The sequence below is a fragment of the Hetaerina americana genome, unplaced genomic scaffold, assembly GCF_022747635.1.
Source record: "Hetaerina americana unplaced genomic scaffold, ioHetAmer1.1.p SCAF_9, whole genome shotgun sequence".
NCBI classification, from domain to species: Eukaryota; Metazoa; Arthropoda; class Insecta; order Odonata; family Calopterygidae; genus Hetaerina; species Hetaerina americana.
This window is the reverse complement of record NW_027287538.1, coordinates 80,440,040-80,512,128: the sequence shown is the minus strand read 5'-3', so window position 1 is coordinate 80,512,128 and position 72,089 is coordinate 80,440,040.

The window sequence follows — 72,089 nt, the reverse complement described above, 5'->3', positions numbered from 1 at the left end:
AACGTTTTAAATTTTAATGCACCAATCCAATAAATATACAGGATAGGAGCACGTTTAATGTTGATTATTGATTAGTTTACAGGAACTTCAATTATTATTAATACATATTGTTGAAAGAAACAAAAGAGGTATCTCATTAATGGGAAAATATTTACTCAATCTCATTCATGTAAACGCCACAATTAGAGCACCTATGGATATGGGCAATCAATTGAACTTCCCGAATAAATTTACCCTAATTAAATTGGTACACAATAACTTCACCGTAATTTAAGATTATCTTCTCTCGGAGATGCCTGATCTCAGCATAAAATCGGCTTTAACTTCAGTGAAATTTGATAGTCAAACTGCACTTAAGTCTACAGTAAACCCTGAAAACCGAACTAAAACGTATGGGAGCGGGAAATAGGATTATCGTAAAAGGAAAACGGAGGAAGGGTAAAGGATTTGAAGGCAAAACTAGTTTACGACGCCACTGTGTAAAACATGAGGGCACGTAATAAAATACGCCTACGCTGAACCGATTGCCAGGAAGTTCCATCGACACATTGAGCGTCAATGCTTCGACTTTAGACATCCTCATTATTCAATGAAAATACATATAATAAATCAACAATTATTAGATTTTTTAGATCTCAAATGAGAAATACATACTAAGTGGACTTAATACTGTCCATTGAAAACGATCATCAAACAGTGAGTGCACCTATAAAGCATTCTTTTAAACCGCATTATTTTTCTAAGTAAAACATGGACTTAGGTTCGAAGGTTTGGGATATTATGATAAAACGTCTCTATCTCTCGAAGAAATCATCTGGCATGACCATAAATCGTGCCGACGCGGGTCTTTGAAAACACTCCATAGCTTTCTCCCCTGAAAGGGAGATCATATTTATTTCTAAATAATCATTATGCTGGCACATTACCGGACAATTGCGCCAGTCGTATTCGGCGACCCTTTCCAGCCTTTCTAAAGGTAAATTTAAGTCTTCGGGCTGCCTAAGTTTAAGCGGTAGTTTTAATTATCATTCCGGTCCCGAGAAAGCACCCCCTTAATTTGCGAACGACGAATTCGGACGACCTAAGCTGCTCACTTACTCAGGGTCTTGCATCCAATCGAAATGGACGGCATTTGCACCGCCACACACGCGGACAAAGGAGCGGGAGAGGAGTTAAAAAAACGAGAGGGCACCCCTCCCTGCCCGCTAAAGGACCGCCTGTGGACTCCAGCGAACCAAACGGACGCTGAGAACGAAGTGCGCTGTTTCGCTCGGGTGACCACCGCTGGGAACTAAAGGCCAGGCGGGCTAAAAGAGGGAGGGGCGGGCGGGCGCGGTCACGGGAGCTGGGGGCGAAGAGGTGGCCAGCGGCTGTAACATTTGCAGTTTCGAACATCGAAGGGCGGAACTCACTTGGGCGACCTCCCACCTGACAACTTAATGCTTGACCAGGAGCTAGGGGAACGGACGGACACTACCATTCTTCCGCGTATTCCGATAATCCAAAATTTCGTACGGTCTGCACACACATCCGAGGTTTCTTTTTTTATAAAGCCTTGCTTTGAGAACTCGCTTCACGACTTCAGAGTGGCCACAAAAGCAAACGCCTTGAAGCATTACCCTTCACAAAACTTTCCGTCGGGAGAGAAAGTGAAAAAACCTGTGGACAGCGGCATTAAAGGCGGTCCATCCGATCTTGAGTCGCGAAATATCATACGTAGACATTCCTTTCCACATCGCCATTACAGTGCTATTGATGAATTAATTCATTTTGAGGCATACGCACTGCATTGATGGAAATAAATATATAGATAGGGATTTCTTTGGAAAAAACATGATATTTAGAAGAAATAGATTAAACCGAATATGAAAATGCAAAGGAATACAAAACCGTAACGATGCCTAAGAGCAGGTAAAATGATCATTTAAACCATCATCATCTCATTTTCTCCATTTTTTCTCGTCTGGTAAAATTAATATGGATTATTTTAAAAATTGTGTAATCTGTCAACAATCTAGGTCGTTGGTATGACTATATTTCATTCATCATTACCGCTTTTCTCATTTTTTGAAACCTGACATTAGCTTCGTAGACTCTACCGATGGCCTTAATTGCGAGAGGTTATTGTGATTTGAGATGCCGGAAACATTCATCGAACGATACCATGACGACCATTTCCGCAAATACACACGATTGTGTACGACCGCTTCAAATGAGGAATTAGCGTGTTAGAGCCCTTGGCCAGGGTGAAACCCTAATACGTATCCTAATGTTATGTAATGTTTTATACAGAATCTTTATGAAAAGGTCACACCAAATTTTCAGACAATATTGGAAGTTCTTCCCGAGTCCAGGAATAAATGCGATGAGGAAACGAATCAATTTCATATCTGCCATTTCCATTGCACGACTATTGTGTTCTACAGTTTGTTGACTGTTCACTCCAATTAATGTGACTATGAACGTACGATCCTGAATAAACATTATTCGTTTCACATCCATTCGAAATTGAAGAAACTTTATAGCCGTTATAGTTTTGTTAAAACAGGTGAGGACATTTACGTATTCAACAGCCCACTTCAAAACTGCATCTTAAACTGCACGACACCATTATTAAAATAATACAAAATATTGTGTATCATGGTAATTGAAGAGTCGAGAGATTCAAAATATATTTTCTTTGATTGTCGTCTGTTCGGGAGTTTATAAACGATGAGGATTCGCCGTCCGTCCCTTTTATCGACAGTTCCAATGAAGGGTCCATCTAAAGCAAGTAGGTAGGTGTCGAACGTAAGTACATATCTGCAGCGCTGATCATCAGCGCAAAAAAATCTTGCCACCGAAGAGATTTTGGTGTCATTTAGAACGAGCGCATCCATTCCCGATCAAGTGCATAAGGAAGTAATCTAAAAGACTCAAGTACTCAAATGACCATGTCAAACAGCGTGTTAGGAACATCCAACCCTTGAATTAAGTATAAGTTAGGGATTTCTTAGAGAATTCCTTTGAGATAGCAGAAGAGCGCCGCTCTCTTTTCTTTTATTTTAATATCGCATTAATTTAAAATCAATCTCACAAGTAACAGCATCGTAATTGTCATAGGGTTTCCTTCATCCAGGTAACCGTGCCAAATCTGCCCAAACGTCGCCGTGATTTATACAGCCATTTAAGATTCTGCCAGCAGACAGGCAATCGCTTCGGGGTGCCCTTGGGGGATTTGGAACTCCCTTCCGCCATGCATTTAGGATTTAATTCACTTTGTCACTTCGCGTAAGAAACAAAGGGCGAATAGCGCTTTTGAAACTTTTCAGATTATCACATCTTTATCGCCTCCATTACGACCTAGCTCCATTACCAGCTACTTCAGCCAGCTACGTACTCTTTCCTTTAACCAGAGAGCGTAAATGCCAATCTAACCCTGAGAGATATCGTTGAAATGAACCCTGCATCACTCCTTCTATTGCGCCAATGGAAAAGTAGGACAAGGTACATACAGGTATTCACTGCCAGATATTAATGAACAGGCGAAGCACCCTGTGTTTTACTCAAAGCGAAAGAAAAATGATTCTGTCGTGAGTTACGTTACAGGTAGGTCTCTGGAAAAAGGGAGATTTAGTACTTTTTTCATCACGGTTATTTTCACAAATTCCTTAAAGAAATTTGGTAAATTGAAGTAGGTATGAAGATCGCATCTATAGCAGATTAGCACACCGAGACCAAGAAATTGAATTACGAAAGTGAAGAAATTTCACTGTCACTGCGAACGCTAAGTGATCGTTTTGTGGAGAATAAAGTGTGCACAATGCAATATGTAAGGTTGATTTATATTGGTCCCGACTCTCTTCACTGAAAGGCAATGTGTGCGGCGCGAACGACAGTAAGGAGAACAGTGGCGATGAAATGTACGCAAAGAGAAGCTTGCGAAGAAATGCAGGTGAGGTGAGAAGGGAGTTTTGAAAAAGGAGGGAACGGTGAATGCCGAGTAAGCAGTGAATGCAGAGGATGGTGACACTTTCGAGGGGATTTCAGGTACCGAAATTGCACAAAAAGTGGTAAAAGGATCAAAAGAACAGGCATATTTAATGGCATAAGAGGAAAAGGAGCTAAAATAGCTAAAACGAAGAATCACTCAATGAAATGTGGTTGCGATGTTGCTCATCGTGCCAAGGAGGCGGCCACAGAAATCACGGAGATCGTGAACCCTAGAAAACTATGAAGGCGAGCGCCTAGGAATACTCCACAGCTCAACAGACGGAATGGGTGATCGGAGAGAAAGCTGAAACATCTTCAAATAGAGAGGGAATGTATTAGATAGGATACAACAAACTGGTGGGAATTATTCCGGAAGACTAACATAAAACAGTATTAACAATGAGGGGAAGAAAATAAAGGAATTGAAAGAATATGAGCGCGAAGAAATGATTTGGATGAACTCAGACGGTAAACTTCTAGATATCTTAGCATCATCACGTAGCAATAACACAACCTGGCACCCAACACCGCAATCACGTGTTCTTCGATTGAAATACCTTCTGTATGCATTCATTGTCTAGCATTCCTTGTCGTTTCTTACGCCTTCCCCGCTTGTCCCCGCGTACCACTCCCTATCAGAGTGTTCAGCATTCCATCGCCAATCAAATTGCTTTGTATCCATTTTTTATGCCTTCCTTGAATTTCTCCGAACAAGGCTCTCTCTTCGTTACCATGCATACAACCAGTTCTTAGTCTGCTTTTCTATCCTTTCCTGTTATCGTTTCCATCCTTCTCCAAGCCCACATCTCTTAATCATCCAATCCACTTCAGATCATATCGCATATCACTCTCATAGACCATAGGTCACTTCTCCCTCCATTCTAGAATGGAGGGAGATGTGTTATTTGTAAGCCGCCATTGTGTCAAACATCCCAGGTGCGCGTGGCAGCATTTTGATTGGCGATGGAACGCTTAAGGTTGTGCATGATAGAGGGGAGGACGTTAAATCAATGGACGTTATGCTTAGGAAAAGGACAGGGGTGTTGAATGGTACGAAGGGAGATGGAACGAACGTGCAATTGTGGGGTATTTTATTGAAGTGTGGGGAAAAGGTTTTGTCTTTCTTGGAGAGGTTACAAAATCGAGATGTGCACAGAATCCAAAACCTCCCTTAAAAAGGACGTTTGCTGTGTGCGTGCGTGAATGTGTGCGTAGTATTGGGACTTATATTCTTTGACGTCACTGGAAAGTGGGTGGGAAAAGAATAAAAATGTGGGCGGGAGAGTCAGAAAAAGTTCGAAGAAGAAAATGCGAGGAAGCACCCCCGGGCCCAGAGCAGCCTTCTTCTCTCCCCGTTTTCACTCCATCGACCCCCCACCCACACCCCACGTCTCCACACGCCAGCGACCCCTCCCCTCTCGGTCGAAGACTGCTCCGCGCGGTAGGGCTCACACACACTCGCTCTCCATCGCCAAATACATGCAGAAATGGAGATTTATATCCAGTCACGAGTAAATTATTCGTACTGCTAGGTAAATATTACAGTCTATAAATTAGGGCGGAATTGGAGAATTTTATTTTAGTGCTGTTAGGAGTTTGGTAGCTCTCAGACAATGCGGTTAAATATCTGACACGCAACGGTCGAAAGAAAGTCCCTTGCCTGATACGCAAGGGTGCTTCACGCAGGTGCAGTCACATTGAAGTGAGTCCCCACAGACGCCAGGGACAAATGCAAAATATTATATAAATCCCCAGGCGTATTTATGAGTGGGTGTATTTCACTAAATTCATTATCTGAGAGAAGATGCTCCCAGCATCCAACACTACGACAGATGAAGTTTTCTCGGGTCTTCCACCGGGTCAGGGGTTCCATGTTGGCCGACTTTTCGACGCACGAGCCGGGCATCGAAACGTCGGCCAACATGGAACCCCTGACCCGGTGGAAGACCCGAGAAAACTTCATCAAGAATATACGCCGGGAAAGCACCAGATCTTACTTCACTACGACAGATGTTTTTATTCGCGAATCGTGAAGTATGGGAAGGACCTCTCTCTCTTCCGTTCAACTAGCGAATAAATGCTGCCTGAAATGGGTCTTAATTCTTTCGCTGTGTATGTATTGTTGTGTTACTAATATGAATGTTGTGAAATTGAAGCATTCATTTCATTTTTATTAATTGCAATAAACTATAAAATATATTTGAAGAACTTGTGCAACATTTAGTGAAATACTTATTTCGCCATCAATGCAGTGCGCGCTTTCTTAGGAATGCACGTCGCCCTTTGGAAGGAATGAAGAGCACTCCTAGAAGAGAGGCAATTTCTCGTGCAAAATTTTCGTTTTTGCAGTGGAAGGAGGGGGGGGGGAGGGAAAAGGCGCTTCCCACCACTCTAGAGACGACGAGCTCTGATGTGACTCGCATTTGATCCAGATGAGGCAACGAATTAACAACTCCCCAATACCATTAACAGGGAGCAGTTAAAATCCGAACTATGATCCTCCGTTCGAAAGTTTAGCTTGCGCGTTCTTCCCCATGGTTCACATCTCAATTCTTCAAAAGCATGTGCTCCGGATAAGGTAAGTCACAAAAACAGTTCGCAGCAGTGCACGGTACCTGCCTGTGTCTAGCTAGGAGAGCCTAAAAAATGCAGTTGTGTCCAGTTTGTGCACATGGAAGACAATTAAAACGATATGCTACCAAAAAATCGAATTAATCTTGTTTCCAAGTCAAAAATTGAAACTTAGGGATCATAATAGATTTGAAAGCTCTAGATATGTCTACTTGAAAGGTGTCTATTATATTTTTTATCCAAAGACTTAAAAAATGTTAAGGTTCGTCAGACATCATGTGCCCATCAGCTTTAGCATGTGTTGTGTGTATATATTACACGTCAAATGGATCACTCAAAATTAATTGATGAAAAGGATAAATTTGTGAAAAAATTGGTTTTCAATTCCACAAACTGCCACCCTTTATTCCATCTAACATGCCTATCCTATTTCTACCCACTTCTCATTTGTTTTCCTTTCCGCCCGTGATAATAAAGTTAGTGGAAAGATGCTATGCGTTTGTTTACTTCAGTGACAATGAATTTCTACATAGTTAAGCCTTGAAACATCGAATATATCCAGCAATATAGTTTATCTGCATAAGTGCAAGCTATGCTCTACCTTCTATATTGGACAGTGCACCACACCCCTTAATATTAAAACCAACAATCACCGGGCCTCATGAAAGAATCGTTCCCTGATTGGGATGCTCCTAGTCCCAATGCTTGCCTCCGAACATAGCACTCCCTTTGAGAAATGCTATCAAGTCCCTATTCCGTCATCTCTCCCACCCTCCGCCCAAACTCAAAACGATTCACCGGGCATACATCTAGCACCTCGATGAAAAAGTTATCGGAAAAATAGACCAGAAAATTGGATAAAAAATAAAAAATAAGATTTAAAATAAGGAAAAAGAATCGGGTGGAATAGATTATTGACTTATTCACAGAGAAAACGGCATGAAATGAAAAATTAAATGATAAATTGGTTAAAATGGTAGCAATTTCAAACTTAAACATTAGATACCTTCCAGAAGCTTCTAATTCATTTCACGACCAGTCAGAAAAATTGTACTCCGATAAATTGAATCGTTTTCTTAGAATTCTATTCAAATACTATCGTGTTGCAATGCTGGTGCCTGAACAATTTTTAAAGGAAAACGATCAGAGTGTGTGTATATTTCCAAGTGGAAAATTAAGTAAAATATAAAAGGCTACGGATATTATTCAGAAATGAATCAATTGACTGAAAATGAAACTGCATTAACCCGCCGACTTGAAGTAATAATATAAAAGATTTTTATGCCGAAGAGTTTTAAACAGCAGAAATAGAAAAATGTGCTCAACATAACAATTAATTGATTAATACTTAGTTTATAATGTAGACCTTCTTCGGAACCATATAAATTTTATGGACGTGAAAGAATGACCTATTAATGACATTGAAAAAAACCGAACTCACCAATAATGAAGAGAAAAAAGTATGGTGTGCCAATAAAATTGGCAATGATATCATTTTGTCTCACACTGTATACTCGATGAGGGGATTCACCCTACATAAATGCAGCATTTATAATGAAAATCCACCCAGGGAGCCATTTACTACGATGGATCCATTTTTGTTATCAGTGCTTTTTAAGATTTCAAAACAAACTATAATCGGAGAAATTAATTTCGAAAAAACTGTGAGGAGACTATTTCTGTAATCGTTGAACCGCACTCCGAATTCCACAGCTTCCACAAATTTTGTTTTTATTTCGATGGATAACACCCGGAGCAAAAAAGAGCGAGAAAATAAGAGGAAGGGTGGGTGAGTAAGCATCCGCGGATGGAGGGGGCGGTTCCGGTGAAACCCAAACAGATGAGGGTGAGGCGGGGAGGCGTGGTGCCGGCGGGGGCGAGGGCGTGGCGGCGGAAGTGGCGTCGGCGCGCAATATAAGGGAGAACGAGAGAGGAGAGAAAGAGGGAGAGAGGGAGAGAGAGAGAGAGGGGGGGGGAGGGAGAAGGGGGGTATCTCCCTTCGACTTGCTCCCTCCATCTCCATTTCCGTCTTCCACCTCCATCCCTCCCTCCCTCCGGGCAGTCGGTGGTCCATACGGATGAATGCCGCTCTGCTTCTGGGACCTCAAGAGTTAAGAGGAAGCAAATAAAAAGAAATGAAAATCGTCTCGAAGCAACGAAGGGAAATGGTGGGAAGAGTGTCCATCTGCGCGGGGAGAGGGGAGGGGCGGAGGCGAAGAGTGGCCTCGCGTGACTTTTTTAAGGTCTTAGGGCTACAGAGGTACAAAAAAGGAGGGGCATATCTAATTCTTCTCTTTAGTTCGAGGAGAAGTCTTTCATAGTGAGAGACTTGTGACGTCGCCCCCCGTCCCCTCTCCCCGGCCCCTGGGGGCGAGCGTGGAACAGCGCCCTACTTATTTAGCGCCGATGAATCCTCAAACGACCCAAGCAGTTGCTCCTGGAGACCACACAGAGCTGTCTTAAAGAAACCCGAGCAAGTAACTCGGGAGAGCCATTATTCCACCAGGCTAGTTCATTTGAGTTTTCGTATCGAGTGGGATACTTAAGATTAGGCTCCATTGAATATCGCACCCCTCCAGTACCGTGAATATCCACATTCATAAGGCCACGTTTTGAAGAGGGAGATGAAAAAGGTTTTGCATCAATATGAGTACATGGTTTTCAGTTGTTCACATTAGTATATGTGAAGTAAGTTCATTTAAATATTAAACACATTTTGCATGTTGAAGCCAAGGTAATGAGTGCTTTTGAGGAATTCAATTGTTGAAGTGTAGAAGATATAATGACTGAAGGCTTCAATAAAGAAATAATTGAATTCGTGCCTAAGTGCGTCAAATGCGCATCCTATTTTCGGTCAATTCACAACCTGGTTAAAGCAATGGGTGTTTTGAATAAATTAGGTCAGCATAATTCCAAACAGATCATAAGGCGACAATTCTTCAAAATGCAAATTCTTCAGGTCTCTCATTATATTCCTGCATTTTTGGTCTTTGCATTTAGCTTTTAACATTTAACTTTAGCTTTAACTTTTTGCATTTAGTTTCAATTCTTCAAAACGCGTCACAGAAATACTTTGCTTGAGTTCCACGCTTTTTCGAGGTAGTTTGTCTTCGTATTTGTTCGCATGTCCTTCTAGTGCAAATGGATAAACGTATCTAATGGTGTAATTTCTGAGAATATACAGCAAGAAATATTTCCTATGGCCTTGCCTGGAGTAAGAGCACGATATCATCACATAATTTTTTAACCCTTGTCCGTCCAATTTCGGTACCAATCCTTTTTCATCATTTCTCAAATTGTATGAAAATCAAGCTTTAGAAAACTTTTTAGTTTCCGATTTTTCTTTAATTTATCTTTCCGATTTGAAATGCCAAAAATTAACTCAGGTCCTTCCTCTGGGAACGGATATTGACTCACAAACTTAGGATCTTATTGATGCGTAGTGTTTCCTTTGATTATTGCTCTTTGAGAAATGATTTTTCCAAGCAGACTAAAACATTATCGACCTACATTCGCCAGGAGCAGACCAAAGAGAATGTACGGGTATGATAGATTTTAATTTAAAAAATATTAAAGGTAGTGTTATTAATCTCAAAGATGAGATTGATATAAACAACAATCTATGAAAATACCTGTAGTATTTAGAAAGGAAATGGTAAAACGTGGTCAGGTAGGTATTAAGATATTCTATAAAAATATGTAATACGTGCAAAATACAAATACTTGGCTCTTGGCTTGTGAGACGGAGTATGACAGAATGTACTAGGAGCAACTAATGACCGAAGACAGGTGAAGAGGACTGGAGGCATAAGAAATCCATGAGGAACCTATAACCCCGAAGCGCGAGTGGAAGAGAGGGAATCAGTGATGAGCTGTTTTTGGTTTGGCGGTATCACCGTTGTTTAAAGGTACACTCTAAGGTAATTTTCAGTGCGGCCTGGGAACGGCTGGAGGCAGAAAAGAATGTTGATGCGAATAATCAAAATTGGGGGTGGTCAAGAGTTAGCTAGAAAATGAGTCATATGATTAAAATAATTGCAGACCGCATTCTGGAATCATTGCGACAAATAGGGGATGAGAATATAAGGTGATAATAGGATCACTGGGTTCTTAAGTAAAAGGAAGGCTATGGTAAACGTAATAGTTAGGTAGTCCTTCAATGAGGCAAAAAAATGAGCTTAGAATTGAAGTTTATGAAATATTGGTGTTTGAGAGATGGAATGAGTGAAATAGATGGGAAGAAAACAAAGAGGCGGTTTCTAAGCTTGACGGGTGCGGAGACGTTTTTGGGAGAATTTTTTCATTCATCCCATGATAATATTCTTGTTATAGTACTATTATGTACTTTTATTTATTTATTTATGATGGCGAAGTATATAAAAAAATAAACAGCCAGTAAATCATTTATGTGTTCATGAAATGGCAAAGGATAGTTCAAACAGAGGACCTTATCTCTCATACTTCGTGTATATACTTTGATTGAAATTTCCCTTTGCCGGATAGATATCAATTAAATAAATTTCCGGTTCACAAATCTTAGTCACACTTTTGCTGCCATTGTGCATTTACTAGAAACATAGCTTTGTTCACAAAATGGGTAATATTCACCACAATTCTTTGAGTTAAAAGAATACTTTGGAAATATTTCTCCTAGTAGTATTTAAGGGGTGGCGACCGACATCTGAGGTCATTTGCGCCATTAGGAATGAACAGGAAGGGATGAAGGGTGGAGAGAAACCCGGTGTCGGCATTACCTTACCCTCTACGAAAGGCACCAAGGGGTTCGCAGCTTAACGTCCCATCCGACGGACTGGATACTCACTCAAAGTGACCTCCACAAAGCACCTCAAGTAGGGATCGGGATACCACTGAAATATATTCAACACCGCCGTGATTTGAACCCGGGCCCTCTGTATGGGAAGCCAGTACGATGGCAACCGCACCATCTCGATCTACTTCAAGAGTAAACTGAGTAGTAAACATACGTATTCACAAAATTCCTCTTAATTGTATATCATCAAATGAAAAGATGGCCTTGCTATGGAATGAACTTTAGTTTGAAACAACGCACACACAAGTATCCAAAAATTGATCCCAAAGCCAATTTCACCGCAACAGCCCTGGAACTGCCTCTCTTATTTATACAATTTAGGGAATTGTATGAATTAATGCGTATGATTCAAACCGACAGAATAAGAGCCAAAGAAATATTTTTTCACCCTTAACTGACCAGACCAGTATTGAAGCAATTCGAGTTCGAGGGGATCTTGCTTTGCAGCCGAGTGTTTGGTTTCTTAATGGAAGACGGCAAAGGTGCATGCGCAGACAGACTTCCCAGCACGCACCCGCTAAGCACCACTCTCGAATTCGCGCTGGCGTGATAAATGTATTGCATTTGCACATGAAATGTGCGATATGTCTATGAAATAAATAAACTGTATTAATATTTTCAGTTCACCCGAAGTGAAATTACTGCCGTTCAAGAGCAAAATAACGTCTAAATTAATCCTGTTTTACACCCGGTATGCAGAACAAATACATTTATTCAGCCTTATATATATTTGACATTATGCCAAATGAAATTAAAATTTAATATTTTAACCTTTATAGCAGCAACATAATGGCAGGAAATTAATCATTAAAGAAGAAATGTAGACAATGTAATGTGGACTATCTTAAGGGCGGTTTTACAGAGTCCCTTATAGACAAGCACATGAGTCTGTACTTACTATTCGAAAGGGTGTTTTCAAAATTAGGAGATATTAAACGTCTCGTGCCGCAAACATTTTTCCCAGTCATTGCTAGCTATTTATTTCTGAAGTCCATTGATTTATATACCATGTCCTTCTGGCTGAAATGCATCTTTGAATGCTATGCTTCTGTTCTTGAAGTTTCGTGGTGGCAGGGATTGGTTAGGAATGAAGTAGTGTTAAGCTATAAGCTCACCTTTTCGGAATTTTAATTTGCATATGAAAATTGACTTTGATAACTCCAGATTTTACCAAGAAATTATTTTCAATATGGATTTTAATTATATCAACTTTATATTTCCCGGTTAGATTTAAAATTACATACGTGAGACACGGCTTTCGAAAGTAAGTAAATTTTCCAATTAAAATAAAAGCTAGTCATTAATTTTTTCTTCAGTTAACATGATGAAGACATACGTTTGCTGAAATCCCAAAAAATAGACGGAACTTTCTCCGCTGCGGACGGAGTTTCTGCGCTGATGGTCCACAGAGGATTTTATGAAGGACTTAAATCTCCGGGGAAGGGGATACCGAAATTTCGCGCACTGATACACTGACCAATAATAATCCCTAGTGTTCATTTTAATATCCAATTTCCCCCAAGGTAACTATTTACTGGACATAATAATCCTTTTCCTATGCCGTTCAGTATTGACGCGATAATCAACGCTGCTGACCATGGCACATTATACCTTCACAACTGCGTTCTATTTTACATCGTTCTTTGGGAATCATTACATAATTCAGATAGTACTTACAATTTGATCACACTAACATTTTTTAACCATTCCCCATGTTTAAGCCAGAGAAAAAAATTTTCATTTTTTATCCCGCGGTGATATAATTTATTTTTTTAAATCAGTTCCGGTAATTTCCCTGCGATGCGAGAACTACGGTACAATTCCTGCTCTTCATTTCCATTAGATGATCCCTGTTCATATTTTAAAAGCTTACCATTTTAAAAAATGCCTTATATATTGTTGGAAAATTGAATTTTACGATACGCCAAAGCATAAATGCCAATCATTATAAGATATTTTGGTGTTTTCTAGGGTAAGTACAAGTATCAATAGTAATGCAATGCAAAATACAAAGTGCGTTCCGAGAGTAATGCAATTGAGTTTCCCGCACCGCTAATATTGGTCGGAGTGGAATCGAGCACCTTGAGGTGGGTGGATATGGTGATGCTAAGCTTTGCCACGAAGTCAGTTTCGCTGCTCTCAAAGATGTGGAGGCGGCAGGACGCAAGGCTATTGTTAACCTCTGCGCGCCGGCCGTGCCACGGAAAAATGGAATCGATGATTGAGCAACTTAACGCGAAGACTTGGTTTCTTGCTTAACTGAAAAACTCTTTCGAAAAGACTAACAAAATGATTCTTGGGACTCTGCCCTCCTCACCAGTTTCGAGGTGGTTGAAGGCCTTTAAGGTTAAGGGCCGGCAAGAGGTTCACGACGAAGAACCCTCTGGGCGGCCCTCAACCAGCAAAACCGGCAACAATGTGGCTCGTGTTCGGCAATTGTTGGACTCTGACCATCAATTGAGTGTCAAGATGGTTGCCAATGAACTGAAATTGTCGTCTACTGTTGTGTTTCGTATTGTTACTGAAGATTTAGCGACGAGGAAAGTTCCCACCAAGCTCGTGCACTAGGTATTGTCAGACATTATTATTATTTGGACAACCTCATCACTGGTGATGAAACCTGGGTTTTTTAATACGACCCAGAAAAAAAACGTCAAAGCTCTGTGTGGCACACCGACCCGAGTGGCACAATGACTTCGAAAAAGGGTCATCAGGACGAGAATAAACATTTCCGTTGCCTGGAAACTCCATCACTACAGCGAGCCTTGCCACGACGCGCCATGAGTCCACGAGTTCCTGGCCAAACACCAGTTGCCAACGATGCCCCACCCCCCCGATAGTCGTGACTCCGCCCAAGCAGACTTATTTTTGCTCCCTCGGATTAAGGCAGCCCTGAAAGGAACCCGTTTCTCGTCCATAGAAGAGATCCAATCAGCCGTGACGAAGGCCTTGCGAGAGGTCCCCGAAGACGCCTTCCAGGGCGCGTACCGGTTATGGAAGAGTCGCAGGAAACATTGCGCTGAGGCTCAAGGAATGTACTTGAAGAATTTCAAGTGCTTGCGCAAATCTGTTCAATAAATAACTTAATTAAAAATAATTGCATGGCTTTCGGAACGCATCCTGTATCTTTACTTGCCGCCATTAAGACCGTGGTGTTCAAGGATTAGAAGAACGAAGGAATGACCCGAGCGTTAATGTACGCTTGCTCGTAATTTTGGCGAACCGCACGCGTAAATCGATTCCCACTGGTACTCCTCGTTCCTTCGTAGAACTGAAGCGATTGGCGGATCCGCTAGGAGTGAGAAGAATTGGGCGAGCAGGGGATTACACCCTTACCCCGCCCCACTTGGATAAAGGAACTCTGTGCGGAACCCGAGTTTCCGAACATTTTCCCAAAGAAAATCAACGGTCGACCGAAGAAGAAAATTTTTCCGCGGTAAATTTGCACCATCTCCACCGCGATCCTGCATAAACATTCCGTACACCTACGTGCATTCTTTTCCGTCCATCTCGGCGGCGAGGGTGAAGGGGTCGAATAGTCTTCGGAACCTCGTCTCATTTGGGCGCTTCGGAGGGCTTGACTTGGGCAGGCGCGTCGACCGTCGTGAGAGAAAAGAAATGAAGCCAGGGAAAGTATAAATTCTCCCATAGGAGGCTCCGGGCAGGAAAGAAGGTAGATGGGGTGACGGAGGGATGAAAGGAGGGAGTATAAGGTCCGAAATGGAGGCTGGAAGAGGGAGAATATAGAAAATGGTCTTCCGTGAAAATCCTCGCGAAAATTGAAGTTTTGTCCGAGGGAGTGGAAGCGAAGAGGTCGAGAGAGGAAGACTAGTGGATGGGGAGAAAGGTTCCCCGAAATATACACATGTACGCGAGTAAATACATGCATCCCTACACATATCTGCGTATATATTTACATAAAAGGGAAACGAGGCAAAGCATCCCACGCGCACTCCAAGAGTCCTTCCGTCACCCCTGACCCTTCGCCGCCGTCCAATACACGCCCAGAGGAGCAGAAGATCGCCCCCCGAAAGAAAGAATTGATACGCACTCGCTATTCCTTTCCGTTCCGAAATTCCGAGTAGTCCCGCCGCGTTAAATGATACGTTGTTTCGCTGCCATTTCCAATTCTCTCTCCCCGACACCCCTCCGCACTCTCTCCCGGTCCTAGACGTTCCCTTTCATTGAATATAAATCCCCGATTTCCGGAAAGGAGGCGAGAGAGGCGAAAGAGAGGATTGAGAAATATTTTACGCTCGTGCAGGTAGAACGGGTGGCTGCTATCCGAGGTCGTCGTGGGTGGCGCCACTGTCCTTGTTTATCAAGACCTTCGGTCTCGCTCCCGGCCAGCTGGGACGATGGCTTTGCCTTTCACTCCCTTCCAAATGATTTCGGGGAACCCTGCTTTCTAGAAGGGCGCTAAGCTCCGAGTCAACAACAATGCCCTCGGAGAAGTGAGGAAAATTAGTGACATGAACGGATGAGAGGAACCGTTTCACTGTTACATATAATTCGTACAACAAATGTACAGAATTGAAACTCCATCGGGATTTCATGTAGGGAGTATGGAATGTACTTATTAAGTTAAAAATCCTTGCTTTGAGTGTTTTTAATACAAAAATAAATAAACTGGAATCTCCGAGGGTGTGGAAATCATTTATCCCTTACTGTGCTCACAGCTATGTTGAATGTTAGCATGGTCATCATGGCATTTACCTCCAAAAGTGAAATTATCTCCAAGATTTATAAGTCCCTAAATAACATTTTCGTGGCATGTATATATCGTACTACCCATCTGATAATTGAAATAAATTTAAGATTGTAATAGAAATGTTAGCTATATTCAGTCACTATTCGGAACAACATCAAATATTTTTGTGCAGATATCAGAATAACCGAAATGATATTTACTGATACAGGACCCAAAATTCAAATCTTCTACGCTCACTCGCACTAACTGCGTGCGCTTCCACGTGGCCATATCGCCGCGTAAAGGCCCCTAATATTTAGAATAGCTGAAGGACGCGCTCGGTCGGGAAAAAGGGAGCGGTGGGAGGGATTATAGAGAATGATTCATTCACTCTCACACGCTAGAGATCGGACAAATTGTACCCCTCTTCTCTTGCTCTCACCGGGATACCGAGAATTTCTCTGTGCACAGGCAGTAACATGGAAAGATGACGCCAAAGGTACCGGCAAAGGAGTGGAAAACATTCTCCCCGGGCAATACTGGAGATATCCCTTGAAAACAACTCGAATTTTACAGCAGCAAAACCAAGAAGCGATATGCCAATGCCCGTCAACTTACTGAGGAATGAATTAATTTAAATGGTGAATAAATGGATTGAATGAGAGATGCAGAGAAGAAATGAAGATTCATGCAGGCAAAACTGGCACAGAAATTCAAAATAATATTTCGATTAGTGAGCATTTGCTGATTTTGGTATCTCGTTACGAGCCGATAAAAAGCGCAAGTGGTTCAAGTTTCGGTTATGCAAAACCCAGTGTTTCCTAGGCCCCACAATACCTTTGCTATTTCTCAAACACAGAAATTATAATAACTTAAAATTAATGGATCAAATTAAGTTTTTAGGAATGATTAAAATACATTCATACCCAGTTCCTAATCTAAATTATTAGATATTTCATATAATCTGATGGACTATCAAAAGTAAATTGTAGTTAAACTTTTTTACTCATATATAATTATCATTACATAAATTGAAACATAAACTGCAATCGTTGAATACAAACTACACAAGCTCGCTTTAATAACCGATCATTACATTTAACATGAATACTACCATCTTATCCAATTTTATGAACAAAAGAGATTTCTTACAAGTGAATGTGAATATTGTAGCCGTGGCAACATCATCTGTCGGTTTTTGATCTCTTTAATGGACGGTTATCAACTTAACTACCGGTTATCAAACTGATGTTTGGTCTTAACCAAGGTTAAAGTAAAACCTCAGTTTAACGAGGAACTATAAAGCACGTTAAGGCAGCTTTTTAACGAAAATTGGGTCTTTGGAAACCTATATGATATGGATAGCATTCGTGCAGCATTTGGTCATTTTGTTGGTATTACTCTGATTTTTCTAAAAAGATACCGAAACAGATCTGCGAGGGAGTAATCCGAAAATTATTTTAGCTGTGATAGAGCAACGTCAAAAACCTCTACATTCTGGTTTTATTTTATTTTTTAATGAAATATTCATACTTTGCAATCAGCGATACTCTTGTCAATAATTCAATATCCCGAAATGCTCTTAGAAAACCTATAGGTTTTCAAAATATTGGCATAGATTTTCAAAGTCTCACATCCCTTTTTGTTAGTTTCTTTCCTTCGGGGAGATGGCGTTGCCCCTCCCGAGAAACGCTCAAGCGAGAGTGTCAGCCGGCAGATCCAACCGCTGACGGAAAGGGAGACTCTCTCAGCCGTCTGTCTCACTGGTCACTTCCCGGCCGCGCCTCCCCTGTGGCTGCTGCCTGCACCTCCGCTTTATGCTCCCGTGGCCCTCCCGACGGAAGCATTCCCACCCTTGCAACCTCACATCTCGCCTGCCTGCCTACCTCCACATATGCACTGCTTCGATGTGCATTAGAGTTTCATTTGGCTTACACCATATAGTATGTTAGTTATATAATATTTGGTATCTTGAGTGCTAATTGACACTCAAAAGCTGTGGTTTAGGGTTAAGAGTTTGGTAGAATACGCAAGCCAACAGGAGTGAAGGGAGGCAGCAAGTATGTGGATTTGGGCAAGGACTTCCTGTAATACAAGTTTTATACCACGTAGTCATTTATTTTTGAGTTTGGTGCGGCTTGGGCATGAAGCAGAACTAGTCGTGTACTTTTTACATCAAGCCCCAACCTAACTCTGAAGATTAAAATTAATAATAAAATTTAATATGAACCCCGGAAAAAGAAGAGCAAATGAAAAGAAGGAAGGCAGTCGGCTATTGGCATCGAGCCGAAACTTGCCAAAATATTTGACGGATCAGTTGTATGGAGTAGCGTTCACTTGGATTGGTAGAGAGAGAGAGAGAGGAGTCATGATCAAAATCAAAATCTTTGGCACTCATCCATTCTTTATATTTCAATTTACTACCGAGTATCCGGGCGAAGAGCGAAATGCCGGAAAAGACCCCAATGTCTCAATTTTGCCTGAATAAAGCAAATTATCCATCTCCGCCTCTCCTCCACCCATCTGCTCCTCCTCCTCGATGTGTTCTACGAGTGACGAGGGGAGAAGAGAAAGACACGACGAGAGGGGATGGAAGAAGGGAACGCCGACCACTTTTCCACCCCGCCTGCCGGGCGGACGATGAGAGGGAGCGGACAGGGGGAGGGGGCGCAGTTGGCCCTCTCGTGCCGCGCGGGGCGGGGGGGAGAGGGGCGGGGGGGAGAGGAGCGGACGGCAGGGAGAGGCGCACTGGCTCGGAAGGAGAGGAGGCAAGGAGGAAGACGCAGACCGTCCCTCCCGGGAGGGAGAGAGAGGAGGGAAAATAACGAAACCGGCGAGCGGGGAGAATAAAACGCGCGCTCCCCAACACCCGCAACTTAGAGGTTCTATTTCCCGGGGCGGCCCTCGTAGGAAAAAAGAGGGCGGGAAGGAAAGGCCCTTCCGCCCCTGGTATAAGCACAGGCGCCGCCTTCCATCCAATCGCGGGGAAATTGAGTGAGGGGCAGGAATGCGGGCGAGGGCCGGTGGGTTGGCTGGAATGGACTCAGTGGTGGCGCTCCCCTCATCCTGTCCCCTGCCCCCGCATCATCATCTCCCGCTACCCCCTTGGCACCGATTCCCCACCCTGGACCGCCGCTAGTCTCCAGCCCAAAGCGGAGAGGACAGTGGGAGAGGCTTTTGCGGGGGGGAAGGGGGGCGAATGCATTTAGCACCCTTCCGAGGAGTTCCCCCCGGGAGCTCCGGCTCCATACACTCACAACTAGCAATCTCGCCCAACCGAGAGGGATAAGAAAGGGAACAAAATCCGACGCCCTTAAAAAATATCCCGCCTTTGTCGCGCGGGGTTGAGGTTTCCTCCGAGTGCTTAAAGATTTCTTTCTTTATTTTCCTTCGAGGATCACTCATAGATTTTCCCCGTGTTGCCGAAGAGCGACGTGCCCGGGGGTGGAGATGGAATGAGCTGGACGAGAGCGGGGGCGGGAAGGGTGGCGCTGTGGGGACCCGGAGGGGAAGCTGCGAGCAAAGGGGGTCGCAGGACTCGCCTGGATTTCGGCGAAGTTCCCGGAACGGCGATTTCGGGAGAGCAAGTCAAACGAAAGCAAAGAATACAATGTGGGAGAACTATAATTCCATGAAATACTGAAAGAAGTGTCAGTCTGTGATATGGTACTTATTCTTGTGTCTTATGGCTTGGAGCGATGCCTGATTTTATGCTCATCATATTTTCCTTGTAAACTGAAGGTAACGATAATATCAACAAACTATCGTTCTCATTGGCCATCATCAATCACATTCCTCAAAGATGTTACCTGTGAAATTTTGACTTTTGTAAATAACATCATATTTTTTCTAAAAGCATCGTAGGTCCCAATAAACCATTGATTGCACTTTTGCTATTCATCAACGCGTAGGTACCAGTGCTCAGTTCTTCAAATAGTCTTAAGTGCAATAATTCCTCCTTAACTTGCGCCGTATATCGTAGCAGTTCCTTTTATTTCCATGTCTCAACGGGAGCTTGAGATATTTCGGCCCTCTGATCCGGTCAGAAGCACTATGACATGCAACGGTCATTTACACGCTCGATGAGGCTTTGAACAGTCATGCAATGACTTCGAGCGTCGGTGACTTCGAACGGATCGCTTTATTTCACTTCCTACCAGCTTGAAAAGTGCTACAGCCGATCTTTATCTTTCACTGGAGATTTATAGCCAATGCACGTACTCTACGGTGAAACGAGTTTCTGTTCCGTTGTCGACTTGGCAAGTAGTTAAGTCTTTGAAATTCATCGAATGAAAAAACGCAAACCGATGAAAATCATAATCCAGAGGAAATGATTAATATATTCATTCGGTAAAACGGCCCAATTCCAAGGCCAAAAAAGTCAAAATACAACAAGAATAATAGTTTTTCTTTCCAGTACCAAACGATTAGATGCATACATAATCTCTGCCAAAAGAAAACTGAATTAAGTGTAAAAAAGAGAGGTGACATCCAAAACATAAGGACACCCGTGCCTTGCAAAAATAAAACCCTGCGCATGAGAATAATGTAGAATAATTGCAGCGATGTGGGTATGAGTACTGGTTCCCTTCGTACATGCTCCTTTCATTCTTTATGAAGTTTTCGTTTGGTTACAGAAAAAAACAATAAATCTATTTTCTTCTTCAAATTGACATCAGTACATATGAATTGGTTTACTTCTGGTATCAGTGTATCATTAATTTCCAGGAATAGCCAAACAAATAGTGACGGCTGAGGAGGGCTCTGTTTGTATTCGATATCTTTTTATCTCGATGTGTATCTGGGTTAACACAAAATGAAATTCAGTTCATTTAAACGGCAATGCGATACAATGCATTTTACATGCTCATATTTTAACTCATTTTCGGACTTTTTTACTGTTATCATTTTAATTCGAATTATACGCAACGATAAATATCCACCCGACGCATTGTAGGGTGAATTTTCAAAATAAACACCATAAATCTTAAAGTCATTAAGCATTTCCTTTCGCTTATAATACTAAGAAGGGAGGCGTTTTACGGTTACTTACCCTTTACTACAGGATGTATTGTAAATAGGGTCAAAAATACTCCGCGTACAATGTAATATAATTAAATGCCGCCCATAATAACCCCTGAAAATAAAAAATGTCACGGAGATTTTGTAACTGGGAGCAACGGCGCACTTCCTCTTGGTTAAATGAAAAGTGCGACCTCGTCCTTCCATTGAATTCTAATGGCAAAATGAAATCAAATGGGATTCCGCCCCACCGCACCACGGAGGAGAAGAAGGCGAGGAACGAGCGCTACTTAATGAGGGTGGGCGGCCGGGGTATGAGAAAAAAAAGAGGCCGAATACCCTTAGTGCCATTGTTATTGCCCTCTGAAGGGTCGGACCATCCTTCACGTTGCAATCGCGGAAGTCATCCTCACCGCCGCCCACCGTCGCAAGCTGTTCCGTGCTGGACGGATGACATGCATACTATATCGGGCAGAGCAAGCCCAGCGATAAGCAATCCCTTTGCCCTGGACGACGGGTAAGGCGCGGAGGGGCGGCGGGATTCGCGGATGACGCCACCACGGGACGCTGTTTTTGAAATCGCAGGCGAAGGGGGGGGAGAGGTAAAGGGGGTGGGGTTGTCGGGGGGGGTGGACGGGGAGGGCGGAGAGATGAGGGCCCCGTTGCTGAGGTAATGGTCTCCGTGGACACACTCCACCCCCATGGCCTGCGTGGCTTCAGAGATTGTCTCGCCCGGCGATTTCCCCGCCCTCTCTCCCTCGCATCAAAGGGACTGAAATCCACGGCAATGCACGTCGCGCCCCTTGATACCAGAGTAAAAGGCGGACCCGAAAGCACAGAGAGATGACGAGGCGGCTCCCGGGGGGTGGGGGAGGGGGGGCAAGGCAGAAAAAAAAGAATCTGCCTTTGACGCCAGCGTCGAGGAATGTGACAGATTTCTGTTCTCCATCGCCGTCACAAGCGTGAGAGCTTAATTATGGAGGTTAAACTGGATCGAAAAGGAGTCTATGTCACAATCTGCGCGCATATTTATCTTGGCATCTCAATGAAAAGCCGTCCCGAGAAATTTTCATTTTTGTCTAAATGGCCGCTAGCTTGTCTAACTACGTCCGTAGGTGCTGCGATTCCCATCCATATGAATGAAAAATGGAATGGCTTCGTATACAATCGCGGATTCATGGCGTTTTGAGGCACGACTACAACTGTAATTCCAAAGGGGCCTAGCTAGCAGACGCAGATGCAGAATAATCAGATTGCCGTGTATGAAAAAATCATATTATCATCTACTATTGCAAATAAATGTCGCATTCAAAAACGAAATGCTTCGGACTGTAGCCAAGGAACATATTTCATGTCAGAAGAACATTTATAATCTAGTGTTAAGATCTAAAATTGTTCCGTGAAAACACACGAAAATTTGGGCGTTTGGCAGACAGTTTTTATACGCATTTCTTGAAGGATATTAATTTTTAATATCAACCATGGACTAGCTTTTGATAAATAATTAAATCTAATTACCACAAGCCATATATTGTTCCGAACATGGATTTCTCACTCAGGATACTCCAAATTAACCTTACTAAAACTCTATGAGGTAAGCAAAAATGTCCATATAGTCCATTACCGAGAACCAGAACAAGGAAATAAGCAGTTAAAAAATGCAGCGGCCAGTAGTTTGCATAGAAGATTTTTGGAATTGATAGTTGATACTAGATTAGATAATACGTTTTTACAAACACCCTTTGAACTAATGTATACTCCACAAAAAAGTTTATTTATGTAACCGAGACCGCATGCATACATTTTGACAAATTTTCAAAAGTTATTAAATAAACGCTGACACCAGAGCAGTCCTGTTCCCAAATTCAAGGGAACAGAAAGCACAATGCGGCAATTTCAAGTTCATATTATTAAGCAGTTACAAGCAAAATATATTTTCTTAGACTTCGTTCAATTATTTTCTAAATTATTCGCACCACTTTACATGATAACTCACAGTAAAAGAATGCGCACAGTTATACTTGATTAAATAAATATTATTTGGATGCAAAATATTCTGCTCCAAGATAAAAGGAGTCATTGACGGAATGTACCCTGTGCTGCAAGGACTAATCGCTTCATAAGCTCTCTGGTTACATCAAGAGATTTGTCACTTCCGACTAGCGCACTAGTCAGACGTCATGCAGGACAAAGTGAGACAGGCAAGATAATCACAACTACAAACTCCAATGACTGATTAATCCAGTCGAAGTAGCGAAAATGGACAAACGGGCAGAAAACCCTAAATATCTTATAGGTATGAATGAATAAAGTGTTTAGATAAATTTTTGCCATTAATGTTCAATAAAAAAATTAAATAAATACATATATCATAACACAAAGTTTGATTTTACACGCAGCTTAAGTGGTTCTCAGGATCATCAACAAAAGGATGATGAGCAGGGTAAATGCTTACTTAAGGGGATAATCAGTTTGTGCTTATGAAGGGGAGAGGTACGCGTGATGCCATTGCAGTATGAGATTATTAATCGAGAGGAATACATAATACAACCAGGAGGTATTAGCCTGTTTCGTAGATTTCGAAAAATCGTTTAATATAGTGAACTTGGAAAAACTAATGAGTATATTACAGAAAATAGGAATAGCTTGGAGGGAAAGGAGGCTAATCCGCAACCTGTACATGTCTCAGACCGCTCAGGTGCGGGTGGGAAACGGGGAGTCCGGATGGGCAGTGTTAGGAAGGGGTGTAAGGCAGGGTTGCCCATTATTACCGTTGCTGTTCAACCTGTATGTAGAAGAAATGATCAAAGAGGCATGGGAAGAACTGGAGATAGGAATGAAAGTGGGCGAGAAATTCGTAAAATCAGTATTCTGATGACTAAGCTTTAGTTTGTCAGTCAACCAAGGGGTTGCAAGCATCGTATCTCGGAAGTGTTTTGGACTCAAATGGTCATAGCAGTAGAGACCCGAGGAAGAATTGCGTTAGACAAAGAGGCTTTCACAAGGAGGGAATTCATTACAGGGACATCTAGAAAGGATATTAATAAAAGAATGGTTAAAACTTTGATATGGAGCATGGCCAAGTACGGCGTGGGCACATGGTCACTGAAGCAGGACGATAGAAGTAGATTGGAGGCTTTTGAAATGTGGGAGCGGGGAAGAATAGAGAAGGTGAAATGGACCGAAAGCAAAACAAATAAGAGAGTACTAGGTAAGGCGGACGAGGAGAGGGGTTTGTTGGGAGCAATCCTATGGAGATGGAAACAATGCATGAAGGGCGTATTGATCGGCATTGGGATGCTGAAGACTGTAAAAGAGGGGAGAATGTTAGGCAAGTGAGGAAGGGGCAGGAATAATGGTATCCTTTGAAAACCTACCATAACTGGTAGATTACCTAAAAAAATGTGCATGAATGTACCTCTATATGTGCAATCTCTATTAAGTAAGCAGAAGCGTGAAAAACAAAAATACAAGTATTTATATATGCATTCGTTTAGCCAAAAGGTTATGCCCATCCGAGACAATACATTTTATTGAAAAACTCAAAAATTCGGCGACTAGAGTACGATATCTGCTTTCACGAAGAAAGTTGTATTATCTAGCGATAAAGATATTATCAAAAATACTTAAACACTTGCCTTGAAATAAATCTTTGTTTGTATAGTCTCTGATTGTTACTGACTTCGGTGGAGACGAATATAACAAAATATTATACGACTAGAGAGGAAAGGTCGCTCAGACTAGAAGAAAGAAAGATTCGAGCAAGAGAGGGACCAGTTTGGGTTTAAGAAGGGGGGAGGTAAGCGTGATGCCATTGCAGTAATGAGATTATTAATCGAGAGGAATATAGAATACAACCAGGAGGTATAAGCTTGTTTAGTACATTGCGAAAAAGCGTTTGATAGAGTGATTTGGGAAAAACTAATGAGTATATTGCAGAAAATAGGAATAGATTGGTGGGAAAGGAGGCTAATCCGCAACCTGTACATGTCTCAGACTGCTCAGGTGCGGGTAGGAAACGGGGAGTCAGGATGGGCAGTGTTAGGAAGGGGCGTAAGGCAGGGTTGCCCATTATCACCGTTGCTGTTCAAGCATGGGGAGAATTGGAGGTAGAAATGAAAGTGGGCGGGAAATAACTAAAATCAGTTATGTTCGCTGATGACCAAGCTTTAGTTAGTCAGTTAGTCAAGGGGTTGCAAGCATTGTTGCGTGAATTCGAAATTCAGTGCAACAGTTATGGGATTAGAATCAATATTAATAAAACAAAGGTGATGCATTTTTTTTAAAGAAAAAGGCTAAGATAAACAATGAAATAGGAAGGCAAAAACTAGAACAGGTAGAGCAGTTTTCGTATCTCGGAAGTGCTTTGGACCAACACGGTCAAAGTAGTAGGGGCGTAAGGAGAATAATTCCGCTAGGCAAAGAGGCTTTCACAAGGAGGAGGGAGTTGATGACGGGGACGTTGAGTAAGGATATTAAGACTCGCAAAAACTTTGATATGGAGCGTAGCTATGTACGGCGCGGAAACGTGGTCATTGAAGCAGGAGGATAGACGTAGACTAGAGGCTTTTGAAATGTGGGTGTGGAGAGGAATGGAGAAGGTGAAATTGACAGAGAAGAAAACAAATGAGGAAGTACTTGGTATGGTGGGCGAAGGGAGGGGTTTGCTTCCCGGGAGCGGATGCGGACTCAGACCACAATTTAGTTGTTATGAAATGTAGCGTACGTTTTAAAAAGATAAGGCAGGGGCGGCGAGTTAGAAAATGGAATGTAGAAGCATTAAATGTGTTGAAAAGAAAGGAATACAAACAGGCGGTAGAGAAAATCATGGAGGACGGTAAAGAGCTAAGTACTATTGAAGAAAAATGGGAATGTATCAAAAAAGGGTTGTCTAAAGCGGCAAAAGACACTATTGGAACAGTTAACGCTAAAAGGACTCGTAAACCATGGATCACGGATGAGATGATTACAAAAATGGATGAGCGGCGAAAATGGAAGAATATAAATACAGAATTAGGCAAAATGAAGTACAAAGAATTGAACAATACATTGAGGCGGGCAACAAATAAAGCAAAGGAAGCATGGTGGAAGACGCAGTGCGAGGATATGGAAAGTCTGCAGAGGAAGGGGGAAATCGGTGCGCTTTACAGCATAGTTAAATCTTTATCGGGAAGTAAGAAAGGGAGATCAACGATAGCAGTTAGAGATAAGGCCGGTAAGGTAATAGTTGACGCAGGAAAGATCCAAGAGAGATGGAAGGAATATGTAGAAGAACTGTATAGTAAAGAGCTTAGACCAACAAAGTTAGACATTGAAAAGGAACATGACGTAGAGGAAGATAGCTTAGGTCCAGGCATACTAGACAATGAGATAGAAAGGGCATTAATGGAGATGAAACTAAATAAGGCCGTGGGGGTAGATAACATTCCCGTGGAACTTTTGAAATGCTTGGGAAAATGTGGGAGGAAGAGGCTATATGGGCTGATGCGTAGTATTTATGAGGAGGGAATCTGGCCGGAAGACTTTGTGAGATCAGTTTTAGTTCCTATTCCGAAAAAGGTAAAGGCCACGTCATGTGAGGACTATAGGACAATTAGTTTGATATCCCACGCAGCTAAGGTTGTACTCAGGATCATAAACAAAAGGATAGAGAGTAGGGCAAATGATTACTTAGGGGATGATCAGTTTGGGTTTAGGAAGGGGAGAGGTACGCGTGATGTCATTGCAGTAATGAGATTATTAATCGAGAGGAATATAGAACACAACCAGGAGGTATTTGCCTGTTTCGTAGATTTCGAAAAAGCGTTTGATAGAGTAAATTGGGAAAAACTAATGAGTATATTGCAGAAAATAGGAATAGATTGGAGGGAAAGGAGGCTAATCCGCAACCTGTACATGTCTCAGACTGCTCAGGTGAGGGTGGGAAACGGGGAGTCAGGATGGGCAGTGTTAGGAAGGGGTGTAAGGCAGGGTTGCCCATTATCACCGTTGCTGTTCAACCTGTACGCAGAAGAAATGATCAAAGAGGCATGGGAAGAACTCGAGGTAGGAATGAAAGTGGGCGGGGAATTCGTAAAATCAGTTAGGTTTGCTGATGACCAAGCTTTAGTTTGTCAGTCAGCCAAGGGGCTGCAAGCATTGCTTAGTGAATTGGAAATTCAGTGCGACAGGTATGGGATGAGACTCAATATTAAGAAAACAAAGGTTATGCGACTTTCTAGAAAGAAAAAGGCCAAGCTTAACATTAAAATAGGAGGGCAAAAGCTAGAGCAGGTAGAACAGTTTACGTATCTCGGTAGTGTTTTGGACCAACACGGTCAAATATATATATATACATACATACATATATATATATATATATATATATATTTATGTATATATGTGTGGGTGTGTATATATATATATAAAACCATGAACACAGTAATCAACCCGATGGTCGGTTTGGTAGTTGCTGGTAGAGTTCACCCAGTAGTAAGCCCTATGCGGCGGGTGAAATTCACATATCAGGGTAGGGGGGGCAGTTCCTTTCGTGTGCCGATAATTTTTTTCCCAGGAAGATCTGGTACCCGAAAAATCACATAGCTTGGGTGGAGCTGCAGGTGCCCGGAGTGCCTTGCCCTGGAATCGAACCCGGGACCCTCTGGTCAGTAGTCCAACGCTCTACCCCCGGGACTACCGCGACTATATATATACATACATATATATATATATATATATATATATATATATATATATATATATATATATATATATATTTGTATATATGTATTTTTATGTATATATATACATAAATACTTAATGTAAATGAAGTTAACACTACTGGATAAAGACAAAAATATAAAAAAAGAAATAAACTTATTAGTTTTCGAATGCTCGTTGGCCCCAGCCACCTTTCTTAAGGACGAGAAGGAAAGAACCTCCTTAAGCAGTAGCATATTGCAGTACTTCTCATCCTTGAGAAAGGTGTCTTGGACCAACGAAAATTCGATAACTAGTGAGTTTCTTTTCTTTTTTGTGTGTTCCTGTGTTTTTGTCTTGGCCACTGATGCTAACTTCATATACATTATTACTCACATCAGTGAGATTTCACTTAAGAGTTACACACATCTATGGTTATATTAGGTTCCTCTGCCATGTTAACTCAAGCTAATATGATTATAATCCCAACTATTACAACTTTCTCTTACAATGAGAATACTCTGTCCAATAAATGCGGGAACTGAGTCCAGAAAACTTCATTTCTTAAATTTTAGTCTACATCGATTTTGTCCGCTTCAAAGTACTCTCCAATCGTTACTATGAACTTATTCCATCTTCTTTTCTACTGTTTAATACGCCCTTCGAAGTCCTCAGGATTTAGACTTTGTAGCTTTTACGTCGTTCCTTGCTTTATTGTGTCCACATCTTCCCAGTGATGTCCCCTCATCACTAATTTGCATTTTGGGAATAGGAACAAAATCGCAGGGGGCGAGATCTGGCGAAAAAGGAGGATGATCAAGGATGAAGGTGATTGAATTTTTAGCCAGGAGCTGGTCATGCTGAATGTACAGGTGCATTGTCATAGGGCCCAGAAATAAGAGGGCCATTCTCAACAAGGGGTTAAAACGTATAAGGACATAAAGGTGTATAATATACTTGGACAATCAAGTTTCATACCAAGGCGTCGTCGAAGAAATTAAAATGGAATTTATTTATTCCGTCTAATTTACTTTGAGAATGTGAGCTGCAATTTGATATTTAAAGATTCTAAAGTCTCCACTCATGCGGAATTGACACATAACCAAGTGCAAAATTATTTTATAGCCATTCCACACTCTGAGCATACGGTTACTTACACTGATTCAGTGAAACAAAAGTGAATATGATGTAGTATGGTCGTGATAAAATGAATAGTTGCGCACTTCTCCGCGAAAATTAGCTGGATAAGTTATTTTTATCTGGTAATAACAAAAGATTACTTTGATGCACATTCTTTTTATATTCTTTTAAGGAAAAATAATAGTGCCGTGAGTGAATTACGCCCAGTAGCCTAATAAATGATTGAACATGGAAAATACATCGTCAAAGTGTTCCGAACGAAAAATGAGGATGACGAGAATATTTTCAAGAATATTCCCAAGGCTTTCACAGACGGAAAAGAACTAAATTTCCCGAGGGCTAGTAATTATATCTAGAATCCGCAGACGCCGAGATGCTTCAATCTTCCTAACCCTTGTATGAAGGATTAAAATCTAAGTGGACGAGGGCATGTAAAAAAAGAAGTAAAATGTTTATTAAATCACACCACGTCAGACCTTGATTGACATACGAGATTTTGCAAATAATTCCTCAATACTACATTTTTTATATTCTAATGAATATAAAACTTCCACTTTTCTGGTTTAATCAAAATGGCAGGCTGAAGCCCAAGAGAGCTGGAGGAAAAATAGCTGAAAAATCAATTGAAACGCACACAGAAGTTGAATGTGAAGTAAATGATAAAATTAATGACAAAACTCTCTCAAGACTCAGACAAGAGATTGAAACATATTACAAGAATCTCAAAAACTTGAAGCTAAGTTATTATCAAGGTAGCAGGGCAATAGATATAACTAGGAGCACTTCAATTATTATGGCAGAATAATGTACCAGCGTCGTGAGAACGGTGAACTTTTTAGAGTAAAACTTACGGGGTTAATGATTAAAACAAATATTTATGAGAGTGAATTGATGAGGGTAACTCGAAGTAAAAACAAGAGCAAAGGATCTCATGTGAAAAATACATCGAGAAAAGTTCGGAGCTGTATTAAGAAACATGACCTCATCAACGGAAGGGCAGGAGAATAATGAAATGAAATGTTTATGGAGGCGAGTTATTTGTATCGATTAGACCTTTTTTTTTTGAAAACGCGTCGAGCACTTGGGACCCGATACAGAAAGGCTTGCTTTCACGTACACCAAGTTACAATCAAAAGTGCCCCTTTATAATAATAACTGTTATAAATGGACAGAAAGTGTCAAAATATTATTGGAAAACTGATGTAGGAAGTGAATGAAAGCGTAAATACCATATACAAAACTTTCAAATAATCATGTAAGTACAAATCATACAGCTTTAATGATATCAAGAAGGAATTAATGACAGCCTTGACGTGGATGGGATCAGAGCAAAAGGTTAAGGGACCCTTACTGCCGAAAAGAGCGATATGAATGACTGTTTCCTCCCTCGCCAGCTGTCACCAGAGCATTAGAAGAAAATCATTCATCGTCTATCGAAAAATTCTAAAGCAACAGCTGGCCACTGCAAAAAATCATCAATCAATATCCCTGCTGAATGGCAGCTACAAACACCAAACCACGCACCCCCTTGGTGGCGTGTAAGGTAATGGTTGAAACAAAAAACATATATTAGGTAGGCATGCATGAGTATTGGAAATTAAAACATATTTGAGGCTAGGATATTGAACATTGAGTACTTACGAAATATCTTAGGGGATGGGGAAAGGTTGAGGGCTAATGAGATACGTCGCAATGAAGAGATTCGAAGGACGTATTCAAAGAGTAGTTAAGGAAAGAGGTTAGCCTGTTAGAATGAGGAAAAAAGATTTTACAAGGTACATTTTAGTGTAAATAATAAGAAATAAATCGAGACGAAAAGAAAATGGAGCTGCAGAATTGTATAATGTGAACTAAAATTAAATAAACCCTCGATTTGAGATTTAAAAAAAAATTATAAATACTAGAACCATATGTTTTTAACGTTCATCCAAAACCTGCGTTTGTGTGTGAATCCAAAATCTAGTCATGGGCGCAAACAGTGTTTACAAGGGTTGTATTACAATTTTCGGTACCAATTTTTTCCTGACGAGTGCGCAAAGTGCTGACCTCCGACCGTAAGTTGGTAAGTGTGGACATGATCGCAGATGGTATTGGCATTGATAAGATGACTGTGCATACCATTATCACAGAAAATTTGGCGATGCGAAAGATCTGCGCTAAACTCATCCCGAAGGTCTTGACGGACGACCAAAAGAGCAGAGTCGAGTGTCTGTCTCCTTGCGAAGAAGACCTCCTGCAACGATATCGAAACGATTCGTCAACCCTTTACAGCTCCGACTTGGCACCACCTTGGACTATTTCCTATTCCCAAAAGTGAAATCCTCCCTCAAATGACACTTTCATCGGTCCCTAAGAAGTCCGTCGGTCCTGCCGTCAAAGAAGCTTGCAGGCGTACCCCTAAGGACCTTCCGGAATCCACCCATCAGGGAGACTTCGAGTCGTTCGGAAAAGCCGCTCTTGCAACTTTGATGAACTTTGAGAGGCATTGTAGCAATATTCAAAATAAACCTATTTTGCCGAAACTTTTCCCGATTATTTTTATACAAACCATGCATAGATTGGTGCGCTTAGGGGTACATAGAGGTAAAGAAAAGAATGAAGAAAACAGAGGTAAGGTAAGGGAGGAAGATTAACCACCGAACAAGAGTACTGGGATGGTAGAGGTAGTTGCTTGGGGGTATTCGAGGCGGAGGGAAAAATGGTTGGAGGAGATCTTGAGAGATAAGGAGATGAGAAAGGCCTTGATAGAGGAGAGAACATTGGATAAGTGCGGAAACAATGGGGAGGAGGAGAGTTGGATGGCATGAGAGAAGAAGGAATACATGAAGAGGTAAAGAAGAAAACACGGCGAATGAACTGGAGGAAGCTTATGCTATGCGCCGTACGTGATAGTTGTAATTGAATGTTCAAAAAATCAACATGAAATAAATAGATTACTCGTATTGTAACAGAATGATACCATTTCTCCCTCAGATTCCCTTTATTAAATAGCTTGAAATATATAGATCAGAAGAATATAATATGCTTTGAGCAAAAATATTTAGATTCCGAGACTTTAGTTTGGCTTGAAATGATTAAATAAGCGCGACTCTATGGGGAATCCATTTCGCGATTTTCACAACAAGAAACATATTCTCCATCATTATTTTTGATCTTCGTTGAAAGGAGAGGCATGAAAACCCCAAGAGGTCTTTGTATCATAGAGAAGAGGAGTAGAACAAAGAGGACCACAATGGAGGGGGTGTTAGCAGCATGTCCCGTTCCATGGGTGGCCTCCCCCATTGTGGTGGCCACGGCGGAATTGCCAGCGATTTGAAGGGGTTGGGCGACAGGAAGAGGATGGGTTGACTCTGGGAGAGACGAGGGGGGAGAGGGAGGAGGGGGGGGATCGAATGACCGGCCCACCCCCGTTTAACTCCCCCAAGTCTACCCCAATGACTCGCTCAATCGCCGCCGCCGCCGTCGCTAGGGCTTCTTCGGCGGCAGTTAATCAGCGCGCTGCGTCCCGATGGCCGGCCGGCTTTGCCCTTTGAAACTTCGTCGCTAGAGCATCAACGGCGTCGACACTATCACGATGGGCGGCCGCGTGGGAAGTCGTTGGCCCGGGGGGGTGGGGGGGGATGAATTTGTCCGTTTCCAGAGGTGCGGTTTGATCGACGTCAGACGCAGAAGGGGTCTTCCCCGCCCATGCAACACTCCATCCATCTCCCTCCCCAGCATCGCCCGAGGGCGAACCGAATTAATTCGGTGAATCGCCGCGAGGAAACTCCGTCGTCGTCCATTGTAACCACCTATGATTGCGCCTCCCGCATCCCCGCTCGCTCCGTCCACTCGGCTGCCAGCGGTGAGGCCGCTCGCTCTTCGACCTCTCGGTGTGCCCGGGCAAACACGTTCAGGACGGCGTCAATGGAATCGGTTCAGCTCTCTATGAAGTCACGAACGAATACTTCCACTGTCTAGTAGCAGAGGCTGTGGCTAGGAGGAGACCTTACGGATGCTTACGAGCACTTACTAAGGGGGGAAGACGAGAATTGCGAAACATTCACTACTTTTACCCAAGAATGCGCAATAACTACCACCAAGAGATGCAACTGAAATTTCTCAATACAAATCTATAATTATCTGGGATAGTTCACATTTGCTGGACAATTATTAGGAACACAAAGAAATTTAGTTAATATTTTATACTAAATTAAGCGGGTACATGTATCACCTGCATTGCTAATAAGATTCACAATGAAAAAATGAATGCGAAATAGGACTCATATATACTGGCGCACGGAGACCTTTTTTGATTGGTTGGTACGCCCACCTCTTTCAAAACGTTGGCTCACATTGAGCCTCGGCGGGAGGAGGGGTCGCAAGTGGCTCACAGCGAAGACGTACGAGGTCGTTCCTCCCGTTTGAAGGTTTTCAAAAGTGAATTATGCGTAAAGAGATGCCCTGCAGTGCTTGCCTCGAGCTGTGCTTCTCATCATCAAGCGCAGCACCACGGAGCGACCACCACGCTGGCGGCGTCCTTTCAAGGCCACGCCGAGGTCAAAGGGGAACACCACTTGAAACTTCCAAGGTCCAAGTTCAGCCTTGCCGTTTCGGGAGCTGAAAAAGGATTTTCTTGAATTCCCCACACAAGATCACTCGTAGCCGCCGCCTGTAACGCTGTTCCTAAAAATAAGCCGTGGCTGTATGGCAGCATGCTTTAGTTTTCCATAATCATTTAATTGCCCTCGAACACGAATAATCCATTGGATAGCCTAATAAAGAAGTATGAATTCATTAGAAAACTTCCGATGGCAAAATTAGAGATTTATAGATAAATTTATAGATTAATCATAAAGTTGCAATGGCGGGGTTACGTCCTCTCCTGCCAACCCAGAGGTCGTGGGTTCTATTCCCGCCTGCCTGGGTTTTCCTCCACCTAAGGCATGTATATTTGTAATTGTCTTTAATTTAACGTACGGTGGAAGAAGAGTCTATTAAGTTTCAATCTCGTACCGATTGAGTCGTTACATAAATATATAATTTGAATGTACCGGACCATCCTTGATAATTTATATCCTTCATGATTTCAACTTGTTTTACCACTGCGGCGTATGAAAACCTTTTCTTAACTATTTTATTTTAGCAATTAAAAATTTCATTTTGGCTTGTTTCACAATAAATATCCACAAATTTCACCTGCGTAAACTTAATATTTCCAACTCATCACTATCATCAAACCAAGAATTTATCAAGCCTTAATGAACCAATTTGAAATTTTTTTCGACCAATGACTCCTTGGTAATTCATTCAAACCTCATCACACACCACGCATATTCCGCCGCACTGACGAAGGGGTACGCGAGCGCGTGACCTCAATGGAAATTTTGAAGAGATACTTGGAGCATTAGCTGGCGACATGGCCACCCGGCGGAAATTCCGAGATGAAGACTGTCGGAGCACTAGCTTCCAATTGTGCTGAAATCATCGTGAGGAGATTCGCATGTCAAGGTAGCCTGCGGGCCAGGAAGGATAATCTTAGCCCTTTCGGGGACAGCGGTGGCAATGCCTACGTCCGAGATCGACCGTTGCCATTTAGTTTGGACCACAGACACGGTGCGGGCCCGTACATAAGCGTCGATCGTCGGGGGCAAAGGTGACAAGCACCTCCTCGACGGTCTGATCCTTACCCTACCGGCAGTGATCAGTGGCTAGGGAGTACGAACTTCTAAGGGAAGGTTCATTGTGGGATATTATAACAGGGCAGCAACTTCAACTTATATCAAGTACACAATAAAACTCAATTTCATCCAATGATTTACACTTTATCATCTACAAAATGAAATCATGAAAGAGCAAAACAATCAAAACAAAGCAAGGACCAAAAATTACCACAATTACTTGTAACACGATACGTAAGATGAAAAAGCTAATTGCGAATCGATTTAGGGTTAATTACAGCTAGACTATATGTTAGTTCAAAATCCACTCACGCTGGTGCTCACTCCGACTATAGCTCATATATTCCTCAGATGGTGACTCAAATGAATGCTCCGCAAGAAAAGTTCTGAAGTCACCACATTCAGGTGAAACCGATGTCGGTGCCAATTGCAGAGAGAACCAAAGCTAACAGCGCCCTCAGGTTTTCACGGGAAAGCAGAGCATCTGTGTACATTCACACGATGCAGCGCAAGCCACCGCAAGGGAGACCTACACCCCCGTGGCGACTTGCGGGGAATTATGTAGAAGAAAGGAGTGTGGAAGGGCAACTAGGGTGCTAGCCTTTTAAGTATACATATGCACCTACACATAAATATATTTTTCTACGCATGCGTAGACACACGCACGCTTGCACTCACAAATAATCATCTACGCCATGCAAAAATGGTAACTTCGAGTTTCTTTTTGAATTGTGAAAATAGGATCGATTACGACCGATCGAACTTGGAGCGAAAACGGCTAGCTATGTCTTAATGGTGTATTTTGCACGTTCCTTAGCATGTTTGACGGTAGTGTCTCGCGTTTATATGAGAGCAGCCCCATTCAACCACGCGCCATATAAGGTATAGTCGCTATTGAGACTGGGGCGGCGTTAACGAGGGCCCATTCCCAGTTCCGGCGTCGGCCACGATATGCACGCGTTTGTCGCCGGGGGCGCACAATTAATTAACTCGGCCGCGCGTTGGCCCAGTCGCCGACAAGAAGGAAGTGAAGAAGGCCTCCGACGGCTGTCTTCTGGCCGACAAATGTAATGAGACTCGCCTTTGTACTGAGGGGGCGTTGGAAGGAACGGCATCGCGATATCATCTTTCCAGCGAGAAGGGCGTCTTTTCGAACTTCCTTCCTCGCTCACCGCCATTCGCTCACTTCCTTTCAAACACACCACCTCCCCCTCCCACCTCTCTTCCTCGCAAGTAGGTCACCCGAAGGATCTTCTTATTCTTTCCTCTCTCGCCTTATCCTTCGCTTCCACTCCTTTCCTGCGGGACAGTCTCATAGTAGACATCTCTTCGTGGATATTCGGATAAGTTCTAATTGGACACAAGCGCGAATCGTGAATAAACACCCGGAAAAAGCTGCGATGACAATTATAATTTAATTTGCAAAAGTAAAGAATCTTAATGAAACATTATTTTTCTTTGCGCCTCAATATTTGAAATGAATTTCTCTCTAGATTTATATTTTAGATAATATTTGACCTTCAGAAACAAGACGTTGCTGGGTCAGGGCAGTCACGGAACCAACAAGTCCCTCATGCATGCACCTCCATGATACAATGTAGACCACAGTCTTTGTGTGTTGCTGGGTATACATTCATACCAGACATTCACAATTCGCGAAGAGTTTATTTAAGGAATGTCCGTGTGCACTGTACTGAAAGCTGTTTCCCTTACCTAATTGTAATGTATGGACTCCTCTTTGCCTTACTCTAATATTTGACCGAGGACTTGATGAGGGGGCTCTTCAGTAGATCTCAACTCCTCTTGCCTTTTTGGAAAACCTAATTTAACACAAAAAAATGTGCATCACAATATTTTATAATTTCTTTGTATCCAACAATAATTTATTCCTGTTCATCGAGTCATTTACCATATAAATGAAAAGAGAGAGTGTGTGCTTTCTCATATAACCGTTTAATTAACGTGAGACGGAACGGTTAGGAGTATGAAAAGGGTTCTCCATCATGAGTATTTCAATCATAAAATTGGCTTACTGCAGCCCTCCATTCTTCTCCCTTGGTTGTTATTTCTCTCACCCCCGAGATGAATGCTCTGTTTAAAGGGTATCGGTTGCCAAAGCTATCCATCTTATGTTTAGATGCACCCAGGAGAGGTACAGCGAAAACGCGAACTTACAACTCACACCGGACGAATGTCACAAACGAATTGGTGGATGGATGGACCGATCGAGGAAAAATCACGTCGCTCAGTGGGAACTGCTCACGTGTTTATTGAAATATCAAACATTTATTGGGTAAAACTTTTAAATCACTCTTCAAGGCCTCAAAATTTCTCTGTTGCCTCATTATTATTATTTAAAGATAGAAATGTTTGTGATAAAAATGGAAATATCTAGAAAATGGATGAGAGGCCGAATGTACCCGGTCAATTAGATGGAACTTCAAACCGAAATACTACTACTTCTAATGATTTCTCAAATGCATATCGCATACAGAAATACCTCGCCTGATACCCAGAGGAATTCTGAGAGCATTAAATAACCATTTTATGTTAAAAAATCGATGATAAGGAGATAGTCTCAATAAATATTAAAAGTAAAGCTTACATTAATGTTCTCAATAGAGAACATCAGAGATAGTGGACAATTTCACCAGTTTGTGAGGAGTTTTTGGCGAAAATGAGTGAATAAAATGGGGATTCTGAAAATAAATGGCGTTTGCTAGGATACCGCTAAAAATAAACAAAATGCGGCAATATCCATGGTACACTTATCAATAAACATGCCAAAAGAAACGCTTCAGCTTATTTAGTCAATTAATTGGTAATCTAACGAAACATTGGCCCGTTTCCAGTTGAAATGGCGTCCAAATGTCTCACTTATGCTGGAATAGCTCATCACACAAGTATTGGCACATTGCTTGGATTGAAGCGTCACATAAAGCAAGAAATATACAACATTGGCCTGCCATATTGGATTGATAATAAAAAATTACGTCAAAGTCTCAATAATTTTGTTGCTGTTGGGTGAATCCGTGTTTTTGATCGCCGTAGACGGATAGCGGGAAAATTATTGGGGAACTAGCTATGGAGTTGCGTGCTCAAATCTAAGGTGAAGTCAACATCTAGATATGCAACCGCTGTTGCTAAATATAATTTATAACATTTAAATGGGACATACATCTGTGCGTCCACCATAAAAAGATTACTTCTGTGAATATTTTACAGAAATATATGGAGTTAGTTTTGTGATTTCAAAAGCAAATCGGCCGTCAGGCAAACAAGCAGCAACCCTTTTACGGAGTTATGTGACCGCTTATGAGCTCTTCCTGGTAAATGCCTGTTCAAATACTAAAAGTGCTTTCAAACATTTAGAGGGGAGAAATCACTGCTTAAGTATATATTAGCATACCTAGGAAACTTTCCCACGCACACTCTTTCAGGGCATTCTGTATCCTAACCTGACGCCGTTTCAAAACCTCCACCGGTTTCCTTTACGTTCGGATTGGTGACTGGGAGCACACTCCTCGATAGCAACCTTTGGAAGCAAGGCATGGTTAGGAGCAGTGTTACGAATAGTTTCTAATTTATGACGTATACACCTGAGTTATATTGCGTGCGATTGGATTTTTGGCATGATTGCTCAAATTTTAATGTAATGACACGGCAACAAATTACAGGAAAAGCATGCAGGACTTAAATATTGAGAAAATGGCACTGATTAATAAACAGTTATCGACATTTCACTCTGTTCAAATGATAGTTGATAGTGGTTCGGACGACAAGTCTTCATGACCACAGGAAATCTCTCATGTCCTCCATTTTCTTTCAAAGAGATCATAGTCGTTCAGAATTCCTATCCAGCCATGCACATATCTAGAATTCATTGAAATTGCCACGGAGAAAGTTGAAAGCTGAGGTTAGCAAACTTTAACTAGCAAAATTGATGCTAGAACTATCGAGGAGAGGCCATCTCTATGGATGATTCATTAAGAGGAATAATAAGAGCGTCCCTAGGGGGGCAAAGAGGGTTTGACGTACTCAGATGCACTCAGAAGTCTTAAAAGAATGGTTGACCGTGAATTTGTAATGCATGGGCTGGATAGGTGAACGTTATTTTCATCCCGACGAGTAGGGTTCAAACACCCACCTGTGCAGATGGGTCGAATCAAGGGAGAAAGAACAAGCCGCCAACGGGTCGGCCCGCGGTAGAAAACGTTATCGGGCGAAACGTCGACAAACGAAATGGACTCAGTCATTCATGGCACGCATTGCTAGGCACCGCTGTGAGCATATTATCTGGATATTCAGGATCAGGGAGAGTGGGGGGGAGGAGAGGGGGCTTTGCCGACGGAGGGGAAAGAAGGAGTGGGAAGGGGAGGGAGAATCCTTGGCAGAATTAAGCCGTTCTGCTTCGACGCCCCCTGAAGTCCCTAATACTCCTCCCCTCCTCGGATTCCCATTCCTAAACCCGCCCTCAGTCCGCCTCGACACCCACTCCCAACCCTCCGATCCTCCCGCCGTCCTAAAACGACCTACCCAATCCTCCCACCACACACCTCCCCCTCCCGTCCGCGCAGAAAATTCCTCATTTCCCGCCATTTCCTTCCCCCCTCCCCCACACAACTCATCCCTCCCCGCTTTCTAGCTCCCCCACCCCTTCGACTCAAAAAACTCTTCCACCTCACCCCCCTCTCAACTCATTCCTATCCTTTTTAAAGGCGAATCCAATTTTCGAATTTAATTCGACGAGTCTCATTACAGAACTCGCTCACTCCGTCTCCCTCTGAATGAGGAGGGGGTGGGGGGGGGCGAGCGGGGATGGAAGAGGGGATGGGGCAGGAAATCTGAAGCCTATCCCTTCCACGTCACGATTCGAAAGCCGCAACTTCCACGGAACTTGGGAATGATGGAGGGGTGGGGCTAAAGGTTTGGTTTGGGGACAGAGGCAAAAATTGGTTCGTGTCGTTCCACCCACCCATTTCGCATGCATTAAGTATATATATATGTGTATATATATATATATATATATATATATATATATATATATATATATATATATACATATATAATATGTATATACAATGAAGATGGGTGGGATTGAGGTTTTAGGTGAAGGGAGGTGGAAACTATTGAGCAGAAGAGTTTGGAGAGGGGTGGTGTCTGGAGAAAGTGGTGTGGGGTTGTTCCGACGTTTGGGGATTTGTTTGGTTTAATCTCCTCAGAGGGATTAAAATCGACGATACTAGCAAACGAACGGGAAATAATGAGTTGTTTACTATTCTTCCATCCGCGAGGGCGCTATTAAGACCTCATATACCCCTTTTCTCGCTAGCGGCGGTCCCTGGATCCGCGGAGAGTAATTTATTCGGATTAGCCAGAGAGTTGCATTGACGTTGCCCGGGAGGGAGAAGAATTGATGAAAGAGATAGACCAAAATATAAGGGCGTTATAGATTAAGGAAAGATTCCCTTGCCTACTTGCCGATTTGTTCCTTAATTGGGAATAAGGAAATGGCGAATGTTTGCGGAACAGGTTCAAGACGACGGTAAATTATAGACAACCGCCCCTCGGCTAATCTGCTGTTTCGGGCCTAGTTGCCTTTTAATATGGATATGATCATCTTCACGACTCCTCTACTCCATCCTACCAGAACAAATTACGCACATCAAAACATTTATGCATTTGATGTTTTCCGTAAATGTGATCAATTTTGTGAATCTCTGTTTTTCCCTGAGCTCCAAATTCTCAGTTTTTACTTTTGACACAGATTTTAGGTGCATATTATATATTTTCTTGTCACGAAATACAGGAGGAATTTTAAATAACCGTTGAAATCTGTATTGATGTATCATTGGTATAAAATGGAAGAAATAATTCAAGAACTCATTTAATAATTGTACACATAACTTGAGACGTATCTACTTAACAATGTAATACCTTAAGAAACATATGATCAACTTTGCAAATGCCATTTCTTCAGTTCGATATTCACAATGAGGTTAGTGAGAATGCATGCAGAAAGGAATATTATTTTCTAGGCCCAAAAATAAACTTTTTGGGGGAAAATTCTACGAATATGGGCTCAAGCTCAAATCTCAGCAGCAGAACGATTTGCTGACAACATATGCTGGGAAATCCAATTTTCTCCACCAGCTATGGTTTTCGAAGTTTCAATTTTATCCTAAATAATACGGAGAATTATTTTTCGATCTAAAGCCTTGATCTAAAGAAAATAATTTGAATGTTCAATGCCGTGATATCATATTATGTTTAGGGCAGAATGAAAGATAAGTACCAAAGTTTTAAGTTCTTTCGTAAAGGAAGTACCCTTGCATTTTTTTACGAACATAGCTGAGAATATGTCACAACCACGCAATATGCTTTATTTTATTGACCCGTAGTTTTTACATCCAAATTAAATTCATGTAACCAAAACCTGACCTAATGACTAGCTTTTGGTCAAAAAAAGGTAGTCTTCAAGAGCAAAGCCTATTTCTACCGATAATTTTGCCAAGCAAAAAATGTTATGAGGGTAAAAATGAAATTTCACTCTTCCCCTATAGGGATTTGATATTAAACGACCATGGTTTCGATGCTGCGCATCATCATGACGTAATCAGCAGCATCTTCAAAAATATGCTATCGGCACCCGACGGTGATGCGCAGGCAGCATCATGGTCGTGAAATATTAAATCTTTACAATGGGAGTGTAAAGTGTCTTTTTACCCTCATCAAAAAGGAATTCCACGAAGTTAAACCTAAAACTGTTATGTTCAAAAAATGTTATTTCGAGCCACAATAATCTAATGAGTCAATAAATAAATACAGACACATGAATAATTGGTTTCGGTGACAATTTCGCCAAATCAGATTCGCTACAAAACAAAAAGGAACGAAGAACCAAAATGAATGGCTTACGAAGAAAAGGGAACCACTCCTGCAACAACCTTCAGGCGCTGAAGTCACGGACAGCTTACCTGCGAATGGAAAACAAACAAATTAATCCAAGATGAACAAAATCATTCCAGCGAGCAATTATACACAATACTCCACAAGCAACTGCGGCAAATAGCGCGGGTGTTATTTTACTCTTTATGGTAGGCTAATTGCAAAGTTTCTTTGGTTCAAACTTAATGAAGATTAAAAGAAAACAGACAATAAATTTTATATTTTTCACGATAAAAATGGCCTATGCAGAGGGCGAACACAAAGTATAGAGAAAAAATAAACCACGAGAATAATGAACGGGTCTCCTGTTTTTTAGCTGAAATGAGTAATTTCCAATGAATGCATGCATTATTTAGGACCATTACTGCTCATATCATTCAGAGGGTGAATAGAACCTAAACCTGGTTATACCTGGTCATTTCTCTTGCTTTTTACGGAGTTTTTGTTTTTTCACTTCATGGAGAATGACAAACACCCACTACTTACCACCGTCTCCCTTTGGTCCATGGGATGGTCCATGAAAAGTTAATGCCACTCACAAACAGTGGCGTGCTCACTTTTTGTGAACGTGAGCGCAACCCCTGAATGCACTGCCTCATGCTTGGTGTCACACGTTTCAACGCGGGATGCGAGACAAATGAACTGGCAGTTTCCCATGGAAGAGGGTAAAATAGAGTGGTGATAATATTTCTCTCCCTCGGCCTCTCCATTCGCTCACTCATTGGGGTTTCGTCCCTGCACCCAGCATCCTCGCGGTCTCTCGCGAGTGAACCACGCATTTTTTTGACAGAAATTCACAGAGAATATTCCGAAAATAAGAGAGCGAGAAAAATTCAATTTATTTGTGAAACGGTCGAGCATAAACAGAAATAAATACCAATGTCCTCTGAATCACATTTCGAACGGTTACCAAAATCCGTGCAAGTAAATAAAAACATCACCCATTTCAAAAGCGCGGCGAGGGATGAGTTATTCGGATAAAAATATGAAATGCCACCTCAATGAATACATCAAATGTCGAGCGCATATTGGTAGTGGAAAGTTAAAAGGCTTGCACGGCAATGACAAAAATATGCCATCGGGTTTCATTTCGGAAATGTTGGAAACTGCAACTCGGTCATATTTTATAATTCGCAGTCTTCTCAAATGTGTGGAGCAAGTGGTCAAAATGGAAGAAGAATATAAAAAATATTAAATTTTCCAAACTTAAGAAACCATTAAGAACACTATATAATAAAAATGGGCTTTTTTTAACCCAATATAACGGTCAGAAGGCAAATAAATGCCAATGATTAATCTTTGTTTAGTACTTGATTGATTGTAGCTAAATTTCACGAACTAACAGGGTGGTGAAAAGTTTCTAAAAATGTTTCGACATAAAACCGTAGAGTACTTATAATTAAAAAGGGTTATTAAGAAACACTAAATATGACAATGAATCTGTCATTAAATGCCAAGAAAATAAGGAGTAGGCATACATTTCCACACAAATAGGTTAAAATATATTTCCATCGTAAACACAATGTTTGCCACACGTATTATCTTCAATAGAAATGGTTCAACTTAGCACACTATGAGGTAAACATTTCCTAAATCTAAATTTAAAACACATGAATAATATTCAACAATAAATCAATGGAACACAATCACTAATGAATTCTATTCCATATGGCTAAGCGCGCAAATACTGAGCGCGGTGCTGAGCATCGCATTGTAAGTTTCTTAGAGAGTCCATTAGATAGCTCCCATATGTATACAATTTGTTTATTCGGGCATTGTTTGTCAGTTATGATTTGACGGCGCATTGGAAGTCTCCCCTTTATATTGATGGCTCTATAGACACCAAATAAACCAGACTGCATTTACATAAGCCTCCGATGTTACAGCACGATTAATCCAAAGAGAGAAAGGTCGCGAGACTGCTTTGTCTGATTTCCTGTTTCGGGTTCATGGTACGAAACAAGAATTGAGGAAGGGGTGCGGCGGGCTAATGCTCATGATAACAGAAACGAGGGAATCAAGGTTTAATGTTCCAGCCAATGAACGGCGCAATACACGTCAGGTGTAAAACGCCAAATTAACACATGAATTATTAAAAATACAACAGGTTCCTCTGAATATCTTGTGGCAGTCACAGCATTTCATCGGACACATAACCAGAACTTCGTATCTCCATTAAACCTCAAAATGAGACAAGTTTTCCAGATGGTCTCTTTTGCACATCAGAATATTTTTCTTTCAGTAATTGATCCAGTCTATTTTAAAATACAGAAACATGACTCATAATTCCATGGAACTCTAATCTCTTTCATCTTGAATTTGCAATTACTACAACTAAGAATGGTAATCGAATGGACGACGTATCTACACCTCGGGTCATGTCATGTCTATAATGTTATGTGACATGTTAATTAAAAGGTAGCTTATCTGAACGTTGGAACATAAGTTCGCAATGTAGATACAAGTACGGGAAAGCCTTACTAAGCAACAGGATTGTGTGGCTACGACAGACGCCAATTTAGGACGTGAAAATTGACGAAGAACAAAAAATGCCTTCACAAACCAGAAAGATCTCAATCAAAGAGTTTTAAGAATTTGCGTAGAAAATATGTCAAAATATTTCTATTCAAAATAGTGTAATTTCAAATTTACGAGAGCAAATAAGCTTTACCTTCTCCTCGATTGTATGTAGTTGCTCAAACAATTGAGCAAAAAACACCTGCAGACGTCATTATTGTTGAAATTTTTTTGAATGCGGTTAATTAGTAATTCAGCGAAGATGACAGACTCTTTAGCTTTAATAGAAAAATCTGACCAAATAAATTAGAAAAATGTGAGCATAAAAATTCTACAACAAATATTAATTTGCCTATAGCAAGACTTTAACTGAGCACTTGTAATTATGCTCAGGATTATTTTCACGCGTCAATTTACATAGGAAAGTTATGGCTTTCACTTCAATCATCGGTATTACTCCATTATTATAAACTCGTACGAAATTTATAAAACAATCTTCAAATAAAGACGGGTTTCTTTTGAAAACATTTTTGAAAACATAAAATGTCATTTTCATCATGAGGCAGAGAACCTCTTAGACCACCCTTGTCAATTACATTCTTCCTTTCGTTTTCAGGGTACTGTTGCGCGTAGATACTCGCTTGGCCAATGCTATTAGGAGGAATTCTCTATTTGGGTTTCTAATAATTTTACGATTGAAATATCCGTTTTTTTTTTAAAACGTCCCCGAGGATCCAAGTAACGCAGCTATGAATTTAAACAATTACCTGCACACAGAAATGAACGGAAACAAGATTAATGCGGGAAAATCTCGCATCTTTACAATGGTTCATTGATCTTGCCTTGCTGAATTCTGCAAAAAAACGAGTATTTTACTCGAAAATGCCTTGCAAGTGAGGCTACTCTCAATTTCAAAGCTCTCGTGTCTTCCACGATTGCATACTTGACTTCAATAAAATATGCGAAGATAAACGAAGAAGATAATGAAACAAATTTGGGCCTCTTTGAATTACATATTATTCACCTAGACCTGTGTTTTTAGCGCGTGTCTGTAGGTCGAAATATTAATGTTTGAGTCCATCGCATTCCGGTACAATCTGAGTAACTTACAAAAAACTCCCGCCGTTCAATACTCGTACCTTTCATCAACTCATGAGCTAATTTTCACTTTGATCAACTTTTTTAAGTACTTAGTTCAACGTGAAGCGCTCTTCGTTTCATTCATACGTGTACATTTCGAGTCTCGTATCCAGTTACTGATCTCGTCTAGGTTACCATACCCTCATTTGACATCAAATTGCGTATTTCTCACTTATCTTCACTTGCTATTGTGCCCAGTCTAGTCGTAAAAAATTTCTCACCTGCGACAAAGAAAAAACAACTAATCAGGTTAGCAAAGAATATATTTTTTTCTTTCTGATATTACGCCAATCTGAACGACAAAGCCAAATTTATTTGAGTTAAATATCAAATTTTATAGCCATATGGCTAGGAATAAAGTATTTATTTTTAATTTTTAATTCCTAGGAACGTGAGTGCCATCGATTTACAGATGGCGGCAGACCTGCCAAGGGAGTCACTGGCAGAAGGATAAACCGTGAGTCGCTTCCTCTCATTTGTCCAGAGGAACCCAGAAGATATGAAAAACCTGCTGCATTTTCCCCCGAAAATACATTTGAAGCCTCGGGAGTTTTCTCTTTTCGTCACCATCAAAACCATGGAAATTGCTTCCATCATAAAAGTCACAACTCCATGGGTGATTTTGTAAGGACATTAAATTTTAATGAAAACAAATTAGCCATAGTACGTGACGGAGCTAACAAAATAGTTAGGGAAATAAATACATCCCATGGTAAACCACATGCCATCATTACATTTAGAAAGCAAAGGTATTTCAGGAAACCCCAGTGGCATGATCATCCGAGACTGTGCTTTATTTCCTCCCGCAATGTCATGTATGCCATCATATCTGCTATCATTAAACTTTTCGATAATTACGCTGTTTTCAGGGAGTGAAAAATCACAAGTGGAGCGGAGTTGGGGCCCTATTCTTCACAGAGCGGCATTGCTGCCGTCCAATGGCTTGCCCTTTCACATGTAATTAGATAATGCGCGTATTGCGTTAAATATTTGATAAAATTTATGATTTGGCAAAAACTTAATGTTGAACCTAGCTGATTGGTAGTTTGTTTATACGGGGTAAGTCAGAATAGACTCTGATTTAACAGGTGAATAGTAAAAACCAACCAAGAAAATAAAAAAGGATTATGTCTGAAAACTGCATCCAATGCCATTTTTTTCTTTATGCTTTAAAAATTATTTCATCCAGCGATGCACATGTTGGTTCGTTCAAAATGTTTTCAAAACCTCTTCTCAGTACATGGCATGGCAATGGCATCCGTGATTGCCTCCTTATGAGTTTTGAAGGTCTTTCGTCGAACTTTGTAAACCTCAGCTTTGAGATATCTCTAAAGGAAAAAATCACATGGGCTCAAATCCGAGGAGCGAGGCGGGCCATGGAAAATCCCATCGTAAGAACATCAGGCGGCCGGGAAATTTTTCTTGCAGGATTTGGCGTAAGCAATGGGTGGTATTAGCCGTGGCACTACGCTGTTGAAATCAAAAGGCTGTTTGTCATATTCCTCACCATATTCTACCATTTTGGGGAGTAAAAAGTTCTCTAGCATCTCACAATAGTGCACAGAGTTCACAGTAACCTTTTTTAACGTCGAGACTCAAAATAGTATGGCCAAATAATGCCTATGGAGGACACAGCGCACCAAACTGTCACTTTGGGGCTATGAAGAGGTCTTGGGTGAAGTTTGCGAGGGTTGTCAGTCGTCCAGCAATGAAAATGTTGCTTATTTACTGAGCGGGAGAGGAGACAATGGGCTTCATCGCTGGACCACAGCGCCCTCTGCGTCGCCATGAAACTACCAATGTTCTTAAAGAACGTTTCTACGACAAAGCCTCGATGCTTATCAGACAGTTTCATGGTGATTTCTACGAATGGCGTTGTTTTACCCAACTAACGCCACTACTTATACTCCGTTAATTTACCTACGCGCTCTTTCAAGATATTTTAAAACTAAGGAGTCCGTTCTGACTCGCTTTGTATGTGTGGGGGAAGGGTCTATTAGCACTGGACGATTTAAATAAAGGCTTTCAGGTTAGGCCTGTCCTCGAAAGTGAAGTGGTCTCACTTCACTTTCCTTGGGTGGTACTTGCCAGCAAGCACGGGTTGAACTTGAGGGACGCGTATCGCCAAATTCAACCAAACCGTGAGATTTCTCTGATACTGAATGTTTCTGGAAATATGTAGGCACTGCAGTGCACCCACTTTTGGTCCTTTCTTCATTCTTGCTGTGTCAATTCCCCCCCCCCTTAGCGGCACATGGTAATCTCTACCTTACTAATCAAGCAAACCTTCGTGCCGATTTGGCTTACTAGGCGTAAAAAATTTGAGCGGATTAGATATCATTTACATTTCATGTTGAACGGACTGGAAAGAACTAATTTTCCTTCAGTATAAATGTACAAAGGTCATCTTCAGCAGTTATTTTCTATTTACAGCATTGAATTCAACTTAAATTTGTATGAATCCACTGAGGTTCACATCTCCCATGCCTCTTTACACCTCCCGAATCCGTTGGAATTAGACCAGATATCTTTCTGCTTCATTGCCAAATATAAAATAATCAATATTCTTCAATAATATTATGATAATTGAATAATAGGCTTTGATAATAATTAATAATAATAGGCTTTGGTACAACAATTTCAGAGTGTAAAAATCATTCAAATCAGTCAAGGCGAATGATTTGTACACTCTGAAATTGTTGCATTGAAATGCACATTAGCGGATGACTCCGTTAAAAGTTACTGTTGCGGCATCTCCCGCAGTTTCTTTGGAGGCTTTGGTAATTTATGAAGACCTCTCATTTTGAATACCCATGGATCCTCAACGATCGGTGGTCTCTGAATAAATGCTTCGAAAGCCCAGCCCAGGCCCTTTCTTTCCCGGCTTAACATTTGGAATCATTGGGTATTTTCGTATTTATCCTTCGCGGACAGAAGAAAACTTTCGAGTGACACGTACATTTCCCCTGAGTTCAAATAAAATCCCTAGTTTTGAGGAACTTTCACCATAGTTCTCGAAATATCACACCGTGAATTTCTTCCCTACCTAGAATTTTCCTTTTCGTGTTTGCAGACGCTTTCATTTGAACCGAATGAGATGCGTTGATTAGCACCCTCCTCCCACTGTGCCCCACGCAAATAAATACATATGCTAATGGGTCATTGCTCATTATTAGAACTGCCGTAATAAAAAGGCACCAGGCATCCCGTGTCATTGGCTACCTCCTCCCACTCCACAGTCACATTTCCACAGGTCACCCTGACCGCCTTTGGATTCTGCCGAATCACCAACTTTCGCAGTAAACCATGGTGTCCACAGCCAAATGAAAGGGAAGTCGAAAATATATTATAAATGAAAAATAATCATCGCGCCCCCACCATTATTATGTGCATAATGCTAATATACAGATTTCCATATCTACACAAACGGGGCAAAACTGTTCGGAGAACAGGGTAAGGGGGGAGCAGGAGAATGGCTCGCGTGACACTCGGCATCGCGTGACCATTGGTCACCCCGCCCAAGGTCACCGTGACACGGAGAGGGCATTGCCATCTATTGAAGAAAATTTTCCACGTCTAATCCCACCTCTCGTCCCGTAGCCATGGACGCAACACCCCGACTCTCTCATGACAAGGATTTTAACCATAAAGAACTTCTCTCCATATCGTTATTTCTTTGGAATTAGAGTATCAGTGACATTAATTCAAGTTTAATTTTGCCTTAATTATTCTACGAAGGCTACGCGATAGGATTAATGGGATTTGGATGGAGGTTTTCGAGACTTTCATTCAAATGTAGAAACTGTTTCCATAGCGATATTTTTATTGCGCGAATATTAACAGCGGTGAGAAGGGAATATTTTATAATGTAAACAGAAGTGACAGCAATAGGCGTGAAAATTTATTTTTGATGTCCCTGGATCGATTTTTCTCCACTTATTTTTTTAATGGATTACGAATGCTTCCCTTTGATCCAGCGTGGGTACGACCGTATGACCCAATAGAAAACAGAAGTGAATAAAGCTGAACCGGAAGTATTTAAAAATATATCGTGAGAAAATGATGAATACGGCGTTCATTATGAACTTTGCCAATAAAGGAAAGCGCTCTTTCATCAAGCCGTTTCGTCATGATGCTCCGAATTTTGGTAATAATACTTAGAAAATTAATGAAGATATATTTTACGTACACATGACATAACCACCAAAACAGAAATTAATTCTTTTTCTCTACCAATTTGAAGCATTCCACAGAAATTCGTGAAAATACAGGAAAACAAAATTAAATAGAATTCATATTGAAGTGTGACGATAAAATCGGTGCGCTGAAACATCCGACCAACAACTGGGAAACTGGAATAAACTGCTTTGTTTTTAAGAGCTGTTCCGTTCGGTGAGTCTCTGGCAAGTTAAGATGGCTTACTGCTTGGAACTATGTGAATGGACTATGAAATACTTGAGCACTCCTATGAGTAAGGAAATTTTCTCATTTATATTATGAGAATTCCTATACATGCCCTTCATAACACCTCGCAAATCACGCCGCAACTTTTCTCTCGCCATATTTAAATTTTCGTCTTTTTGTTTCTGATAACTCAATTGTTTTATTCATCCTTCTTCATGTCCACATTCTTGAACTCCGCAGTCAGTGTTATTCTGCCAATAAGAAAGCACAACTGCATATTGAAAACATTTCAACATTTTTTAATACTTGAACCACACCAAACTCAGGCGCTACAAAATAACCAAGTAATTGCAACGATTTATCATAAATTAACAAAATGAAAATGATTAATTTGGGAAAAATCGAGACGAAATGCTTTGATATAGCACCGTAAAAAAGGAGAGTCACTGGATATGCGATCTCTCAGCACGTCATGAAACATTTGTGGTATGAGGAAATGAGGAGTCCACTTCCAACTGGTCCCGAGACATCATAGTATGCCATCCTCGTAAGCATCTATATCAGGAAATTCTACATGGAAATTCAATAAATACAGAGAAAGAATGAGTTGGCCACAATTAACCGTGCATTAATAAGCCGAAATTTCAGGGGGCACGAGGACAGGCGTCGCTGGAAATACATCTTATAATTATCCGCTCATGACTTTTTAGGGAAAATGAAAAGGAAATTGTATTATTATTATTTAATTGAGCAGATCATGTGTAGGTGTGGCACGTAGGCGTATGTTTACTTGCCTATCTTTCGCTGACCCTTTCGAATGTGCACCTCCCATCTAACGAAGGCATTTCAAATAAGTCGCCTGTCGTGCCACGTCGCTTTTCCATTCAGAATACCTCTCTTGTCTTCGCCCATTTTCTTGCCCAGTAGCATTTTGGACTCTACGAAGCAAGCGAAGGCATCCTAATTATGCGGTTTTTCTTTTCGTTTTTGCTAACATCACTGCTATGCCGTGCGTGCTAGCGTTCTTCATATTTTTCCAAGTCTCTAACTACCTTCACTAAGGGATCTGCTTGGCCTGTTGAGCATTCTTTCATTTTCGATTCCTAATTACTGAATTTGGCAGTATAAAAATCACGCGAGTGGTTCTAGAGACCTCACATATAAGTCTTCAATGCTATACAGAACGGCAAATGATTTTTTCCCGACAAAACTTTCTACGATAACACCATTTTCATAAATGCTCCCGTTTGAACCAAGAAAGTATTATTGCGTATTTGTTTATACCCGTGTGCTCTAATACGTAGCCATAAAAAATCCAGATTTTATCCAGTGACCTGGTCGACTACCCTGACGTTCAAGTTCGCATCAACGTCTGCATTAATACCACCAAAATGTGTGAGGTGGAGAGTTCAAGCACCAGATGGGGTAAGGAATAAGGGAGGATAAGGGAGAGGATGGGCAAGGCATATGCAAATGGATAAATAATTACAGAAAACCTGAAATAACTTGTAAATCTGTAAACATGCTGCCGGGGTACTTGGTTCAAAGCAAATGCTTGTGCCACCTAACAACTTACTTCTATTCCCAACCCAACCCAACAAAATTGTTGTCTCTTAAGCCATCGGATTCATTACTCTGGAAAGCCATTGCGACAGAGGATAAGGACGTCGACCCCTCAACACCCTAATGAGTGGCTTTCAAACGCCATCGGACTGAGTATTTTAAATCTACCATCATCTATGAAACCGACCCACAAGTTGATAACTGTGTTTATGGTTTATGTAGAAAAATAGGTACAGGCAACAAGTACAAAACACTAGTCTATTATTATTGATGCATGGAAACATTTTCTTCTTTTTTGTTTATCTCCCGAAGTCTCTTTCATCTTTTCGCAAAGGGAGGTGACATATTTTATAAAAGGTATGGGTCATGTTTATGTTAATAGAATCATGTCTAGTGTTAAGGTGTCATGCATTCAGCTCTCATCTTTTAAGGAGTAGCGAAAGGATGCAAGAATCAGCCTATTAAACCCATTTCATTAGACTGAATAAAGATAACCGTATCGTAAAATTCACCTAGGGTGATATTTAATCTTGGTAAACCTATAGCACACAAACTGCATCGTTTAGAAAAAACTAAGAACGTTTCACCGGAATAAATAATAATAATAATAATAATAATAATAATAATAATAATAATAATAATAATAATAATAATAATAATAATAATAATAATAATAATAATAATAATAATAATAATAATAATAATAATAATAATAATAATAATAATAATAATAATAATAATAATAATACTTTATTCATTTTAAAAATGGTACAACCATATTAAATGTCGTCAATCGTAATATTACTTAATATATAAACATAAGTTCTTAAATGTGATGAAGATTGTCACAAAAGAATTCATCCAATGAGTAAAGTGGGTGAGCAAGTAACCAGGTATATACCCTATTCTTGAAACTCTGGATACCATCTGATTTCAACTGAGTAGGCAGATAGTTATACAGTCGTATGTTCATATTGTGAAATGTGTTGTAAGTTGATGACAATCTACAATAAGTAGTATTTAGATTCGATTTACCTCTTGTGGAATAGTTATGGAGGTTGGATCTTAATTGGTAAGTTTCTAGATTAACTTTCACATGAATCAGAGCCTTAAAGATATACAAACAAAATACAGCCATGATTCTATACCTAATAAAAAAAGGTTTGCAGGAATCACGTGGTGGTATATTAGCAAGAGAGCGAATAGCTCTCTTTTGCAGTAGCAAAATTTGTTTAACATGAGGGGAATGACCCCATAACTCAACACCATAATTCAAATGACATTGAAAGAAGGCATGGTAAAGTGTTAAACGATACTCATTTGAAATGATAAAGTTGAGCTTTCTTAACATATAAACAGCTTTACTAAGTTTATTACAGGTCTGACTGATTGAGTCTCCCAATTAAGTTTTGTATCAATATAAATTCCTAGTATTTTAGCAGTTTCAATATCAGTTATTTTAAATGTTCTACACTCCGAGAATATTCAACAAATGTCATGGAAAGAGAGCAAAAAGTAAAACGCTGTCAAAGACATTATAAAATTAACCATCCTTTTCCACGCATGGAGTTTTAGAAATGTATATGGATTTTTCTGAAGATTTCACTTATCAAAGAAGAGAGAAAACTACTTCGTTCGCCCCCAGTTAAACGTGAGGTTTAGGCTTCAGGTGTAAAAGAGTGACCCATGGATTTCCTATCGATATACAGGGTTCGTCCGGAAAATAAGTGTACTGATTTTTTCCCGCCGCTCAAGGCGCGCCCAGCACCGCTCTGACGGGCTGCGATTGGAGGGGGGTATGTTGGCAAGTGACGCTGAAAAAAGCAGTCAGCTCTGAGCTGTGGTGCAGTGAGGAGCTCTGTTAACGCGAACCTCAACGCTCGACCCACGTCACGGAACGCGATGCCGAAGTGTTTGGAGCAGCGTTATTCCATCAAATTTGCGATAAAGCTTGGGAAATCGTCTACCGAAACTGTCGGTATGATTAACAAGGCTTACGGGGAGTCAGCTATGTCCAGAAACATGATCTTTCGGTGGCACAAGATGTTCGTGGAGGGAAGAGAAGAGGTCGACGACGAACCACGGCCTGGGCGCCCATCAACGACACTCACCGACGAAAATGTGCGAAAAGTTCGCGATGCACTGAACTCTGATCGTCGTATTTGTGTTCGGATGATAGCATTTTACGTCCAAGTGCTCGACAGGCTTCGAAAACGAGTCGCCCGCGTCCGGCCAGCGATCAAAAACATCTGGCGGCTGCATCACGACAATGCGCCGTCTCGCACCGCGCTTGTCGTGTCGGACTTCTTGGCCAAGCACGGCGTGGCAACGCTGCCGCACCCGCCCTACAGCCCGGACTTGGCACCACCGGACTTCTTTCTGTTCCCGAAGATAAAGAGGAGTTTGAAAGGAACGCGATACGGGACTTTGGACGCCGTCAAAGAGGCCGTGACGACGTGTCTTCGAGAGGTTCCCGATGATGCCTTCGCGGGAGCGTTCCAGGAATGGGAACGCCACTGGAACAAGTGTATCGACTCACAAGGGTCCTATTTTGAGGAATATTAGCTAAAGATATGTAAAAGTGTAAGAAATTTTTTTCCTGAGCTCAGTACACTTATTTTCCGGACGAACCCTGTAGTTAGGCCTCTCCCGCCAAAGAAAAATAGTGAAAAAGCAAACCAATTATTTGTCATAAAAACCTTCAATTCACCTTATATATATATATATATATACATATATATATATATATATATATATATATATATATATATATATATATATATATATATATATATATATAAATATATATATGTGTGTGTGTGTGTATACTACCTTGATCAAAAATTTCCCGGAATTTATTCAGAAAATTAAAAATACAAGTTTATTCATCTAAATCTATATTGTCCCCTTCAAAGTAATCCCCATCGACTGCAACACACTTATGCCAGCGCTTGATCCAATCCTCGAAACATTTTTTATATTCGGTTTTCGGTATGTCCATCAGTGCTTCCTGCGATTTTTCCATTACTTCCTCTCGGCTGCTAAAACGCGTTCCCCGTAATGGTTTTTTAACTCGATTGAACAGAAAGAAGTCACAGGGAGCCAAATCAGGTGAATTCGGTGGCTGTTGGATGGTATTTGTTGCATTTTTCGTCAAAAAATTACGAATAATGATAGCACTGTGCGACGGTGCGTTATCATGGTGCAAAATCCACGAGTTTTCTGCCCACATTTCTGGTCTCTTTCGGCGAATTGCATCACGCAAACGTCTCATAACGCCCAAATAACACTCTTTGTTTACTGTCTGGCCTTCTGGCAAAAATTCTTGATGCACTACACCGTTGTAATCCATGAAAACCGTCAGCATTGCCTTCTTTTTTGACTGAAAACGACGTGGTTTTTTTGGTCTCGGCTCATTTGGTGAACGCCATTCACTTGCCTGATGTCTGGATTGCGTGTCGTACTCATAAACCCACGTCTCGTCTCCAGTAATGATCCTTTTGATGAATGTGGGATCGGATTCAGCCTCGCAAATCATGTCTTTTGCGACGTCAACACGGTCTCTTTTTTGCATGAAATTGAGGTCTTTTGGCACCAACTTTGCTGCTACACGACGGAAACCCAAATCATTAACCACAATGTCTTGGGCGGATCCATAGGCAATGTTCAAGTCCTCCGCTATTTCTCTGATGGTTAATTTGCGGTTATTGACCATCATTTCTTTTACTTTATCAATTTTTTCACCGACTTTCGATGTCGATGGTCTGCCACTGCGTTCATCATCTTCGATTGACTCACGACCACTTCTGAACCGCTCGTGCCACTGGTAAACGACCGTTTTTTTTAGAGAATCGTTGCCGAAAGAATTTTCCAACATTTCCAACGTCCGTGCGCCACTAAATCCGTTTTTTACGCAAAATTTAATACAAGTTCGTTGTTGCAAATTTAAATCCATTTCTGAAATTGTAAAAAAATCGCCAACACACACAGAGATAGATGTACTCTTGGCTACGTAACCTTTGCAAATGTCAAGTTATGACACTAAGATTTAAAGGGAATATCAACAACAGATGTACCAATTTAACAAAAAAAACAGAACTCAAATCGGAACGATGGGAGCGCCACACGGTGGTTATTCCGGGAACGTTTTGATCAATGTAGCATAACACTTTCCTGGAAATGTGCTCGGAAGACGGAAAAAAAACGTTACGGAACTTTTCCAAAAGAGACCAAGGATAAAATATAACGGGAATTCACGAAAATAAAAGTGATCAGAAAATGTGTAATCAAAACTATCAAAAATTCCGACAATGGGATGGAATTCATGAACAACGGGAAAGATGCTAGTTGAATGAGGAGCTTCGACGAGCGAAATGAGAATCAAAAAGAGCCTCTGGCATCAAGTTTCGACGCTGTCAAATGGTGATGACATCAAACCCAAATTATTTTGGGGACGGTCATGAATGCTGACGTGGCGTCGGATAACGATTATTGGTTGCGAATTCCTTCTGTGCATATCTATCCCAGATTTCTCAGGATTTTACGGCACGAACCACAACGTGAGCTATTTCGGACCCCGCTACGCGCTCGCGACCCCGCAGATTTGCAAGACGCATACGATGGACTACGCTGTAGAGGAAAATCGCGTCATGGCTAGTGATAAGGACAACGCTCAGCAAGATAAGGCCAATGACGGCTTTGACATTCCCAAATATGTAGGCAGGAAAAAGTGGCGATTGCAAAAAGAATGAACTAAAAGCAATCAGATATTCCAAACACGAATTTCTCCACGCACCTAAGTGTGTTCTAGAATATACACACACACACACATATATATTGTGTGTGTGTGTGTGCGTGTGTGTGCGTGTGCGCGTGCGCGTGTATACTACCTTGATCAAAAAGTTCCCGGAATAACCACCGTTTGGCGCTCCCATCGTTCCGATTTGAGTTCTGTTTTTTTTGTTAAATTGGTACATCTGTTGTTGATATTCCCTTTAAATCTTAGTGTCATAACTTGACATTTGCAAAAGTTACGTAGCCAAGAGTACATCTATCTCTGTGTGTGTTGGCGATTTTTTTACAATTTCAGAAATGGATTTAAATTTGCAACAACGAACTTGTATTAAATTTTGCGTAAAAAACGGATTTAGTGGCGCACGGACGTTGGAAATGTTGGAAAAGTGTTTCGGCAACGATTCTCTAAAAAAAACGGTCGTTTACCAGTGGCACGAGCGGTTCAGAAGTGGTCGTGAGTCAATCGAAGATGATGAACGCAGTGGCAGACCATCGACATCGAAAGTCGGTGAAAAAATTGATAAAGTAAAAGAAATGTTGGTCAATAACCGCAAATTAACCATCAGAGAAATAGCGGAGGACTTGAACATTGCCTATGGATCCGCCCAAGACATTGTGGTTAATGATTTGGGTTTCCGTCGTGTAGCAGCAAAGTTGGTGCCAAAAGACCTCAATTTCATGCAAAAAAGAGACCGTGTTGACGTCGCAAAAGACATGATTTGCGAGGCTGAATCCGATCCCACATTCATCAAAAGGATCATTACTGGAGACGAGACGTGGGTTTATGAGTACGACACGCAATCCAGACATCAGGCAAGTGAATGGCGTTCACCAAATGAGCCGAGACCAAAAAAACCACGTCGTTTTCAGTCAAAAAAGAAGGCAATGCTGACGGTTTTCATGGATTACAACGGTGTAGTGCATCAAGAATTTTTGCCAGAAGGCCAGACAGTAAACAAAGAGTGTTATTTGGGCGTTATGAGACGTTTGCGTAAAGCAATTCGCCGAAAGAGACCAGAAATGTGGGCAGAAAACTCGTGGATTTTGCACCATGATAACGCACCGTCGCACAGTGCTATCATTATTCGTAATTTTTTGACGAAAAATGCAACAAATACCATCCAACAGCCACCGAATTCACCTGATTTGGCTCCCTGTGACTTCTTTCTGTTCAATCGAGTTAAAAAACCATTACGGGGAACGCGTTTTAGCAGCCGAGAGGAAGTAATGGAAAAATCGCAGGAAGCACTGATGGACATACCGAAAACCGAATATAAAAAATGTTTCGAGGATTGGATCAAGCGCTGGCATAAGTGTGTTGCAGTCGATGGGGATTACTTTGAAGGGGACAATATAGATTTAGATGAATAAACTTGTATTTTTATTTTTCTGAATAAATTCCGGGAAATTTTTGATCAAGGTAGTGTATGTATATATATATATATATATATATATATATATATATATATATATATATATATATATTATATATATAAAAACACAGATGTAGATTTTTAGAATATAGAGACACAAAGAAAGGACACTCACAACTTGTTATTTCACGTTTCGACAGCACGGCTGTCGTCTTCAGAATGGCGGTCTCGGGGAAGAGCGCAGAGGATGTGCGGGGGAGAGGTAGGGAAGGAGAGGTAAAGGGACCAATAGGAAATGAACAAGGGGGTGGGGGGGATATGTAGGCAGCCAATTGATGCATTCAGTAGGCTTGGTTCAGCCCGGGCCGTTTGAATGATTGGGCCACCCAGATATGCGCCATCTCGCGGGTTCTCACCTCTATTATACTCGCAGATTTGGGAAGGATTTAAATCACCCAAACAGAGAAGCAGTCGTCAAAAGATTGGTTGTGGGAAGCGGTGTGAGTAGGGATGGGATTATTCAGAAAAAGGTAATCTACCTGTTAAGGTAGGTTTTTGGATGGACACAACTACCAAACAAACATTATATTACTCCTAACAAAACACAAAATCCATCATGCTATTCTATATCAGGTCCCTCTTCATCTCTGAGTACTTTCTTCCTCCCTTCTTCCCGTCCAATATCCCTATCCTGTTCCTTCCTTTTCCTCTCTTGCCCAACATTCTCCCCTCTATCACAGTTTTCTACGTCCCACTGCCGGTCAACACCCCCTTCATCCACTTTTCCTGCCTCCATAGGATTGCTCTAAACAAACCCCTCTCTTACACGCATGAGTGAACACCAGAGGGTAACCAAGGCCAAACAGTTTAGAGCATCGGCCATCGCTGAGCACGCCTGGAGTGAACCTGGACACTCCATTCTGTTTGACGACGCTAAAATAATAGCAAAAGAAGGAAAATACTTCCAGAGAATAATCAGACAGGCCATTGAAATCGTTAAAAGGCCAGAAAATTTTAACAGAGAGGATGGATATCCACTCCACAGTGCGTGGAAAAGAATTATTCCGCGCAAATATGAGGACGTTCCCTGATTGGCCAAGAAATTTCCCGGTATTGGCGCCGGATTTTTCCTATATAAGACGGGACAACAAGCTTCTTTTCATCCTTGACCTGAGGACGCCAGCAGGATAGCTGGCGAAACTGTTGTACATTTAAACGACATACGCGGACGCAGCCCGAAGAATGTGGAAATCACCAACTCATCGCCGCGGAAACCTGCGAACAAACCCCTCTCTTAACCCACCATACCAAGTACTTCCTCATTTGTTATCTTATCTGTCCATTTCACCTTCTCCATTCTTCTCCACACCCACATTTCAAAAGCCTCCAATCTACGTCTATCCTCCTGCTTCAATGACCACGTTTCCGCACCGTACATAGCTACGCTCCATAGCAAAGTTTTTACGAGTCTTTTCTTAACATCCTTATTCAAAGTCCCTGTCATCAACTCCCTCCTCCTTGTGAGAGTCTCTTTGCCTAGCGGAATTCTTCTCCTTACGTCCCTACTACTTTGACCCTGTTGGTCCAAAACACTACCGAGAAACGTAAACTGTTCTACCTGCTCTAGTTTTTCCCCCCTATTTTAATGTTTAGCTTAGCCTTTTCCTTTCTAGTAAATCGCATTACCTTTGTTTTATTAATATTGATTCTCATCCCATACCTGTCGCACTGAATTTCCAATTCACTCAGCAATGCTTGCAGCCCCTTGGCTGACTGACTAACTAAAGCTTGGTCATCAGCAAACCTAACTGATTTTACGAATTCCCCACCCACTTTAATTCCTACCTCGAGTTCTTCCCATGCCTCTTCGATCATTTCCTCTGCATACAGTTTGAACAGCAACGGTGATAATGGGCAACCCTGCCTTACACCCCTTCCTAACACTGCCCTTCCTGACTCCCCGTTTCCCACCCGCACCTGAGCAGTCTGAGACATGTACAGGTTGCGGATTAGCCTCCTTTCCCTCCAATCTATTCCTATTTTCTGCAATATATTCATTATTTTTTCCCAATTCATCCTATCAAACGCTTTTTCGAAATCTACGAAACAGGCAAATACCTCGTGGTTGTGTTATATATTCCTCTCGATTAATAATCTCATTACTGCAATGGCATCACGCGTACCTCTCTCCTTCCTAGACTAAACTGATTATTCCCTAAGCAATCATTTGCCCTACTCTCTATCCTTTTGTTTTTGATGCTGAGAACAACTTTAGCTACGTGGGATATCAAACTTATTGTCCCTTAGTCCTCACATGCTGTAGCCTTTACCTTTTTCGGAATAGGAGCTAAAGCGGATCTCACAAAGTCTTCCGGCCAGATTCCCTCCTCATAAATGCTACGGATCAGCCCATATAGCCTCTTCCTCCCATATTTTCCTAAGCATTTTAAAAGTTCCACGGGAAAGTTATCCACTTATTTAGTGGACTTATTTAGTTTCATCTTCCTTAATGCCCTTTCTATTTTATTGTCTAGTACGCCTGGACCTAAGCTGTCTTCCTCTACGTCATTTTCTTTTTCAAATGTCTAACTTTGTTGGTATGAGTTCTTTACTATACAGTTCTTCTATATACTCCTTCTACCTCTCTTGGATCTTTCCTGCGTCAACTATTACCTTACCCGCCTTATCTCTAACTGTTAGCATAGCTCTTCCTTTCTTACTTCCCGATAACGATTTAACTTTGCTGTACAGCGCACCGATTTCACCCTTCCTCTGCAGACTTTCCATATCCTCGCACTGCGTCTTCCACCATGCTTCCTTTGCTTTATTTGCTGCCCGCCTCAATTTATAGTTCAATTCTTTGTACTTCATTTGGCCTAATTCTGTATTGACATTCTTCCATTTTCGCCTATCATCCATCTTTGTAATCATCTCATCCGTGATCCATGGTTTCCTAGTCCTTTTAGCGTTAACGGTTTCGATAGTGTCTTTTGTGGCTTTAGAAAACCCTTTCTGGATCATTTCCTTTTTTTCTTCGATAGTTTTAAGCTCTTTAGCATCCTACATGGTTTTCTCTACCGCCTGTTTTTATTCCTTCCTTTTCAAACCATTTAATGCTTCTACATTCCATTTTGTAACTCGCCGCCCCTGCCTTATCTTTTTGAAACGTACGCTACATTTCATAACAACTAAATTGTGGTCCGAGTCCGCATCCACTCCCGGGAAGCGGTGGGTATTTATCACACTGTTCTTAAACCTGTGTCTAACCAGGATATAATCTAGCTGATATCATCCCGAGTCACCTGGCATTTTCCATGTGTACCTGCGCCTTTTGTGGTGGCTAAACCAGGTGTTGGTGATGACTAACCCCTCTCTCCTGCAGAACTCAACTGCTTTCTCCCCGCGGTCATTCCTCGTGCCTAAACCGTAGTCCCCCACTTCTTCACCATCTCTTCCTTCGCCTACCGTCGCATTCCAATCTTCCATCACTATCAAATGTTTCCCTGCAGGAACACACGCCATTATGTCCTCTAACTGGTCGTATATCCTATCGACCTCTTCTTCCTTATGGTTGCTCGGTGGCATGTATACCTGTAAAATAACCAAGTTCGTCGGTTCTGCTTTTATCTGTACTAGTAGTAGTCTATCCGTTACCTGCTCTATGTTGACTACGCTTCTCCCTACCTCTTCATTTAATACTATGGCAACCCCTCGTTGGCTCTCGTCCCCGCTGCTGTATATTATTTCATACTTATCGCTCCAGTAATCCCCGCTATCCTTCCATCTAACCTCGCATAGACCTAAAATATCTATATTTCCCCTTTCCATCTCTCGCTTAACATTCTCCAATTTCCCTGTCCTCATCATTGTCCTAACATTCCACGTTCCTATTCTAACTAATTTGGTCTTCTTCCCCTGCGACTTCTGTCCTGATGCTGCTGGTTTTCCCCTGCAAGGGTTTCGTGGGATGACGACCGCGAAAGCCTTGCCTCGCCCGCCAACGGGCACGACACACGGCCGAGTGGGCCGAGCCCCGTGGCTGCCAGGACTCAAAATCTCTCTAGTGACCATCGTATTTATCTTGGGAATGATAATTGAGGTGGTTTCTCGATGCCTTCCGCAATAGTGTTTTTAACGTGACACCATCACTTACTGGCCGCCCCACTGGGGGCAGACGCAATTGCAGTCGCCTCACTGAGGAACGTACGCCGCGTGGACTACCTTTCGTCTGGCTCCTAACCTTCTACCTATCTGGCATGGGTGACCCTACCTGGAGTAATTATTATTACTCCCGCCAGCACAGCTCTTGGGGTCATCCGAACGCCGAAGCCCTTCCAGCACGTCATTGTTGTAGTCTGGGGAGGGATATATATATGACTCTTATTAATTCTTATATTGAGGGGTGTGGTTCACTGTCCAATATATACACTGGCCGCCGACCCTGGTGGCGGCGGGGTAACGTCCTTGTCTGCCATTCTAAAGGTCGCGGGTTCGATTCCCGCCGGGGTGAGTTTTTCTCCACCTAGGGCTTGGATGTTTGTAAATGTGATCATTGTTATAGTCGTTAATAGTTCGATGTAAAGGCCAGAATTCGCTGTTTTCGGACTTATACTGAATAAATAAATAAATAAAATATAAGAGGCAGGGCCAAGTTGGCACTTCAGCTGGTAAACTACATTGCTATTAATGCAAGAAAAATAGGGAATTGGTAGGAGACAGTTGAAAAGCTAGTGGGAGAGGGAGTGGATTTTTGTTTTGAAAATAGGGCATGTTTTGCCTCTAGGTTTTTTGCAGGGTATGGCGGATGTTTTGGGACTGGAGGGGGATTTAAGGAGTGAATTGGTTGATTTAAGAAGATCTGATAATTTGGCGGGGCGTTTGAAAGTAACAGAGGGACATTTGGGAAATAGGTTGGCGGTGGCATTATGATTTTTGAGGATAGGATAGAGATCCTTTAGAATAATCACAGAGATTCAACCCCGGGAAGTATTTGGTGCAAATTGAAAGAGGTTGAATTTATGCGTCGGAGAAAGGTTTGGGAGTGTAAGCATGTCTTCGGATCCTCTTGTTAAAGAGAGTTTCAGGTTAACCTCGTTTGAGGAGGGAATAGTGTAGATTTGAGAGGAAATAATCAAGTGAGTCGGGGTCATTGCGAATTCTTAGTCCTCTTATGGACAGGGAATGAGGGATGAAGCGTTTGGTTTGATATGGGTTACAACTGCAATAATATAAGGTTGCTGCTTGTGGGTGGGTTTATATGCAAAGATGTGTGAAATTTTTGGTCTATTTTCTTAATAGTAATAATAATTAATTTGGTCTTACATCTAAATCAATCATCCCCTTGATGTGAGGATGTAGGTGGTTATGGATTATTTGGGGATGGCCGAGGGCGCATTTTGAAGTCGCGGGATGTGTTCCAGTAGGGATACACCGATTAAAAATACGAGTTCTAACAGGAAGGGATTTAATTTAAATTTTGATAAATTAACAATGGGAAGTAATTTGTGTATCAAAAGAGTAAAAATTCCATCAACTCCATCTGAGAAGGACTTAATTTTTTTAAGTTCCTCACTACATGCACTGGTGTCAAGGGAGATATTTTAAATGGGCTTGCAGCAGAAAGTGAAATTAGTCCATATTATACTAATTGTAGAAGATTTAATTTTTTGCGTTAAGATCAATTTCCGTCGGCGGGGTTGGGAATAAACGGTTCAGATCGCCTGGAGAAATGTCAGCTGGCGGGGAGTGTGCAGTTGCTGTTTTGCCGGCACCAAGACACTTCAAAATAGAGGATGTGGAGCTATTGGCTGTTTAAGAAATAATCACAAGGGAGAAAATCCTATAGCCAATAAAAATAATTAAGAAGAACTCCAATACGACGACATTTTTGCCATTTTTGACACCAGCAAGTGTGACATAAGTGACTTTTTGGACCGGCTGAACAAGAAACACGATTCCATAAAATTCACCTTTGAAGTCGAACAACATAACTCACTGCCTTTCTTGGACATACTAGTAATTAGAAACCAAGAGGTCTTAGAGTTTGACATTTTTAGAAAACAGACCCACATCGATAGCTACATCAAAGCAGATTCACACCACCTCTTTCAACAAAAACTGGCAGCTTTTAATTTTCTCATACACAGATTACTCACGACACCACTCAACAAACAACGCTATTTCAAAGAGTTGGAAAACATAAAAAAAAGCCATTAACAACGGCTACACACCCCAAATTATAGACAAATTAGTTAGAAACAAAAAAAGAAAACTTGCTAATAAACATACAACACTCCTACCACAACGGGAATACTACAATAATAAATTTATCGCATTACCTTTCTACCCTCATTAACCCGAGGCCTTGATAAGGCCTTTCAACAAATTGGCACCTAAGTCACTTACTCTAACCGTAACACTCTTCTTACGTGTTTAGGGAACCCGAAAGACATAACACCACAGTTAGACAAATCAGGTATTTACGAAATTACTTGCTCACACTGCCAACTCTCCTACATTGGACAGACGAAACGTAATCCCAAAATCAGATTTAAGGAACACATGGCACACTTTAAGAACGGACGTTTCGAAAGATCAGCTGTCGCCAAACACATTTTTGAAACGGAACACTCCATCACTCCAAACGACTTAACATTATTAAAAACGATACAACACTGTAAACTCGATGCATGCGAGAGTTTACACATTCACTTATACAAGAATAAACTTATGAACAATGAACCAGGCATCATCAAAAGTTCACTTTTTAACTTCGTTAGTCAATTCAAAAATAGACAGCCCCCTCCTTGTAGCCACCACTCTTCCCCCACCCCTTCCCACGTGACCTCAACAAACTCACCCCCCACCTACCGACCATCACTTAACCCCTCCCCCCTAGCCCCTCCAGGTATATATACCTCACCCCCCCACATGAACACCCACTTGGCTTTGGACAGTAACTGGTGCAAATTCTTCCTCCAAGTTCAAGTGCCTATTTGATTCTCTCCCCGTAGATGGTCACCTGGTGACCGAAATACCGGTATGGAGGCTGTAACTATTACACCATGCCATGTGGCTGAGAATGGGATAAGGGCGTTCGACGGGATAAAGGGATGAAGGGCGTACACAGAGATGAAGAGGGACTTGTTTTAGAGTAGGCTGCTGGGTTGGGTTTTGTAAGGAGTAACAAAATATTTACTTGGTAGACATGTCCATCCAAAATCTACTACTATATATATATATATATATATATATATATATATATATATATATATATATATATATATATATATATATATATATATATATATATATACATATATACATATATATAATAATAAAGTGGTAGTATATATATATTTTTATATTTATATGTATCCATAAGAAAAATAAACACGGTAATAAACCGGAAGGTCGGTTTGGTAGGTGATGGTAGGGTTCACCCAGTGGTAAGTCCGACGGCGTGGGAAATTCACACATCAGGGTAAGGGGGCCAGTTCCTTTCCCTGTGCCAGTTATGGTTTTCCAGGAAGGCCCGGTACCCAAAATATTACATAGCTTGGATATATGTGGGTGTATAAATATATAATACCCTCCCCGGGCTACACCCTTGACGTGGTGTAAAGGCTTGTGCGTTCCGATGACCCCTAGGGCTGTGCTAAACCACCTCCATTTTAATACCCAAGATAAATACGATGGTCACTACTGATGGGAGATTGGAATGCGACGGTAGGCCAAGGAAGAGATAATGATGAGGTGGGGGACTACGGTTTAGGCATGAGGAATAACCACGGGGAGAAAGCAGTTGAGTTCTGCAGGAGACGGGTTGATCATCTTAAAAACTTGGTTAGACAACACGAAAGACGCAGGTATACATAGAAAATACCAGGTGACTCTGAAAGGTATCAGCTAGGTTATATTGTAGTAAGACAAAGGTTGAGGAACAGTGTGATTAATTCGCACAGCTTCCTGGGAGCGGATGCAGACTCGGACCACAATTTAGTTGTTATAAAATGGAGCGTTCGTTGAAAAAATATAAGGCAGGAGCGGCGGTTTAGAAAATGAAACGTAGAGGCATTAAATGGATTGAAAAGGAAAAGGTACCCAAAAAGGCGGTATAGGAAATCATGGAGGATGATACAGTACTAAGTGCTATCGAAGAAATATAGGAAAGTTTCAAGAAAGGGTTATCGAAAGCCGCAAAAGAAATTTTTGGAACCATTAACGCTAAAAGGACTAGGAAACCATGGATCACGGATGAGATTATTACAAAGATGCATGAGCGGAGAAAATGGAAGAATTTCACAACTGAGTTACGCAAAATGAAGTACAAGGATTTAAAAATTAAATTTAGGCGTGCAACATTTAAAGCAAAAGAAGCATGGTGGAAAACGTAGGATGAGGATATCGAAAGTTTTCACAGAAAAAGGTGGCTTTGGGGCGCTGTACAGCAAAGTTACATCTTTATCGGGAAGTAAGAAAGGAAGATCTATGCTAACAGTTAGAGATAAGGCGGGTAAAATAATAATTGATGCAGGAAAGATCCAAGAGAGACGGAAGGAATATATAGAAGAACTATATTGCAAAGAATTTCGACCACCAAAGTTAGGCATAGAAAAGGAACATGACGTAGAGAAAGATAGCTTAGGTGCAGGTATATTCAACGATGAGATAGAAAGGGCATTAAGGGAGATGAAACTAAATAAGGCCGTGAGGGTGGATAACATTTCTGCGGAACTGCTGAATTAGTAAGGAAAACATGGGACGAATAGGCTATATGGGATGATTCGTAGTACTTACCTATGAGGAAGGAATCTGGCCGGAAGACTCTGTGAGATCAGTTTTAGTTCCTATTCCGAAAAAAGTAAAGGCTACATCTTGTGAGGACTACAGGGCAATAAGTTTGATAACCCACGCATCTAAAGTTGTTCTCAGGATCATAAACAAAAGGATAGAGAGTAGGGCAAGTGATTACTTAGGGGATGATAGGTTTGGGTCCAGGAAGGGGAGAGGTACGCGTGATGCCATTGCAGTAGAGAAACTTTTAATCGACAGCATTATAGAATACAACCAGGCCGTATTTGCCTATCTCGTTTATTTTGAAAAAGCGTTTCATAGAATGAATTCGGGAAAACTAATGAGTATATTGTAGAAAATAGGAATAGATTGGAGGGAAAGGAGGCAAATGCGCAACCTGTAAATGTCTCAGACTGCCAAGGTGCGGGTGGGGAACGGGGAGTCCGGATGGGCAGTGTTAGAAAGAGGTGTAAGGCAGGGTTGACCATTATCACCGTTGCTGTTCAACCTGTATGCAGAGGAAATGATTAAAGATGTCAAGGTGTCGGTAGTGTTTTGGACCAACAGGGTCAAAGTAGTAGGGACGTAAGGAGAAGAATTGCGCTAGGCAAAGAGGCTTTCACAAGGAGGGAGTTGATGACAGGGACGTTGAGTAAGGATGTTGTGAAAAGACTCGTAAATACTTTGATATGGAGCGTAGCTATGTACGGCGCGGAAACGTGGTAATTGAAGCAGGAGGATAGGCGTAAATTGGGGGCTTTTGAAATGTGGATGCGGAGAAGAATGGAGGTGAAATGGACAGAGAATATAACAAATAAGGAAGTACTTGGTATGGTGGGCGGGGACAGGGGTTTGTTGAAATCCTATGGTGGCAGGAAAAGTAGATTAAGGGGGTATTGACCGGCAGTGGGATGCTGAAGACTGTGATAGAGGGGAGAATGTTTGGCAGACTCGGAAAAGGAAGGAACAGGATTTTGATTTTGGAAGAGATGAAGAGAGGAAGTCAGGATGAAGAGGGACCTGATGTAGATGTTTTGCTGGGAGTCACAATATATTTATTTAAGAGCTGTGCTCATCCAAAAACCTACTTTAACCGGTATATTACCTAATAAATAAATAAATATATAATAATTGGACGGCGCAAAGAACACAAATAGAATAGCAACAAGGACGAACACAATAGAGGTGGGGTAGGTGGAATCGAACGGATCACAAGAGTAAAAATATTTCCTTGACCGGGACTCGAACCTCGGATCTTTCCACTTGCCGGGCGGATGCTCTTAACCACTTGAGCTATCGAGGAAATTATATATATATATAAATATAATTATATATATAAATATAATTATATATATATATAAATATATATATATATATATATATATATATATATAAATATATAATATAGGCGAACACAAGGGAGTGTTGTGTTCGGAGGCGAACACAACCCGCCTCCGAACACAACACTCCCTTTGATAAATGCTATAGTGCATCCATCATAGCATCCCTCCCACCCTCTGATCCTCCTCTGAAACTGAAAACACTAGAGCAATCCTTCATCTGGCTTTTGGAGTCCTGGAACTGGCCAGGAATCAATATTAGGCACTAATTACCCTGCTCTAATTATATTTTCATCCCCCTTCCACCCCCATCACCTTCTACATTTTCCCCACCCTTCTAACGCTGCCCCTCCAAACCCGTCCCTTCGGAATTCCCTCCCCACCTTCCCCTTCCATCCATCGCTCCAGCCCTCGTATTCCCTTCAGTTCTGTCCCTCTCCTCCTTGATAAAGGTGGCAACGACCACCGAAAATTCGAAAAATAGTGAGTCTCTTTTTTTGTGTGTTTCTGTGTTTTTGTCTGTGTCCACTAGTGCTAAGTGTTATACATTATTATTCACGTCCGTGAGTCTTTCAAAAAGTGTTATATATATATATATATATATATATATACACTTGTATATATATATATATATATATATATATACAAGTGTATATATATATATTTATATATATATATTTATATATATATACAGAAATATATATTAATATGTATTTATTACAAAAAATTAAATAAATACCGTAATCAACCCGAAGGTTGGTTTGGTAGGTGATGGTAGGATTCACCCAATGTTAACCCTGACGGCTGGTGAAATTCACACATCAGGGTAGGGGGCCCAGTTCCTTCCCCTTTGCCGGTTATAATTTCCCAGGAAGATCTGGTACCCAAAAAATCCCATAGCTTAGGTGGAGTTGTAGGTTTCCAGAGACTTGACCTGCTAGGGAGAGTGTTAAGACAGGGTTTCCATTATTACTAATGCTTTTAGAAGGGGAGGAAAGAGTAAAAGAAGTATTGGAAGACGTGGCGTAAGGAATGAATGTAGGTGGCAAATTCATAGCAACTGTTAGGCTTCCGGATGAGCGACCTTTAGTTTGCCAGTCAGCCAAAGTGTTGCGAGCATTGCTCAGCCCATTGAGAAGTTTGTACGATAGGCTTGGGATAAGAATAAATGCAAGCAAATAGAAGTTTATTTGGTTCTCAAAATAGAAGAAGTTTATGTAAAATATTGAGATAGAAATGAAGTCACTGCATGAGAAGTCGTGGCAGTAATTTCAATTAAGTCGTCCACAATTTGAATTAAAATGCAACGACTGAAGTGTTAAAATCATTCGCGGTCAAGGATAATTGATTTTATGCTTTTAAATTGTTACATGTTAAGATAGGAGTTTATAAAATAGATCAGGTAGAACATTTAATCTCCCTCGGATTTGTTTGAGCGAAAAGTGTTAGGACTAACGAAGGGGAGTTTCGTTGGAGAAGTCATCATTCAGAAGGAAGGCATTAATGGTGATAATTTTAAGTTAGAATGCCTGGAATTGACGCTTTAGGGAGAACGTGAGCTTGTGGAGCGCTTAAACATGGTTTTTGAAGCAAATCGGAAGGCGTAGAGAATAGTGAAGGGAGGAGATTGTTGGGACATATCCAAAGGATGCAGGGAGTTATGATTGGCGGTGGGATGCTGAAGAATCTTATGGAAAGGAAAATGGCAGGTAAACGAGGAAAAGGGAAGGAGTAGGAAATGTAAGACGGAATTAAAGGAGTGAAACGGTATGCGGAATTGCAGAATTGTGTGTTTTTACATGTATTAGGAGATTTCAGGTTGTTTGTTGATAGGATGGACACATAAATGTGCAATGGCAACGTTGTATAGATCTTAAGCGTCATAAACCCACAATATTAGAATGTATTCAAACAAACACATGCAAAATATATGTGCTTGTTGAAAAAAAATTATACCAAGAATATAATTCTTCTATGGTTAAAAAAGCCAAAGTTATATCTGATACGCATAACCTTTGGATAGTCGTTGGCCAATGTGACGGAGATGAAAACTGCTCAGACGTGTGCAATTCAATCATTCGCAACTCGGAACTTCGTGCAAAACACACTTTTAAATGCGAAGAAAAGGCGTCAAATGGGTAAATTGAAGAATATCTACAGAAGGGTTGGTTGATAGGGGTGGGGCGGAATGAGTCGGGGAGTGAAGATATGGCATGCACAGGACGCGTATGCATTGATCCCAAACTTTTTTATCATTTTTAGATGTGCGGGGCCGTGTACGGGTGAACGGGGAACAGGGAGCAACTTTCCTTGTCCCGGAACAGTATAATAAGTGCATCGCGTGACTGTGTCCCCGTTGGTCGACGGAGGAACCGAGGCGCACGGGAGAGGGGGGGGGGGGGGAGGAAGGGAGAGAGGCAAGGAGAAAAAGAGAACGGGAAAGAGGAAAGGAGAAAGAGAGAAAGGATAGAGGGAAAAAGAGAAAGGGAGTAGAAGCTCGGTGGGCGGGTACAAGAGGGAAAGCACATTGCATCTTGGTCGATCAAGTTTGGGTGGAAAATGTTTCGGCGTCGACAATTAACCGGCGAAATGAAGCCCGTGGCTCGGAACAGCAGAGAGCCCGTAGAGAGCGTGAGTGAGTGAGAGAGAGAGAGAAAGGAAGGGGGGAGGGGGAGAGACGATGAGGTCTTCCCCAGCCCCGCAAATGGGCAATAAAAGTTTGATTGAAACAGTTGGCCAAGCAGAACTCTCCGTGATTAATTCTGAAAATGCCATCCATCCCCTGCTGCACACAAGTGCTTCTTTATTGCTAGTTATTTTATATTCTGCTTCACTCTGCGTGCACTTCTTTTTTAATTAATGGTGTGAGACGGAAAATAGCGCCAAATGAGATACCAATTGAACAAAAGCGATTGAGAATGGCGCGCGCGGCTATTTTGATTATTCGCATACATTATCGCACTCTTTATTAATATTTTAGTTTCTTCAACGGCACAAGTCCGATTGGTGACTTTTTTTTAATTTTTTGGGAAGTAAAGCCTCCCATTGAATTACCACCCCTCTCAACGCTATGCATCGCGAAGGATCCAACTGGGCAGAGATACGCAGACGCACAAAATGCAATTTGCATGGGTTATTGCTTACGGCATCCATTCAGTTATATATATATATATATATATATATACATATATATATATATATATATATGTTCTGTCCCTCTCCTCCTTGAAAAAGGTGGCAACGACCACCGAAAATTCGAAAAATAGTGAGTCTCTTTTTTTGTGTGTTTCTGTGTTTTTGTCTGTGTCCACTAGTGCTAAGTGTTATACATTATATATATATATCTATATATATATATATATATATATATATATATATATATATATATATATATATATATACACGAATTTTAGACGTTGATAATTTTTATACTCTAATTTCCACAAATAGTAAGGTCTTCACGAAACGAATTGCCTTCACCATGCTTCTGTCGACTGGAAGTGTGAATTGTATCCCTACATCACAAATCTATTTGATTTCAAGGTCAAAATAAAATGCATGAGCACAACGTAAATTATCGCCAATGAAACTTTATATTTTGATCAATGAACATGGCTTTTATAAAAATTTAAAATTTTTAATTATTTTTAAGAGGTTTTTTCGAATAGTCGACAATAGATTGAGTTATATATAGTACAATAGAATATTATATATATATATAATTATATATATATATATATATATATAATATATATAATATATATATATATATAATATATATAATATATATATATAATATATATATATATATATATATACCCTCCCCGGACTACAACCTTGACGTGGTGGAAGGGCTTGTGCGTTCCGATGACCCCTAGAGCTGTACTGGCGGGAGTAATAAAAATTGCTCCTGGTAGGGTCACCCATGCCAGATAGGTCGAAGGTTAGGAGCCAGACGAAAGGTAGTCCACGCAGCGTCTGTTCCTCAGTGAGGCGGCTGCAATGGCGTCTGACCCCAGTGGGGCGGCCAGTAAGTGATGGTGTCACGTTAAAAACACTATTGAGGAAGGCAACGGGAAACCACCTCAATTATCATTCCCTAGAAAAATATGATGGACAATAGAGATATTTTGAGTCCTGGCAACCACGGGGCTCGGCCCAATCGGCCGTGTGTCGTGCCCGGCAGCGGGGGAGGCAAGGCTTCCGCGGTCGTCATCCCACGAAACCCTTGCAAGGGAAAACCAGCAGCAGCAGGACAGAAGACGCAGGAGAAGAAAACCAAATTAGTTAGAATAGGAACGTGGAATGTTAGGACAATGATGAGGACAGGGAAATTGGAGAATATTAAGCGAGAGATGGAAAGGGGAAATATAGATATTTTAGGTCTATGCGAGGTGAGATGGAAAGATAGCGGGGATTACTGGAGTGATAAGTGTAGAATAATATACAGCGGTGGGGACGAGAGCCAACGAGGGGTTGCCATAGTATTAAATGAAGAGGTAGGAAGAAGCGTAGTCCACATAGAGCAGGTAACGGATAGAATACTACTAGTAGAGATAAAAGCAGAACCGACGAACTTGGTTATTATTCAGGTATACATGCCACCGAGCAACCATAAGGAAGAAGAGGTCGATAGGATATACGATCAGT